Source organism: Blennius ocellaris (assembly GCF_963422515.1).
Source record: "Blennius ocellaris genome assembly, chromosome: 2".
NCBI classification, from domain to species: Eukaryota; Metazoa; Chordata; class Actinopteri; order Blenniiformes; family Blenniidae; genus Blennius; species Blennius ocellaris.
In genome coordinates this window covers 23,218,685-23,279,632 of record NC_137651.1, presented here as the reverse complement: position 1 = coordinate 23,279,632, position 60,948 = coordinate 23,218,685, and the positions used below count along the sequence as shown (strand labels likewise).

Sequence of the window (60,948 nt, the reverse complement as noted above, 5' to 3'; positions counted from 1 at the left end):
TCATCATCATTATTATCATCTTTTTTTATTTTATTTTATTATGTGAAGACGAATGGAAACGGCGGAGCGGAACTGATGTTGAACGGTTCGTGTTTCAGGCCGGATCATAGTTACGTTGGGAATCCCCTTCTGTTTACTACAACGTGGATTTTGACTCAGCTTCTCAAATGCCGGCAGAATTAATATAATATCAATATCATTCACCAAAGAAAAATGTCTAAAATGAATAAAAAGCGTCGCAGCGAAGTGTCTGCGGACACAGACGCTCCAGTGAAGAAAGAAAAACTCACGGAGTTTAATGGCACTGAATTTAAAGCCATGCTGAAGGAACCCGCCACTGCCATGCACGGTAAGAGTTTGCCATTCTGTTTTCTCACTGTTCATTTCAGTTTATGCAGTATTTGAACATAAACATTTAATTGTCTGCTGTAGGGTTGGAGAAGTTTATATCCACTGCTAGGAAGCTGCCGAGCTCGGAGCTGTACGACGTGGTGGAGGGTTACATTAAAATCTCTGGAGAGTGCGCAGAAATCTTCAAACTGCTGGAAGGAGAGAAGCAGGTGGAGAGAGAGGTAGGTTGCTGTCATTCTTTTTACAGCTGCATGTCACATCATGATTATTAAATTAATGAATTGTTTATTCTACACTTATTAAAAAAAATGCGCTCCAACAAATACTGTTCACATTAACTGACCAAGAATAGGATTGTGCTGATTTATGCCAGTCCTATTGGTTCTATGAATAATCTAGAATATGTGCAGCTAACAAAAGCATTATCTTTTATTTATTATCTTTTATTTCTTTTATACGGCTTCGTTTATGTGAAGTGCTATTAAGGGAATTTCCCCCTGGAATTGACAAAGTATTTCTATTCTATTCTATTCAAGTAAAAATTCTTAAAAACCCGTATTTATTTATTTTTTACAGTTTTTTTTTTAAGTTTAACAGTGAGACACTACATTTAAGTTCATCACTGAGAGTTTACATCCCAGAAGAGAAACAAAACATATTTGCCTTCTCTTAACCTAGAAACTTTACTCTGAACTTCTGTTATGATATTTCACATGTTTTTATATACACAATGTCTGGACATTTTCAAGTGCAGGACCTTATGAATAATGGACTTGTAGAATCAAATGACATATACATCTTGTTTGTAGTTTAATTATTGAATTTATATTAGTTGTGTGCACATTTACCCAAAGCTCAACACAGTAGGACATATATGGCACTATAAGGGAAAAATGGAGAATATGAAAGCCTTTTTCTATTTTAGACATCTGTATTTTTTTTTTAACAGTTTTGGTAATTATTGTTTTAGCTCCTCTATGGGTGGTCTCTAACACAGTTTTTAGTGGACAATCACTCCTATAAAAATGTTTCTTATACTCGCTCAATATTTAATGTGGATATGAAACTAATTATATTGTTGTTTTTGTCAGATGTTGCTGATTTTTGGGAGTCTGGAGGTGATTCTTCTGAGGACAGCCAGTGATCTGTCACACCTCAGAGGAGTTGGCAACGCGATAGTAAAGAAGATTGTCTCCAGCCACTTGAAACTTCTGCAGGCGTCTTGTTATTCAGCAAACTTCAGGTGCGTGGCCGTGATCTCTGCACAGCGAAATGTGATGCTTCAAAACTAATTTCACTGCACGTCTTTTCACTCTCTCGGGCAGGTTCGCCCGTCAGTGCCTCAGTCTGCTGTCCGCCTTGGTGTCCCAGGGTCCAGAAGCTGCCAGAGAAGTTTTCAGTCACATTCAGATCAGTAGAAGTCTGTCCGGGCTGGCAAAGAGGAAGAACAAGAAGGTTCAATGTGGCACTTGCTTTTTTAAATATTTTTTCCATCAGATTTGTCTAGTGTTCTAAATAGTTGCATTATTGTTTCTGTGTTTTCTGTGCAGGGTCTACCTGATGTCCGCCTGGCCTTCATCCGGTTTGTGCTGTCCTTTTTGGTTGCCGGAGATAATGCCACGGTTGGGCAAATATTGGAAAGCAGAGGTAATCATGTTTCATGAAGGAATACATGTTGAACACAAGTTCAGAGGGAAACTGGCTTTAATCTAATTTAGGTTTTGTTTAATATTACTGTCATTACCATTCTCTTGCATTAGGTGGCAACAGTGAGTCCCCAATTTGTTTTATCCAGCTTCTTTGAATTATCAAATTCAATACAATTTTAATCAGTTTTGGCAGTTTGTGTTATTTATTTTTTTGATAATCATGGACTGAGGACAGACTACATGCTGAATATATAATCCTGGGAACTCTGGCCATCTTGCTCTTTAAAGTATTGATACACGCTGTCCCACACATTGATGATATCACTGCTGTTTCTTTAACAGTTTAAAATCTGCCCTGTCATCATTCAGAGGATTTAACATACTTTAATTTATAGACCTTTTTTCATATCTAGAAAATTCAGAAATTACTAGAAAGCTGATGAACATTCCGGTTTTGCAGAAGTTTCTTAGCAGACCCTCAGATGCTGAAACTTGAAGTTATTTTTTGTCATTCTACTTTTACAATTTTACAGACTTAAAATCAAAATCAATCCAGTCAGTTTGGTAGTGGAAAGGTTTAAAGTCTTAAAATACCTAAGAGAAAAGAATTGTTTGGTCCAAATTTGCCTAAAAACTGACGTTTTGACAAGATTCATTTGATGACTTAATGTAGAACATTTCACACAGAATGCCACCATCCCTCTGATGTTTGAGTAACGCATTATTTCGGTTTGTCAGAACTCCTGCCTGAGCTCCTGAGTACAGGTTTGAAGGAGGACAGGATGTCTACTGTTAATCTGATCTTATCTACACTGAAAACTCAGGTGAGTTCTTGCTTTTCATGTTAAATCAGTTTATATATTCAATTGTCTCAAGTGTTATCTTTTCCTCTTTCTTCAGGTCGTACTAAACAAAGGTATTAGTAAAACCCAAAAGGTGCGTTTCTTCACCCCTGCTGTTCTGGCCAACATTGCTTCTCTGTACAAGTGGAACGGGATTGTGGACGCAACCACCGACGATAACAGAGTGGGTGACTCGCTCTCTGTCTTTTTTTTCTGTGTCACGTCGCTCAAAGCCTAACTTTGTTTTGAACAATTTCTTTGTAAGATGGAGGGCGACTCTGCGCTTGGTGGGATTGCAGTAGTTCGGGACTTGACTCACAGTTTCCTCCTTGAACTGTGCTGCTCCCGCAAACATGGCATCAGCTTTCACGACGTCAGCTTCGGCACGGCCGGCAGGTGAGTGATTATCCCTCTGAAGTTCACCTTCAGCTCCTTTGGGAACTTCTCATGCCAACCAACTGCTTATTTTCGCTCCTTTGCAGGGCTGGGAACATCGTTTTGCTTCAGTTCTTGGTCGGGCTGAAACAAGCGACGGAGGACGAGCTGGTGGCCGAGCTGCTGGTGAACGTGCTGAAAGCCAGTCCCGACATTCTCTCCCGATACTTTAAGGAGACTCAGCATTCATACACTCCACGGCTCAAAAGTGCATGGCAGGACAATGTCAAGTTACTTAAAAAGGTACATGTTGATATACTGTGCAGGTTGGGGCATGTGGGGTAATTAAGTCCTCTTGCTTTAAAGTGGCAGCGTGGTATTTTGTTGATCTTTTCTCCATGCAAAGGAGCCATTTATCCCAGTTTCATTTACAGATATCCAACAACTACATATCTTTTTTTTAAACTTGGTTTCAGTTTAAAAATGACAAGACATCCTGGATAGTGTTTTCATTTAAAGCATATTTATTAAAATGTCTATCCAAATCTCAAATATGCTCTTAACAATCACTACTTCATGACAGAAAGAAACTGCTTTTGGAATTAATAAGAACTGCCATAGTGTTTGCCTTCATACTATTGTGGTTAAACGCTTCAAAGAACACATTATTTCTGAAGCCCTCGGCATGTTTTCATAATCTAACCTTCCTGGTGTGACTTTTAGAGCCAAAGCAACTTTGCTCGAGGAGCTGCATCATGGGTCTCAAACACATTTTGGTTCAGGTTCTACGTGCAGCCCAATTTCATCCTGAGTGTACCAGACTCTTAAACTAGTGCAATAATAACCTTTCAAATTTTACTTTAAAGATGTACTTTGTTGTGGTACAGATTATACATAATGGAAATGTCTATATTTTCACAAAACCAAACAATTACTACAGAAAATCACTACAATCACGACATAAAGCCAATATTAATGAAACCTTCTGCTGCAAAATACATACATTTCCTCGAAAGCTGTTGCGTAATCTTTTTTTTTTTTTTACTTACCCTGACGGCGTGGCTTTGAGGCTAGATTGGTAGCAACGAGGCAAATATCTTTCATGTCAGCATCACCGATATCTCAGCTCAGGTCTCTGTGCCTGCTAGTCTTGAGAAGTTTGTCTTAAAAAAAAAAAAATCAATAATTTTATTAAAAAAAAATTCGGGCTGTCAAAATTGATGCATGACTGCGGATTAGTCCATCATCAAGCTTAAGCTGATTCAATAATATTTATGCAATTAGCCCATCTGCAGCGTCGAAAGACTCAGGATACCTTGAAACATCTCTGGCAACGTATTTGTGGCAGTTTGTCCAAGTAGCTTTACCGTCACTCACACACAGATGGGCAGTTGATCCGGTAGTGACACATCCCTTGGAGCGGTGGTCAGCTCATTCAGGAGCTCATGACAAGCCGACACTGCTTGCTTTATTAGTTCCCATCAATGTTCGGATTCAACCCTTGAAGCCAGGCCACATGTTTGGCACCACTGTATTACTATTTTCTTTCCTTTCTCAGATCTATGAGGCCCAGCCAGACATTTCCACCGTCTTTCAAGGTCGTGAGGCCGTCCCCCCACCTCGCCTTCTGTCCATGATCCTGGTGATATCACTTCCTCCACTCTGTAACAAAGCTTTCTTCTCACATGCTCTCAGTGTAAGTGACTCAAACTAGTTGTGGCCACAATTTAAAAGCAGTCTCTTTAAAAGGTTGCTTCAACTAATTGTTTTTTTTTTTAATATATTCCTACAGCTTGCCAACACCTCAGCACAGCTTACAACTCTGTCCATTATGAATTTCATCTTGAAAAAAGCCAGTAAGAACGTGGAGTATCTTCTGGATAAATCTGTGTGGCACAACTCGGATATTTACAGGTTTGATATGATGGAGGAGCTGGTGCAGCAGTACAGGGAGACACTTAGCAAGGTAAGCTAAAAAAAAAAGCCTCATGTCGTCATAGATCATAGAACACGTGAGTATATTTCTCATGTTGTGCTCTAGATTCTTCCTGATATGACGAGCATCGTCTCCAAGTGGCAGTCGCTCAGCAAGAAGGAAAAACCCACCGACGAAGGAAAAGGAGCCAACGCTGCCGAGGCTGCTGCACAGACCGAGCCTGGTACTAACATCTACAATACGGAAAGATTTGCCCTGGAAAACAATGTGCAAATATTTCCACTGACTGGCTTCATGCACTTTTTGTCGGAGCAGGTGCAGAAACGGCGGAGGTCATCGTCCTGAAGGCTCTGATCCTGCAGGTCATCTGCTTGTACCAGAAAGTGGTGCCACACCTGGTCAGCCAGTGCAAGTTCGACTTCAGCAAACTTTTAAAAGGTCATTCTCTTACTGGTTTCACAGCAGCAAAAACATGGTGCTTCTCCAGGAGCTTGTTCCATTTTTAATATTCCTCTCCAGGCATTGTGTCGGAGAAGGGAATGAGGGAGGAAGTTCCTCCGGTGTTGCAGCAGCAGATACTGCAGTTGGCCCTGGATCTCCCTGCAAGCAAGTTCTCCTGGTTCCGCATACAGGTGAACAAAACACACCCTGTTTTGGGTTTACACTGTTTTTATGAAGAAAGTTACCAGTTAGAAATTTTCCACTTCAAACCATAGATTATATCAATTACAAAAGATAATCTAAGATATAGAGATCCATTAAACCCACTATTAACCTCTTAAACTATTAAATGTAAATTACTCAAATGCTATAATTGATTATAATATTCTTCCGGTTTTGTGTAAAGCCAATAAAAAAAACATTGCCAAAGAACATCCAAGAAATGTTTGAAAAAAGAGAGTGTCACCATTATTTGAAAGGAATAGACGTCTTTAAAAAACCCAGCTTTAATTACAAAGTAATGAAACGAACTGTTACAGTGACGGGAATACATTTATGGAACGCACTTCACAAAGAAGTTAATGAGTCAGCAACTCTCCTGGCATTCAAGAAACACAAAATCAGCAATGTTAAAAAAAAGTATGGAAAATAGATCTGAATATAAGCAATATTAAAAATAATAATATATGATATGCGATGTTAGATATTTGATTTGGGCAAACATGAACATGATGGTTATCTTTCTTTTTTGTTTTTGTATTCTGTTATTACTGTACATAGAATGCTTCAAAAATATCTGTAAATATGTATCTATTTAGAATGTTGAACATTGTGAAGGTCTTGAAAGGCATCTAAGGGGCAGATAAGAGTACATTTTCTTGATCTTCAAAATGGGAACTGGAAGTTTTGATATGAAGATTTATTTATTTTTAATTTTTTAATGAAATAAAGAATTACAACAACAACAACTCGCAATTGCAGGAGCTAAGTTTTAATACTAATTCTTACGTCACTGATTCTCAAACCTCTTCACAACATCTACCACCTGAGCAAATGTTGAGCTCTCCAAGTCCGTTCAGGTATCCCCATGAGCTTTCTGAAATATCCCACTCTTCATACGGTTTCATTCCCTGGTTGTTGTCCTGCTTTGTTTCTTGCTGTATTGAACTTTTGTTGTCTCGACAGGACGTTGCAGAAAAAGATTCGTCGTCTGGAGAGAAATCTGTACTTTACTTGCTCCTCAAGATGTTTGTCAGCAGCAACCAACTGAAAACCTCCACGCAGAGGCTCGTTCTTAAAGTAGGAAGCACTTTTTCATCTCATTACTAAAAACAAAACAAAAAGAAAAATACTAAATGTCCAGCAATACTGCATTTGTTACTTTTCTGAAATCGTCTTTATCGAAAATAGAAGCTGTGTTTATTTTTAATGCTTTCCCATTCAGTTGTTGGGTGTTTAGTCAGAGGTAGAACATGCAAACCTTACCCAGAGAGACCAAGAAGTACAAAATCTTAAGCTCATGCTCAGCACATTTTAATGAACTTTATCTCTGTTTATACTTATATTGTTTCATCATAGTACTTCTTATTTATTCATCTGATTAGTAGCCCGTTTTCATATATTCAGAAAAGAAAAATGAGGCTGAAGCATACTGATCTATTTCTGACGATTATACTAATATTGGCCTTGTATTCAGGTGCTGAAGGACTCAGGTGTGTTTGAGTACACCTGGACTGAACTGGAGCTCTGGCTCGATCACCTCGCCAGACTTGATTCCACCCAACAGGAAACTGTCATTCAGTTCTTAGAAAAGGTACATTTGTGACAAATATTTTTTTTTTTTAAGGATTTTAGTATTTTTATGCATGATTTCAATATTGTTGAGCGAAACATGAAGGCTAATAATGCACCTTGGTTCATTTCCTCCAGGTGTTGGTGAAACTTGTGTGTAATTCCCACACATACACAGATAAAGTTGCCAGTCTGGTCCAGGAGGCAGGTTTTACGCAAGCTAACCTGAGCAACGCAGATGGCGATTCAGCCAGTGTCGCAGTCTCACACATAGATGGTGAGCATCTAAAGACGAAGTGGATTTCAACCAAACTGTTGGCATATGTGTAAAGTGTGAACCCGCCACTGTGTGTTGCAGATGTCCTGGATATGCTGGATGTTATCATGGAGGGCAACGATGGTGAGATGGAGGACTTCGGGCCGTCTCTGAGTGAAGACCTCATCATCCAAACCTTCCCCTTCAGTGTGGTGGTCCCTGCTGCTCTGGAGGCTCGAAACAAACTGCCAGCAGATAAAGGTGAAACTCAGAGGCTCGACTGTGAACAGTGTTGAAGCACTGATCTTTCAGCTCCGGTTTGCCTGTTTAAATGCTGGCCGACACGGCGCTTTAGTACCATCATTTCTGGACTATAAGTTGCTACTTTTTTTTCACATGCTTTGAATCCTGTGTCTTATAAAATGACGTGGCTAATTTATGGATTTTTACAGGTTAACAAGCTTCATGCCGCTACTTCTGCATGTCGATACACGCTGTTTTCAGCGCTTCTGCTTCTCCAAAATTTGCCCTAAAAGAGATATTTCTGCTCTTGGTGACCTCGTCTTGTGCTCCAGCAAAACATTACCATATTGTTCACTGTGTTGGTCGCTCATGTTCTCTCATTGTATATGCAATTCTCCCATTTTGTTCCTTAATGATGTACATTTTCAAGCTTCACAACCTTATTTACTACCAGAATTAGTTGACGACTTAAGGTACCCGGCTGTAGCTTCTCCGCATGCCAGGGAGTTGTTTTTAACATATTTGCTTTTGTTTTGGGGTTTGAGTAACAGTATGTACTTTCCTCCCTCAGACGTGGTGCATGAATACTTGTGCGCGGTGCTCTCGGATGTGCTGCACTGTCAGAGAGATCCTTTCCCTCTCTGCTTGGCTCTCCTTCAGTACGATAAGGAGCTCGAATCCTCCCCTCATCCGTCCGTCACATGCCTCCATCACTACTACTCCATGTGGCTGCCGCAGCAGTGCCGCGAGCAACTGGTTAGTTCTCACCTCCACAAAGAGACCTGTTGAGCAAAAGTGTCACATACTCGTAACTGAATTATTCATGGTATGATATTCCCTATCCCCTCCCCCCAGTTCAAGTCATCCGAGTGCCATTTGAAGACGCCGACAGCCCCTTCCCAATACACTGCAGTGATGAAAGCTGCTTATATCCAGGGCCCGGAAAGTTTCCTTGAGGACACTTTCAGGAAAAATATAGAAGACGCTTTGACTTCAATTTCAATGGCCGAATTTCCTGTTGCTATGAAGCAGATTTTACTCTACATCAGAGCAACTGTTGAGACCTTTGGCACAGTAAGTGCACAAGACAAGCATATTCGCTTTAAATTATGGATCAAATATATAAGTGGGGCTTCTCATCTTTCTGCACAGTTCCCTAAAGATGTAGGAGCATCATATCTGAAGACTTTAATGGGGATGCTCCAGGATTTGGTGACCAAACTTCAAGCCTTTCAGGAGACCAGCGACACTGAACCGGCAGCAGAATGTTCTCCAGAGGGGTCGGACCTCTTTCTAGGCTTCAACCAGTCACCTGCAGGGGAAACCAATAAAGAACAGGTCAGAAAACATGAGATGTTACTATAAGTCTCACAAGATCAATCTACTAATTGAGTGTAAAATGTCATTCTCTTGTTTTAGATCCTTGTTTCAGCTCTTGGCTCCATCTTTAAGCATCCATGTTTGGAGCAGTGGTTTCTGGCTCTGGAGCTGTCCTCCTTACCCGCTCAGGCTCTGAACCCGGTGACACTCAAGCATTTGTGTGCCCTGATGAGCGACAGCACTGTGGCCCTGCTGAAGATCAGCGCCCCCGCACTGTGTGAGCTCGGCCGCCAGGACCTTCTGGGAAGCTACATGGTCTCCTTGGAAAGAGCTGCTCTCAAGGAGCTGATGGAGAACAGTTCTCAACCTGCGCAGATGCACTCCAGACCATTCAAGGCTCTCCTGGCCCTTCACAGCTTCATGGATCCCTGCAGTGTGCGGGAGATGGTGTCTCAGCTGCTGCTTCTTCCTCAGGACAGCCTTATATCCTCCAGCAGTGACGGGAATCATTCAGAGCTCAGCATTTATGGCCAGGTGGCCCTGCAGATCCTCACAGAGTGTAAATCGACATCTTCGCAGGAAAGCGCTACGTTTCTAACACAGGCACACCTCCAAGGCCTGAGCACGTTGCTGGTTTCCTGCTCCAGTCCTGCACTAGAGGCCTTCCTGCTCCAGACTCTGTCAAATGAGCCGGGCAGCGCTCAGCTCATCCACATCGACGTGCTGTTGCACTGTCTGCAGCGGCCCCGTGCGGACAGTCTGGCCATCAGCTCTCTGCTGCTGCAGCACAGCTCTACTCACCGCCTCTGCTTCGAAGAGTGGTGCTTAAAACCTGCAAATATGGAGAAGATGTCACAGGAGAAGGAAGACTTCCTTCCACTGATTAATACCTACTTCCAGGAGGCCATCAGAGATGACCCAGCCAGACCAAAAGATGGTGTGTATTACATTAGAATCTAAAAGTGTACATCATTTATGCTGATATGAGGTTTACGGTTTGCCCACATGGACGCTGAGCTACTAAATAAGTGCACAGAAAGATGGAAAATTCCTTATTCAAGATCTTAGTAAATCAAGTTCTTTTGGGTTTTTTTTAAATGTTATTTAAGGAAACGTGTTTACTTGACCGGCCTGAATTGCCTTTTTTTTATTTCTTAGTGCAAGAACAAGTCTTGAAAGCCTTCAAGAAAACTCTGCTTGCATCGTTGTCCCAGTGTGTTCTGGGAAATCTGACCGGGGACTCTGCAGCTCAGTTTTCAGAAGCGCTCACGTCTCTGATCAGACTCTCCTCAAACATGAAGGACATCAGGGATTTGATCAGTAATCTTCCCAGTGCTCTTCAAAAAATTGACACTTTTGAAAGGTAAATATTTGCCATAACTGTTTAATAAAAAGGTAATTTATCAGAGCCTGTATATTATTGGCTAAGTGTTGTTTTGTCTTTCAGGTGGCAACTTGTCGATGTAATTAGTGAGAAACTTGGCGATTGTCCAGAGGAGTTTGAAAAATGGCGGAAATCTGTCATCACCGCAGCGATCAAGTGTCTCATCGCCTCCTATAGTCACTCTAAAGATCAGGCCTCATCTCCATCAGCCCACGAGCACAGCATCTTAAAAAGACTGCAGCAAACACTTGTAGGTTCACTATTTTTTATAGATATTGTGTTTGGAAAAGAATTTGCAGTTGGTGATTATGTCTCCTTTCACAGACACCTGGAGACATTTCTGCATCCGACTGGAACAGTTTCATCAAAACTGGACTGAAGTAGGAAGCGTCTCAATCCTCTGTTATCTCATCTATGGAGTTGCTTATTTATTCAACAAACACCTTGAAACATATCCTTTAATTGTCCAGATATCGCTACCGTGATGAGCAGTTCCTGAACACATTGAAGACCCTGTTGGACCTGATGTACGCTGACAGTGACACACAGAAGGATCTGGTTCCTTTGTCCACTCTGCACATGATGACCAGCAGCCACTCTCTGTTCCTGCCCACCATGCTGGACTCGGACGAAGACGTGACCATGCGCCAAGCTAAAGGTAATGGTACAAGTCGATGTTTTTTGGACAAACCTTCTCATGAGTTCAGATTTAGCAAATACAAGTTCAATATTCAACACCTACTATTCACCGAGTACCAACTTCAGTACTCTGATGATCTCAAACACAATAAGGAGGCAAAAAGTCCACAAATTACCTCTAAACATGCCCAATAATGTTAACTAAAATGTATTCAGGCAAGAACCTTAAGAAGCTGAGAAAAATGGATAAAACATATCCAGGTTTGTTCCTTCTGGGTTTATTTTTGTTGTTGTTGGTTTTGTATTTAAGTTGTCTTTTCATACTTCCATGTCTTCAGTATTAGTCTACATTATAAATAAGGCTAAAGATAAACAGAAGAATTTATTTTAAAACCATTTCAAGACATTTTACTGGCATACATATATGTGAAAGATGTTAAAAACTTTAAGCCAACACATGAATGTAAACCTCTGTTTTCATTGCAGAAGAGTTGGTTTCCCTTCTTCTCTGCCTGGTGAAGAAATGCCCGGCTGTCTGCAACATGAATCACTTCGTTATACTTCTTGGAGCATACAGAGCTTCACTGTCCATTGCAGGTACAAGAAAAAAGACAAATGTTTTGGGGATTGTTTGCTTCATATTTTTCTTTTTGTGTGTGTGTGTGTGTGTGTGTGTGTGTGTGTGTGTGTGTGTGTGTGTGTGTGTGTGTGTGTGTGTGTGTGTGTGTGTGTGTGTGTGTGTGTGTGTGTGTGTGTGTGTGTGTGTGTGTGTGTGTGTGTGTGTGTGTGTGTGTGTGTGTGTGTGGTCTTACCTTTTTTTGTTTTGTTTTTACAGATCAGAAACTGTTACTGCTTCTTCAGGAATATGAAAGAAACCAAGTCAGCTTGCTGAAGTATCAGTACGTTAATTCACTCCATGCCTACATTTCATAAATGTATTCACCATAAGTCTTATGTAGCCTTGAAATAAGACATTCTTGATCAGAATTTGACTCTCTGGTACCAAGTGTTTTGCAGCTTGTCTCACAGTCATTGACGCTGCCCCTGGGTGAAGCAGATACTCAGTGTGAGTTTTTGTCTGCAGATGCTTCATGTGGGGCCCAGCAGCTGTGGAGCACCACAAGACCAGGAAAAGCCTTGGAGCGTCTCTGTGGAAGCAGGCCAGCTCGGACGATATTTTAGCCCTCCTAAAAACCGACCGGATGATCCAGACTATCCAAGACTTTCCACAGCAGCGTCAAATCCTCCCACAGGTAAATAATTATTAATTGTGTTTGCTTTTAAGAGCTCTGAAGGAAAACCCACTGTCACACATTAGCAGTGTTTACACTTGTGGTTTGTTTGCCGGGTTTAAAAGCATGTAGAACAAACACAAATTGTTGGTTTGCTATGCATTGAAGCTGACATTTGTATAATCTGATCTTCCATCCATATATATATTTAGCTTTATCCAACTGGAATCTGTTCCCTGCTGATTAAGGTTAACAATGAGTCCCCAGTGAAAAAACAAGGCAAACACACGGAGACAGACAATCAAACGCATTCCCACAAATGGGCGATTGATAGAAACTAATTCACCATTAGAGAGGCTCAGAGCCTGAAATGGAGGTGAGAATGCTAACAATTGTTCTTTCTTTTAGGACGACATCGAGCTGCTGTCCAGCAATGATGCTGTGAAGGACCTTGGGACTTTGTATGATCCCTGTTTTCTTCTGCCTTTATTCAGCGTCATACTGCAGCCAGGTAACATATTTCACCTCCTCTCATCCTTCACCGTTCAGGCCGCCGGTTCTTAAAATCTTCTTCTGTGGTTACAGAATGCGTCATCGACTGCCTGAAGTTCGTATCCTGCCACGCTCTCGGTGTAACTGTAACGGCTCTAAGCAGCTATGATCCAAAAGTCAGAGCAGCTGCATACTATGTGCTCAGCTGCTTCTACCAGCATCTGGAGGGCGCTCATTTCAGAGAGAAGAGACAGGTATAATGTCAAGAAGATGGCTCGGTATAATTATGGTTCTCCACTATGATCCAACTCTAAGAGACTTTTTGTTTGTGAAACAGCTGCTGTATTTGATGGACATGGTGAAGAATGGCGTTCGACAGCAGAATCAGAGACTTCCATTTGTTGTGACCACATACATCACTAAAGTGGCTCAGCAGATGCTCAAACCTGGTGTGTACCTTTTTAGTCAAGTCATTGTCTTAAAGTCCCCAGATCACTGGGCTGTGACAAGGAAATATGCAAGTCGGTGCTGATATTCACTTGGTATTGCACTAAATTGATGCACAAATGTAAACAAACTCCAGGTCATTTTGGCAATTTTTGCTTCATACAATGGTCCTGCAACAGACATGAATATCACGCAAATGTCACGTGACAGTTATGCTGGAAAATGAAGACTCTTGAACCATGCAAATAGAAGATCAAAGCCCCGTCTCCACCGCACACAAGTGCCGGGACGGAGCGGAGCGGTACGGAGCAGTTCGGAAGCACAACCCCGACCGAAATTTTGGGTTGTGTCTCCACAGCAGAGAGGAGCATGAAAAGTGGGCGGGGCTTATGAGCTCCGCAGAAATGTGACATTATAACAGAAAAGAACGTCGTCAGATGTAGATCTTATGAATCCTCTGTTGTTGTTTAAATTCTCCACTTTGCACTGTTATTTTTTGCAGCGGAAAAAAAAAAAAGTTATTTTTTGCAGCAGTCATTTTTTGCAGTGGAGAGCTGCAGCGCAACTTCCGTGTTTGTTTTGAGAGAGCGAGTCGCTCGGCCGCTTGCCGGCGACATGTCCCGCACTCGAGCGCTCGGGTGTGGGGCAAGTGGCCGGAGCGTTCCCCCCGGTTGGTTGAGGCACAGACACGGGAGTCTGAGCTTTCTGATCAAACCCAGGAGGTTTTCCACTCCGGCGCCGCAGCGCAGCGCCGCGCTGCGCCGCGCCGCACAGCGCAGCGCCGGAACACGGAGGCGCCGAGCTCCAAGCTACTTTTCATCGCTTCCGCGGTCTGTCCCCGCGATAAAGCGCCACTGACCGCGGCTGAACAGAACGCTGACCGCCTCTGGAAAGCGGAGCGGTCAGCGCCGGAGCCCAAAGCTCCAGACTCCGGTGTCACGGACGCACATCAGCGCCACGGCGAGCGCTATGCTGCAAACAGAAAACTCCAACGCGATGCAAAGTCCCTCCCCCTGCCTCAAGTCCGCTCTTTCACAACAAACACTAAAGTTGAGCAGCAAAGAAAAGGAAATGAAAATAAAAACAACCAGAGCACAGCTGACCACACTGACAGCAGAGGCTTCATCCAGCCAGCACATTAAAATATTGAGGGCGTGTGGTAAATCACTGACCAATCAGCAGACAGCAGCTCAACCTCAGACCCGTTCCATGGTCCCCGGCACCCCAATGGATGGGTAGCGGAAAAGCGGTCGCCTTTGGAGCGGTCTAGAGCGGTTTAGGCTGCTTTACATGTCGTGAGACGCGAGCCGGAGCGGTTTAAACCCGTCTAGGCTGGTACTTTCTGTGCGGTGGAGACGGGGCTCAAGTGTAGTCAAGTGACATATTTGCAATACGCTGCGACTTAGTTGAGAATACTGTGAATCTCTGCCAATGTTTTGAGAGATTTTGGAATCTCCCATTCTGTTCAGCAATTTGTCACAGCCCAGTAAAATTGGTACAAAAAAGTTGAAGGTTTGTTAAAAAAAATTATCCAAACAAATTTTTTTGCCACTCAAGTTTGTTGCATTCTTTTCAAACTCCATGCTCCACTTTTCTGTCAGTATCATAAACTTTTCCCTTTTTTTCTTCCTTTTTTTTTCTTTGTTTTTCCTCAGAGGACCACATGTACGTGGTGTTGAACAGGTTTCTGCTATCCCACCAGAGTCTGGACTTCAGAAAAGTTCCAGAGTTCTTCAAGTTATTCTATGGCTTCGATTTGGAGGTAAACTTGTCGGGAATGTCCTGAAAACAAGGTTTTTCTGGTTCTGCAAACCATTAATTTTCATCAGCAAGCCCTCTCTGATAGCTACTTCTTTAATGTTTATCAGTTTAGGCTTTTTTTAAAGGAGCCCATCTTCAGACTATTTCCGTTTGTTTTTTTTCCTGCAGCACAAGGTGGAGCGTGAGTGGATCCTGAGTGTGCTGGAGGAAGGGATAAGCGATGGACACTGCTACGGGTTGTGCGACCAGCAAGGCATCTTCCAGGTCCTTTTAGGCTTCAGCAGCAGCCCCCTCTGTGACGAGCACTTTCAGGTGGAAACACAATCATCACATACAGTTTACAGTAAAGTCAAAGAACCCGAAATCTATAAACCATGAACAAATTCATTGAAATTAGTCACTTAAACTAAACTCATACTCAAACTAGAAGACAGATTTTGTCCAAAACCATTCTTATGGGAAGCTGTTGAGTGTGATTTTTGACCAAGGTGCAATTTGCTTCTTCAGCTCAATGGAAGATAAAATCTAAAGTAAAGGTTGCCAGCTTACCAGTCGATTATTTAAAAATACGAGACAAAGGCATGCTGGGAAAAGAAAGAAATCACACTAAATGAATCTAATCCTCACATTTCTCTTCATACAGGCACAGATCATCCGAGTGTTGCAAAAAGCTGCCTGTGTCACCAAAGCAGCATATATGTTAATTAGGAGCGCAGGTCTCCTCACCTGGATGATACAAGTTGTCGAAAAAAGGTACATGCGATTCACTGTTAACATCATTTATTTGTTTATTCACCTTGCAATCCGTTTATGGGTATTTGAAACTGATTTGCGCTCTCCAGGACTCTGGACCAGCAGCTGCTCGATTCCATTATTGAACTGCTGCACGCCCTGTGGGTTACTGTCCTGAGGCAGAAGGAGAAGCAAACGGAACGAGAGAAGATCTCCCCATTCAACGAGGGTAAACCTCAGAGCTCAGTTAAATGTGTCTCACTTCCCTTCATCACTGAGTTCCTGAGTGTGGCGTCAGCTGTCTGCAGACACCTCAGGTAAATAAATCTCATTAATCTAATCAGGTTTAATCTGTGTGTGGTTTAAAACACCCAGAAGAAAGATTGAGGATGTGCCACTGTCGTTTTGCTCCTGTCAGGTTGGGCGTGAAGGCCGCTCAGCTCCGCCTATTTCTGCAGACCATCCGCTCCGTGCTGAAGCACCGGGAAACGGCTCTCGGTGTCAACAAACATGCCGAGCAGCTCAGCCTCCTCCCGCAGCCTCTGTCCTGCACTGACACGCTGGCCCTGCTGCTCTGCTGGGCCCACTCGTCCCTCAACACAGCGCTCCTCACGCAGATACAAGCCTTGGCTGAAAAGCACAAATTGAAGGACCTGGCGGGTCAGTGTCAACGAGACGCCGTCACAGTTGTCACATCGTGGAAAATGGAGGGACTTTGCAGCAGTGGAGACTCATAAAGGCTCCATTTCAAAGAAGAAATCTTAACAATGATTCTTAGGTGTGAGCTTTGAAAGCAGCAAAATAGACAAACTAGCTTTTAACTGTCTGATATAAATCAGATACCTCACAAATGATCACGTCTTCAAAATTTTTACATTTTACCGAAACTAATTTTGATGTGACTCGCCAACATGGACATGGCAGACTGGATCAGTGTTGATATTGAGAACAACTAAGTTCAATAATAATTGATATTCTTTTTCTATTCTTAATTGACAAGCTTTTTTTTTCCTCTTGGAAAATGTAGTTAAGTACACAAGGCAAACTTACAGAAATGAGCATGTTCTATTATTTAGCAAATGATGGAATTAAAGAGCTTTTATAGGGAGTCTTTTATCACATTAGTCAAATGCCTCACAAATAGATGCATACTGTATATTGAACAGTGCATAATCTGTATTGCTGTTGCTATCTGATGTGGTTCTTTGTTAATGTGGTTGATTTGCAGCCATGCAGAAGTCCTTGATTTGACAATTAATTTTAGTTGGAGGAAGTTCAGTTTGCTGTCACAATAAGACATACTATCCTATTCTTAAATGTTCAACATTTTAGATTTTATTGGGCAGTCAAGCCAGCCTTAACAAATTTGACACTCCACAGCAGTGACTTTTGTCAAAGTTGCATCTTTTTTTCATCCACGGGAAGGTTGATGAGAATTAATAACCTATGAAGCCTGACTCGACATGTCTTCTCCATCACTAATGGATAACTCAGAACTTAGTTTGGTCTCATCCTAACTGCATCCTTATGTGAATTATTAATCTGTTAAATATTGTCTTGTTCATCTTTTTCTTCAGGGATGGGCAGGGATAAGTTCCGAGGCAGGGGCTCGGGGTCTCAGGCTCGCAAAGCCAAGGAGACCCTGGCAGAAGAGTCTGACGTTGAGAAACAGGAGGAGAGCGCCCTGACGGAGTGTAAATCTCTCCTGGCCGGGATCATTGTTCACTGGGAGCCTGTGATCCACCAGCCAACAAACCAACTGGTTTCCAGTCAGCTGGCTTGCGATGCCACTCACCTGCTCACCAGGTGGTCCCTGAGGTGTTTGGTGGAGCACACGTACGACGAGAGCAGAGCGAAAGAATTCCTGCACTGGCTGAAAAAGTCGGTGGTAAAGCACGGGGAGATTGTGGACGCTGTGCTGCATGACCCGGGCTTGAAAGCCGACCTCCTTCGGCTCTACCATCAGGTCCTCCAGGTTCCAAGTCCCAGCAGCGTTGCAGCTGGAGCAGAGGCTGTGCAGGTTTTCACCAACATGATGATCGGCTTTCTGGAGACTCGAGGCGATCTTCCCGAGCTTCATCGCGTTGTCGTCTCTGCCTGCAAGCCCGAAGCCACACAGCAGCATCCATCGAGACTGGGTGAGAGCACGTCACTCTAATCACATGCTTTTTCACTTGTAAAACTAAATGATATCATAGAAATCCAGTTCCTGTGAGAAGAATGAAAGTCTGTTGTCTACTCTTTTTTTTTATTTTTTTTTATTGTTGATTAAAACCAATCATTATTTTATTAAATACTGTTTTACAACTGAATTTGTTGGTGCCAAACACAGTCCACCAGCTGCATAAAGGCATGAGAAGAGGCTTTTTCAACTACTATTGAGAAAAACATGAGGAAACCTATCATTCAATCATATATAATGAACATTCACTGTACATTCCAGCTATAATAATTTAATGTTATTAACTATTATGCCCCAAAAAGTTCAGGTTCAGACTCGCATGAGAAAAACAAACATATTTTTGTTATTTTTCTCTTGACTGAATAGGAGAAATGTAATCCTTGTATATTCTTTATACACAACTCGTTGAAATAGTTGTGAAATTTGGGGGGAAAGTACATATTGTAAAATATTTTACGATATTTTAAAAATAAATTTTGGCTTTTTAAAATAAAAAAACAAAACCTCAATTGTATGTATTTGATAGAAAGGTGAAAAAAAAAACATTTTCCATTTCTCGCATTTAAAATGTCTTGGAATGAGAGAAAAAAGAAAAATCAAACAACAAGAAATAAGAGAAATAGAGCTTTACAAACTTGTAGTTGTCAGTACTGTGGGCTTTACTCTATTATTTATATGTAACATGTACAATCAAAAACACTTAATATTGAAGAATTACCAGATATTCAAAGTGGAAGTTATATTGGTAGAAGGAGCAGAAAGTCATATTTGCACATTATTGGAGTGACCACATCATTAAATGGTTAAAAGGAGGCCAGACTTACCAGAAATTAAATTAAGAAATAGTTTCTATCTTACATATGACATCTACACGTTGGAACACAACTGCGCTTGGTTTGGTTGAATTTTGAATTTTTAACCCTTTGTTTTTTTATTTTCCAGATCCGGGCTTGTTCCTCTTATCTTTGTACATCCATGAGTTGTGGAGCGGAGCCGCGTCGCCACAAATGTTCCTGTCTCACATCAGTTTAGTGACCAGAATCCATTCCAAGAAACGGAACTCCCCAGTGGCAGCCGTCAGAGCAATCTGTAATGATATCATCAAGCAGAACATTTAAATCTGATATTGAACATTTCCTCAGTTTTTGCAGTGTAAGATTTTGTAAACATTTGTAAAAACCCTCTTTTGACAATGTTTTTGGCTCCACATTGTTTATGTAAAACCTTTTTTTTTTTTTTTTTCTAAGCATCTGCAGCTGTAATTGCAAATGTGAAGTGTTCACAAAAGTCATCTAAAAACAAATAAAAAAATTAAAATGTAATGAACTTGCTATTTTAATAAAACAAAATATCAAATATGCATTGTTAGGCAGAAGTTATAGATCTCACACACACACAGCAAGAGATCGTTTGTAAATTTAAATCTAGTTACACTCAGATTTTTTTGAACGATTATATAATTTCAAAATTGTTCACACTATTCAGGAAAATTTTAATGAGAAGGATTTAAAATGTCTTTGCATCACCTCAGTTTAAAACACTGGTCAGGCTGTTGCTGCTCTGTGGCTTCCTTGGTTTTTGGATCGGTTGCTCCTGCAAATAAAACATTTTTAAAACACAAAGAAAACTATAAGGTTTTAAAACATGGAGTGATCCTTACTTACCTTCTTACATTCCCATTGCGAGACATAAAATTCAAACTGAAAAAGAGAAGTCCCACAAAGGCCCCCAGAAGGATCCAAAATATAATCACAATGGAATCTAGAAGAGGGGGGGTGAATCATTATCTGTGTATAAAATAACAAGGAATCATTGCACAAATGCCTACATTTATTGTATTTCAGCTTGCTCTGATCCACAATCGGAGGGTCCAGGTAACCGTAATAATATTCCCATTGATATGGAACGGCACTGGTGGAGTTCTCAGTTACAGTCATCTTCTCGTCTTTGAGGGAAATAAAAAAAAAAAAAAATGCTGATAAAAGAGAAATGACAATCATTCAACAACATTGAACATAATTTTTCCAGAAAGCCTAGAAAAATATATAAAATTTCCTCACCCACATGAAGTCGTTGGTGTGCTGATCTCCAGTGACTGGAACCTTCTGTTCCCTCCGCTGACCGTATCTGCAATACGATTAATGAAAAAGCCAAAAAAGGTCAAGCTCAAGTAAACATGTCAAAAGAAGGTGATATAAACATTGCCCCCACTGAAATTAACCCTTTCATAGACAATTCATTGAAACACCACACACAAGAATGTTACCTAATGGCATTTCTGTAAGGTAAAGTCAGTATAGTGTCATTTCCCTGCTATATAGCAAGAGAGTACCCTGAACACCTGAAAGGTGCATTTGTTTGAAAACTTACACTAGTTTTATGTGTGCATAAAAAAACGACTCATGATTTTCTTTCTTTTTTTGGTGTTAAATGTATCAACCGAATGAACTGACTGAACTGGAAGATTTCATGAAATTCAGGTTAAGATTTTTTGTGAAAAGTTGGTAAAATACTTTTACACAAATTAATGCACGTGGAAACAAAGCCTTCCTCCAACCATTGTTGGTGAAGACAAATATTGTTGCATTTACCGTTTGAAATATGAGAATCTACTTATTATTTTTTTTAACACATTCTTTTAAAATGTGGTTTTGAATAAAGTTTTTTATGAGCATTTTGCTGACATATACTCTTTAATGGCACACTCAAAGATTCCCCCCCCCCATGATACTACTAAACATGATACTAGCCTTGACGGTGATGCTGACATTTCACTGCAACTCCATTCATCATTGTCACCTCTTTGTCCAGTTCAGGGTTGCTGAGGGAGCCAATCCCAGGCAAGATGGGAAAGACCATGAAGCAGCTGCCACTCCATTACACATAGACGGACAATTTTAAGTTCACCAACCTTCCTATTTTTTTGGACTGAGAGGAAACTTGCACATGTACAGGGAAGACATGCATATTACAGTGAAAAGCTGGGCCTTGATTCAAAACATGACCTCATTGCAGTGAGGCAAAAGTGCAAACTTTTATATCTCGGTGAAACCCAAATCAATGTTACTGGAAGCCACATTTCACACTCCTTTTCAACATAAATACCAACAAAACCAGCAGGTATAGTGGCTTTAATTGTGTACATATGCCACAAAAGGAAAATAAATAAGTGTCCACTGATTGCATAACGCTCTATGTTAACCCCGAAAAAAGGAGACCATTGCATTTTTATGTTTTGCATTGGTTTGTGTAGGCTTGCTAAATCTTCCTGTTAACATGTCGTAAAAGCATCTGCAGGAAAATAATCTGGTTCAGCCGCGACAAGGTCCGACATTGAGCCGCCCTCTTCTGTTTCTGATTGGTTTACGCTTGCAAAAGATCTGACCAACCATCTCTTCGTACGTGATGATCCAACCAATCAGATCGACATGACGTCCCACCTCCCTAGGGTGGGACTGCTAAGCTCATTAGCCGTTAGCGGTCACTTGTTTATCGGAACCAAAATCTAGACTTTTAACCTGAGTTGCTTACTATGTTGTTTGCCATATAACTACGCATGTTTGGGGTCTTGTGAGGTCAACCATTATTTGTGTTATTTCGTCGGCTTTCCGTTTGAAACGAAGCGTTATGGATGCAGTGAACGCGTTCAACATGGAGGTAAACTTTAAAGCTAATCCTGGAAGCGAACGTCGATGCTAACTAAATTCAGAGCTTCAAACTTATGAAACCCCTTTTAACAGCTGATTTTATTTATTTACAATAAACGCATCTTGATTTTGTTGATTTCGTGAGCGTATTAGTTGAACACGTCCCACGTGAAACGTGAATTTAGAAGGTCTGTTAGCATTTAGCAGTTTGTCGAGTTTAACGTTAGCATTTTAGCCCTGCACGTCCTCTGTTTTCAGAATAAATACCTCGATAAATGCCTCACTTGATCTTTGAAGCAGTCAAAACAGTCTGAAGTGCCTTACTTGTATATCTACGCTGTGGGTCGTTAGGTAACATTGTACATCATGTAAATGAACATAATATCTGTTGACGTTAGCTCGTGCTAACATTGCTTAAAATGCGTGGCCGGAGCAAGTGAATCTCATTCTCACTTTAGATTAACACATTTGCACTATTGCGTTCCTCTGTTTGCATGCCCCATGTTTCTTGTGAGATTTGTTAAAATGTTTCATTTTGCCATAATGTTTTTATTATTATTATTATTATTATTATTAAATATGTTTGTTTGTTTTCTAAATTGTTGTGGATCATACCATTGCCTCATCTTGGTGTCACTGGCTTACTTGCAGCTTTAAAAGTAATGCAAATAGTAGTTTATCTTAATCTTGGAAACGTTTTGCCGATCTGTTTTTGTATTCATGGACAATGAGCTGATTTGATTCTTTTATATTTAGTGTCACAATAAGTGAGTTTATCTTGTTATGGATGCTATGACATGAACATAACACGTGTTGTTTGGATTTGAGAGATTGTTTACATGTCAAAGTAATTTAAAACTGCTTCTAATCTTTATCAGCTTTCCTGCCTGCTTATTGAATCTTTAGTCTTCTCTATGCTGCTCTCTTGCTGTATAATCACTACTGTACATGTCATTTAAAAAAAATAATCCAGTCCAAATTTGTTTTTCCATCAGTTGTTCTCCTTGATTGACCTGAAGCCCCCGATATCCCGTGCCAAAATGATGTCTGTAACCAAAGCAGCCATCAAAGCAATCAAGGTAAAATTAATGTCCTTAATGAATGGAAGGAATGTCCTTAAATGTGGCCTGATATAACCTTAACATAATATAATACATACTCTTGTGTTTTCCTAGTTTTCCTACTGTATTATTAATCAGTTCTGTCTTGTATCTATGTTTATATTTTTGTATTTTTTGGGGTGTATTTTATCTTTTTATGTATGGATGTATGTATGTATATTTCTTGTCTTTTATTAGCTTTACAAGCATGTCGTCCAGATTGTTGAGAAGTTTATCAAGAAGGTATGCATACATTTCTTCTATTTATTGTTCATCGTACATTTATAAAAATACACGTTGTTAGGGGGGGTGGATAAACGCTATCTTTTTCTTGCGTATTTGTTTCAGTGCAAGCCCGAATTAAAAGTCCCTGGGTTGTACGTGGTTGATTCCATTGTTCGACAGTCCCGGCACCAGTTTGGTGTTGATAAGGATGTATTTGGACCCAGATTTTTGAAGAACTTCACAGAGACTTTTCAAAATCTTTTCCGCTGCCCAGAGGATGATAAGGTATGCTCTTTTTAATAACTACATTAAATAAAAAAAGTACACAAGTGTAATCAGATGATTGTTTTTCCACATCAGAGTAAAATAGTCCGTGTGCTAAACCTGTGGCAGAAGAACGGTGTGTTTGACATGGACATCATTCAGCCTCTGATGGACATGGCCAATGGTGTTTTTGTACCGCCTCCAACACTGGAAGGTAATTAAATGAACCAAAGTTGTAGTTTTTCTTCCTTTTTCTGAACCACTCATTGTGCTATCATGTGTAAAATGTCACGTTTTCTTGAATCCACAGTAGCTGCTGACCCTCAGCCACACGTGCAGCCTGCTGTCAATGATGCCCCCATTGTGCCTGCGGTGCCCCAGCTTCCTGCTCCGGATGCCTTAGCTGCAGTGGCTCAGCTCTTTCAGTCCCCTCATGGTCAAGAAGTAAATGAAAACTGCCCCAGTACATTTTTAATGTCATGTTCAGTCTTTGTATAATTTCTGATTGATCCATCTTGTTCTCCTCCAGCTGCAGAGGATGCTGCAGAACTTCCAGCAGACGGATAAAACCCTGGCAGCTACCACTGCAAACAACCTGCCAAACCCACCCCAGATGCCGGCTGCCCAGATGAATTCATACAGTGGACACACAGAAAAGAAAAGCTCCTTAGCCGAGGTAGTTGTCTCAAAATACCAAGCTGGCGTTTACACATAATCTCAAGACAAACTGCATATATTAACCACTTTACGCTCGGTTGATTTTCCTTTTCCTCAGAAACTGCTGGACCGATTTGACTATGACGATGAACCTGAAGACGTTGCGGCTCCAGAAATCAACACTCAGCCACAGTGAGTTTCAGAAGATGTATTTGTGCTGTTGCTAATGTGTAATTGTGTTCAGTTATTGTGAGAATTCCAATACATCAAAAACAAATGTACTTTTATTTTCTTTAGTGACTTTACTTTCATATGACTCTTTTGTCTTAATGATGCCATCAGGTAATGGTGGAGGAGCTTTGGTGAAGATGTATAGAAGACGCACATGGTGGATAATGAAAACATTAAAAAAGAACACTATTAAAGACTTTGGGACATTCAAATGTTGATCTTGTATTGGTGAATCTGATCACATGAGACACATTTCTGGAACCAGATGTTTTACTCTCATATTAAAAAAAAAAAATCCCATCAGAATGTTTCTTTGAAAAAACAAACCAACAGTTTTGTGTCTTTATTGATCTCATGTGCTTATCAGCACATGGTTGTAATATCCAATGTGTATTTTGTCTTGACAGAAACCTTCCTGGCAATATCCTGAACCAGTTTCTTGGTCAGATGCCAAACACAGATGTTCCTCCTCACATGAGGGGACAGGCTGCTGCCACACAGGTATCGGCTCATTAAGGATTAATGTTGAGAGGCTGCACGCTCAAATGAGAACCGTTCCTGTGTAAATCTGATGGGCATTTTAGTGTGATTAGTACTTTAGCCATTTTTGTTAGAGAACTTTCTTCTGTGTGTCTCCCATGTTAGCATATTGGTGGAATGAGTCATGGTGAACATCATATCCGACCAGATGGATACCACTCTTTAAACGAGGACCGCACTGAAGCACAGGTAACTTTCTATTTTTAAATGTCACCATTTTTACTTTTCTGCTAAGATGTTATTTAGAACCCAATGGTCATTCACCTTTAATGTAAACAGGGGAATTCAACAGAAGACTCAAGGCAGGACAATCGACACAGAGGCTACGGGAGAAGATCCAGGTCACGTTCAAGGTAATGGCACAGATTATTCTTCATGAGTGATTTTTCAAGGCATCAAAGCTTTTGCAACTATTGGCTATGTTGAAGACGACCAAGTGCTTGTTTGATTACCTTGGGCCATTTCGTTCTCTTTTATAGTAATGTTAATGGACATGGTTTATTGCCAGAACCAAGTTTGTACAAACTGCTTTATTTCTTTGTTTCTCAGATCTCCTTGGAGGAGAAGGTCAAGGTCTTCATCTCGCACAAGAAGGTCAAGACATCGGCGCTCCCGTTCCAGAGATCGCCGCCGGAGAAGTCGTTCTCGCTCTCTGGACCGGAATGAGCGGGAGAAGGATCGAGAGCGCAGGCAGAAAGGTCTTCCCAGCTTAAAGAGCCAAACACTCAGTGGTAAGTGTTGCCTCAGAGACGCGCGTGAATCCAAACGGAACACAAAATATCTGGAAACCCTGTTGAGAATCTCATCACTGAGTGGAAATGGTGAACTTTCTTGTTCATTCAGCAACTGTTGCTTAACGATGGCGGTCCACATAGAAATTGCATGAACACTGAAAACGCAGTACTTGGAATGCCAGGCTTGTAGTCGCTTGTTGTGCTTTTTGTAATATGACAATTCACACACTTGTAGAGAAGATGTGAATGTTCAAGGAACTTTTAGTTGTCTTTTTTTTAAGGTATGCTTGGTATGTAGTGTATTCAGAGATAGTCTCTGCTGGTCCAATGAATGAGAATATCTGTTCTATGAGCCGCCATTTTTATAGGTGTCTATCCATGCATGTTTGTGCACAACAGTTAAACATGACTTAAGTGTGCATGTGCAGGAATCTATGGAAGGAAGAGTTGCATTTTTCCCTGTTTCCATGGGAACTGTATGGTTTGAAGCTATTGTGCTTGAGAATCCCAACACCAGTAAATGCTTTCTTAAGAGACTCCCAATGCCCGTACATTTTTGGTTCACGGACAGTGTGAACATGTCCGGGGCTATTAGTGGACTATCAGCAGACAGAATGACAGGAAATAATGTTCAGCGCATTGCATTTTGGGTAGTAAACAAGCCACGCTAACGGTATAAATCCGAAAAAGCAAATGCAGAAAGAAAAGGTTTGAAAACATCTCACGGTAGATGTGAAATAGCGAGGAAGAAGTAGAGAGGAAGGCCGATAGCTTATGGCTACTCATTAGCCAGCACCGGCGAAAGGGGCACGATTTCTGCTCTCTGTCTGGGCCAATCAATGAGCCTGGTTTCTACTTTGCCATACTTTTCTTCCTCTCTGGTCAGTAATTGTTCTGAACAATAGCACCCATAAACGAGCAAATGTTGTAATTGCATACATATTGTACTGGCAGTTTTTCCGCGCCCCAAAAATGCAGTGTGAAAACAAACCTCGCCAAGCCGACCCCCCAGACAATCCTGGTGTGAAAGCATGAAGAAATGGGCTAGACCACACTGTAATTCACAATTTCTCCAAAGTTGAAAGCCAGTTTTTACCAAATTAATTGTAACATATTTTTTGATGAAATCAAAATCTTGCCGGTCAGTTTTCTTTTCAGACTGATGTGGTTAAAAATCTATTGCATCTAAGAACACATGGTCTCTGCTGCATGTTTTCACAACTGCAACATTAATGCTGATGATACTTCAGCGGCAAGAAGTATGGTGTAGTATTAGTGCTCTGTTGTTTGCGGATTAATGCCTTTCATTGCTGGTCACAAAGACCTATTGCCTGAAGCTCACACTTTGCTGTGTGTAGTGCAGTGTCCCCCTTCTCCGCACCGTCATACTGTGCATGCACACTGTCAAACCCCAACCAATGCATTTGCCGTTTGGAACTTCTGTACGTCTGTAAGAGTGATGTGAAGTTGGCATCTTGCAACAAGTGAAAAGAAAAAAATAAATTTTGGGGGGAAGCACGTTGGTTATCGCTACCTCTGAGCAGCCGGTGGCCACAACCAACAGGTCACAGAGGTTCCATTGATTTACATTCTGATGCGTTCAATCTCTGTTTGGTAAAAACATGCAGTGTTTCCTCAAGGATTTTTTTTTTAGCAGTGGCAGGAGGCTGTTGAAACCTGCCTGTGCACACTAATTAATCTGCACAAGTCATGTCCAGTCCCCCCCCCCCCGTACTTCTCCTCTTCTCTGCTACATCGCCTGTTCAGACCAGATAAACTCTTCTTATGTGTTGTGATTTTTGACGCTAGCAGTAAATACATTGATATTTACTGTTTGATTTAAGGCTGCTGCTGGTGGAATGTTCAGATGTAACTTCAAAAGTCACAAGCTGAGCTTTTTTCATTCATCTGGAGAAGTTAGTGCACGAGTTGAATTTTCCTTTGCTTCACAGGAGAAGAGCATTATGGTATACAAAATCAGGTCTTTTTTGGGCTGTTATGTATTATCCAGTTCCTATCTTTTTTTCCCAATCCATTATGGGATGTGGAAACCGTCAAATAATGTGTGAATTCCCTGCCCATTTTATCTGCCGGTAATTCTTTTGCCCATATATGATGTCCACCCTGTGTCTGTCACTTTATTTTGCCAAAATGCAGGATCGCTCAATTCAACTGTCTTAATTATTTCTCATTCAGTGGCCTGCCACATCTACATGAATGTAGAGGAAACGCTGACATGTATTGGCCGAGTAAATTGTGATGATCTTACCAGCTCAATGTAATCTTGTAAAATGTAACTTGAATAAAACCAGCTGTTTGAATTTCACGCCAAGTGAGAGGTCAGGGCTGTCAATCTGAGGGGGCAATGCTTCCTCATGTCTGCTCAGTGCAGAGGGCTAGGGATGCTCTAGAAATCTGACATTACTTGATTTTAGGCAATGTTTTGAGCTGTATTGTCTTTTCCTTATTTTACTTTCTGCACTAATTTAGCCTGTTGAGAGCCTGTTTGTTTTGAATCTTTTGAAGATTGTGCTACTGATAGCAGGTGAATGTAAGAGTTTTTCAGTCGTCCTATTGAATCAATAGTTGCATCATAAGCCAATTCTGCTGTACTTTCATTAGAATGCATTTTTAAGCAATTCATGTAACGGCATCATCAAACCTTCTGTTGTTGATCTCTTTTCCACTTAGTCTGCAGCACTACGCTTTGGGTCGGACAGCTTGACAAGAAAACGCAGCAGTCTGATGTGATGTCCCTCCTGGAGGAGTTTGGCCAGATTGAGTCCATCAATGTAAGTTTGAAACGCCAACTTCAAATGCACTCCCTGTCACGTTTTAGATCAGAGGCTCACACTTTTTATCCTTTGCTGTTTGCCTCCAGATGATTCCTCCGCGGGGTTGTGCCTACATCGTCATGGTTCACAGACAAGATGCCTACACAGCTTTGAACAAACTCGGCAAAGGCTCATACAAAGTCAACCAGAAACCAATGAAGGTAGGTTTTCGTCTGTGCAGATTGTTTCTGTACATTTTCAAGTTAATAACAATGATAACTGATGGTTTTTTTTTGTTGTTGTTTTTTTGTAGATTGCGTGGGCATTGAATAAAGGTATCAAGACTGCCCACAAGAAGTTCTGGGATGTGGAGCGAGGAGTAACATACATCCCCTGGAGCAAAGTGAAGGTGGAGGAGCTGGAGAACTATAGGGAGGGGGGCATGCTGGACACAGAGACTCTAAATCCAGGTGAACTTCTTTTTTAATGTAGGTATATTTTGTAAGCTCTCGGGCAGCTTTTCCTCACAGTGTCGTTTTGATTTTCAGAGTGGAAAAATGTTTTGGGCATCAACAACCACACAGCTGTAAACGGAGTACCGGCGAGTGTACCAGATGAGACCATCTCTGCTCAAGTTCAGGTAATTCTTATACAGTCCTTAAACACCTTTTTAATTCACTGAGTGTTGTTTTATTGGCTTAACAGCCACAAGGAAAGATTAAAACCATATTTCTTAATGAGGCTGTACAGACAATAAACTGTTGCACATGAGTGGTGGAGCCTATCTGAATTACTCTCGTCATTGCAAAAATGTTCTGTGGGATTTTTGTGATGTTTCTTCAGCTTTTAAAAAAAAAAAGAAGAAGAAGAAAAGTCAGCCTTAAAAATTGTGTCTTAAAGGCTTTTTTTTGAAGTCAGACACCATTTGGTCTGAAATGTTGTTTAGATTGTTTTCTTTGGTGTTGAGTCCACATTTAGTGTTAACTCAGGCTATTAAACTGGTTGTGTCGGCCAAATCAAAATTACTTTAAGTTTCAGAGGAGAGGGGGCAGGTTCCTGATTTGATAGATCATTTCTGTGTGTGACTGTGTGTGCATACGTGTGCACCCACATGTGTATGTCTGGGGGAAAGGACATGCATGTTAAATATTTATCACATGGATGAATTACAGGTGGGAGAAGTACGAGGAGTTATATTTGCCTGCAAGCTGTTCAGTGTACCAAGTACTGAAAAATAATTACTTCATGCTGTTCATTTACTGACTAAATCACATTTGAAACCTTCAAACACGTTTTGAAGGAGTGAATGAGTAACCTGCTGCCTTTGTTTTAAGTTCTTATCTTGACATTCCTGCTGACACACACACACACACACACACACACCTTTACCGAGTTACACTTGAGGTTTCCAAAATGTCACGTAGACATTAAGATGGGATCAACGCTCTCTACCATGATGTCGTTCATAACCTTTTTCCTTCATTTCATTTTGAGAAATCCTCATTAAAAGAAAAGGGTGGAGGAAAAATAACATTTCTTTAATTTATAAATTTTCAGAACAGAATTGTTTACTGTGTAATATAAAGGAGACACTTTTTATTGTCTGTGAATTCTAACTGAATCCTTAGACCATAATGGGCTGTAATATGTGAACTGCATTAGGAAATCCTTGGACCAATATTAGTTTGTGCAATGTGGATCAGGACCTGTGAGTAGGAATTTAACCAGCCAACACTTCTGATTTGGTTCACTAAAGCCAGTTGAGTTTTGTGAGAGCCATGTTCTACCAATGCTAAGAAATGCTTTGAATCATCCTGAAAAGTATGCTTAGGAAAAGTAATGATGCACTTTTTTTTTTTTCAACGGTACAGGTGAACCCGTTGTGAGGTTTACCGATAGTTCTTAGATAGTTTTTACAAAAAATTAGGGATGCACTGATACCAGTATCAGGTTCGCTACTGCACAGGGTACTCGTACTCGTGAAAGCTCTCTGATACAACTCCCCGAGTACTACGTGACACATTGCATCAGCAACATCCCCTACATGTACAGAAGAGAGGATGAGCAATGTATGCTATTTAGAAATCCTTTAATATTAATGAGAATGACAAACTTAAGACAGACTGTAAATTATGTTTAAATATATCAATTTATCCATTTATTTACACAATTCCTGTAGCTCCTATGGTATACGATGCCTTGCTTTGTCTTTGTCTTAATAAAGACAAGAAATAAAGACAGGTTATGTTTAATTTTTTCAGTTTATTTTTAATCTTGTATCATTGCTGTCCTGGGTAACTTTATGGGTTGTTCAGGGATATGCAAAAATAAGCCTTGGCTTCTTCCTCAACCCATTTTGTCTACAGATATTGTGAAAACAAACAGAAAAGTGTGCGTGAACTTAAAAGCACTATGAACTGAATGCACAAAATGCAACTTTTGCTCTGAAACTCACTGTAACCAAAATAAACCATTCATTCATAATCCTATAATATACCTGGTATACATGTGGTCACACAGAGTGCTGCAATGGCACCACGCCTGGTGGAAAGTAAGCATTTAATATCCATTTAACACCACTTAGTATCTATTTTCCTTCGTTCGTCTGTTTAAATGAGCAGCTGCTCTGCTTGGAGGTCGAGGTCAGCTGTTCTCAAGCGTCAGGCATCAGGTATTATTGTGTCAGAGCACTCTTACAAGTACACACAGGAGCAGATCCGGTACTGGTACTGCTATGATTTTCAACTCTTAGAATAACTCACTCACTCGGTTTAGTATGGGGGCATTGGGTTTGGTCTACTGTTGCTGAGAATTAGATATTTATGTGCGCAGTGCTCAAAGCATTGGGACGTCTTTATGCATGCAGTTGCATAATGTCACAACCTTCAACTCGAAACATAATTTCATTTAGAACGCCCCTTTCTGCAAGTCATGAGCTAAAACGGGAGTGTTGAATTACTCGCATCTTTCTTTGCATTGTACTGCCCCCCCCTCCCCAACCTGAATAAAAACGCCAAACTGATCAGGTAGTTTTCATTGATTGATATATTGATAATTCAGATTGGCTCCACCGCCTTCAGACTCCACACTCAACCGTGCTTTCTCATCTCTCTTTCTTCAAATATAACTGCATCTTCATAGAGTCCCTTGTACTGTGTCACATAACGTATTCTAATAAAGTGGGAATTTCAAAAACCTTTAGTTATTGTGGTATGTGTAGAGGGACATATTTCTGCTACCATTTGTCTTGTTTTTCCTGAGCTAAAGTCTTTTGAGTGGGTTTTCAGAAGTGATTTATTCATACATCAAATAATAAAAACAACCTCAATCATTTTTTTCACAAATAGAATAAAACCATATCTGTGGTGTATTAGGTGAGCTTTTAACTTCTTGTATTATTCAAGCTGACGAGGAATTTTAGTTAATGTTTTGATCCAACAAATCAGCAGTTGGGTCTGTAATCTTCAAGGTCCTTGCATAACTGGGATAGACTGATGAAACAAGTCAGCCTCAGTAATATAGATGGCCTGGAGCTGAAAGCAAGGCAGTTGAACCTGAGCCCCCCCCCCCCCACATCCTTGGAGAAAAATAACTCCAGTGTGTGTGACTGTTGGCCGCTGGTGGGACCTGAAGGTCTGACTGAGACGAAGAGTTTCAGAATGGGAGACAAGGTAAGCCGACGGCAACGTTAGCAGAACCCGTTATCTGCAACAAAACCGAGAGATTTTGAATGTGTCCTGAGCAGTTGTAAAAGAAGGATAACCCTGGATCATTGTCCATAAAAAGTTAGTCACATCATACATTTTCTATTAATCTCTGCCTCTCATGAGGACCTCACTTTTAAATGAACATCAGAATTGTATTTTCATACTAGCTGTTACTGCACTTTACCATGTAGTAACGGTAACTTCTGTCATTTGACTGGAAACTAAAAAGGAAAGGAACTTAATTTAAAAAAAAGACATTTCAGATTTTTGCATAATAAAACTGCTTGAGCCTCTTAAGCGATGGCCCTGTTTGGCCTGGGTGAATGATCATTGCCTTTTTCTTTGAGTCCTAAAATCCTGTTTTGTTTCCCCATATTGATTCCTGAATTGAGTGTTTTGTGCTTTTCACTGACTTGGATTTGTCTACATTTCTTCTGTCAGTGCACAATATTACTTTTGGATGTGCAGTAGTTTACATTCTCAACCTATATGTGGACCATGATTATCTTCTGGCCAACTTCTGTTTACAAACATTAAACACAAGTTGGTGGAAGAGTTTACATACTTCTAAATAATTTGATCAATGTACCTCTGGACATATTGATTGTGATATGTACAAATAATATAATCAAAGAGCAGCCTTAGTGTTTGTTCAGTTATTGGTTGTATCAGACTTCTGCCTTTAGGAGAGAAATCTGTTGCTAAGGAGTCTGGAGTTGATCCACCCTAATTTTTTTGGCGTTTACACCTGCTCTTTGTAGCTTGGCCCATTTGAGTTGATAAACTCAGTGCTGTTAAAGTGAACACAACAATGCCTTGGATAAAAATGTGCTTAAGGGTGTTGTCCAATGAGCCATGCAAGACCATGGACGAAACCTCCCTCTTGCATTTATTGATATTTCCGTCGGATGAAGACTTCATGGTTGAAGAGGATTAATCTTCACCTCATCTTGAATCATGCCGACACCAACAGTGTCTGCAGTGTTCCAACATTTTCTGAAACTGCAGCTGCAGGATTGTAAAGTTCCATGTTTTGCACAGAGTGAAACAAACGGTGTAGAACATTGCGATTAGCTCCATTGAAGCCTTCTGTCTCCCATCATTGCATTCTCCCAATTCTTGCCTCATGATCCTTTGAGTAGCTATCGTGGTGCAGTAGTCATGGAGACGAGATGCCACCAGGTGGTGGAGCCTTCTGACCACGGTGGCTAACGTAAACCTGCACGAGAATTGTACAAATGAAATCTTTCTAATCCACATTTTGTCTGCAAAAAATGCACATTGGTTCACACCAACAGGTGTGAAAACTATCTGGAGCATTGTGAGTTTAAAAAAAATATATTAAAAAAGATGATCCAGATTGCACTTTAAAGTTCCCTGCAAAATATATCAGACCAACGTATTCGTTCAAAGACTTTCTACATGGCTGTGATCAAACGCGTGCCTTCGGAAACATTTGACACCTGTGTGAGTTTCAGAGGTCTGAAGCTTTTCTGTCTGTAAGCGCAGGGTCGTTTATATCTTTACGGGAGCGCACCTGAAACCACATTTGAATACTCAAAGTAATGCAAACTGAGGTGACTCCTTCTCAGTGCACGAATAGACTCCCAAGACGGTCTTTTGTCTCGGGCCCCGGTTACACAGCTAATTGATTCAATTGAAAATTTTCATTTGTGTTTTGGGGATGTTTTTGAAGACTCGTCATCTCTGTCTAAAAACACAAAACGGCTTTTTTGAAGCACTGGTACGGCATGTGGGCACTATGGTTGTAGGTAGTTTGACAATAACGAATGTAGACTAATATAGATGTTGCCTTGCCTTTGCCTGTCGGAAGAAAGAGGTAATGTTCTCTGTGCATTTCTGTGATGTTGCCCTAAAAAAAGCCCCGACATTGTTTTCAGTGTTGGTTTTCTGAAAAGTAATGGCAAAAAACTGACGTTCTCAGTTGACGTAGTGTAAACGGGATCTACACCAACTGACGGTATTCCTTAGTGACTTCCTCAAGCTGATTGAACTTGGCTTTAAGGAAGAACATCAACCGCCTCCGTGTGGCTCTACACGACACCGCACACAACAAAACCGTGGGACACATGATGCTTGTGGCTGTGCGTCACCTGCTTCCGTCATCACAGTGTTTTCATACCAGAACACAGTCGGAGTCTGGACAAGATGCGATCTCAGATGTGCTGTGTTTGACACCACACACACACACACACACACACACACACACCAGTTTCTTTCATTTCAAATACCTCTTCTGTCTGTACAGTGTATGCAAGGTGTGATATATGCATCAGACAGCATGCAGATCTGTTGTGAGTCATGCTGATCATGTGGAGTCTTGCTGTTGGCCATCTTCAGGAGCAGCACAGAGGAGGAGAAGTGGTCGAGGTGGAAGACTAACGATGCTAAGCAATGCCAGATAGCGGAAGTGGTATGCTTGAACACGCAGGTACTTTAGCATGAATTTAAGTGTTCAGATCATGCACATCGCAAATGGAGTCTGTTGTACAAAAAGGGATACGGCATCCTAATTATTTATTCCTATTTCCAGATGAAAATAGTCTCTGACTTTGTGTGAGGAGTTTAATTTTAACAATAACTTTGTGAAAATATCTTGAGATTCAGCACACAACATGAATGATCTCTACCCATGTGGAGTGAACATGAGTTTTTAATTAACCATGCAAGGTTGGAGACTTTGTGTTTGACTAGAACTTTGACGAGTAGTTCTGGAGCATAGACTGATTACGGTAGTTAAAAAAGTAGACGAGGTTTCCCATTTATAAAAAAACAAGAATAAAGCAAATGACAATTTAATGGGACAAAAATAATTTCTTAAGGTGATTAGTTATGTATAAGACATGAGTTTCTTTCATGTTAGTGGTTGCCTCTACTTGCTTTGCACTGACACCATGACAACTTCCAGCACTCAATGCAAGATTATCTCCTTGAGTCCTGGCTTTGTCTGAAGACAATTAGACACGAAGTTAAAGCTCGGTGTATGTATTTGTAAGCGCTCAAGCTGTTGTAAACTCAGAAAATGGTACTCTTTTGTTTGTCTATGGTCCATGTGTTTGAACATATAAAAATACACTGGAGGTGCATTTGTCAACAAATCCCAGACACATTGTCTGAAGACAACTGGCTCCAAAGAGGCTTTAATTTATTTGATTAAATAACTTTAATTACTTTAATTTATTAACTAACTTTAACTATTTGCATCCGTTCAGGTAAAACATTAAAGTAGTGGCTTAACTGAGTAGGCACCTAAACTTGGCTGTCATCAGCATAATATTGAAATGGGATACATTACTGTCTGAAAATGGAGCCCATGGGAAGTAAATGGTGAGAAAAGCAAGGGTCCTAAGATTGGTCCCTGTGGAACTCCGAATATCAGGAGCAGAGGAGGACTCAGAATCCAAAATATATTTTTTTTATCATGGTTCTCGCAAGGATATTCACAACAATTTTTCTTTAGATGTTGCCAACACTTTCAAATTGCTTCATAAATGATTTACATGAGGATTTATTGAGTTATTTGTTTTTAAAGCTTGTTTCATGCTCTGCCTTATTAAAAAGGAAAGTAATTGAGTGTCTCCCGTGAAAACACACAAATATAATCTCTGAAAATCAGAACTCTAACTAATTAACCTTGACATACTGACAACTGACAACTTTTTTTTTTACACTATTGGTGAAATTTTACATTACATCAAAATGGATTAATCGTTAGTTGATAGCATCATATTTGCATTTTTTCGTTCTCCAGTAGGGAATTGTGAAATTGCTGACTCATAGGACTTTTGTTGATGATGTCATTGCTCATATCTTTAGATGCAGCTTAAACTAAAATGTTATTCACAAAATCAAATTGTTGTATGGATTTTGTCCCTCTGACATTAAATCTGTGCTTCATTGAGAAAAAGTGGGATTGTGCTCAGGGAGTACCGGTACTTGTATCAGTCTGGTGGTGTCAGACATAGAGCTTATCATTTATTTATCCCTTATGATGTTTAATTATATTATATGAACACATTTTGGTTTGCTGTAAAAAAATAATTTAGCTATACTTTAAACTGAAATGTCTGTTTTTGATTTATTACACACACTGAAATATTTCAAGCTTTTTTTTTTTGTAATTCGTGATTCTAGGTCATAAGTCTTATTGCGTCTTAATATTTATTGTTCAACGTTATTTCTCAGTCGTCTTTTTCTCAAGTTATCACAAAGTGCTCGAGACTTTTTGGATCCTGTTCCCTGCATATAAATAACAGATGATATTCAGACATTCAGATCTGTTTATACTTGTATTTTATTTTCCTTCCATTGACCTCACAGGTCTACTGTCCAGGCCTGTGGAACAATAACACCAGTTAGGTCACGTTATTTCACTAACTACATTGTGAAATCTGAGCCGTGTTCTTCTTTCAGTCTTTAACAAATGAGCTGACATTTCAAGGAAAATGGGAATTCTTCAAGTAAAACAGGAGTGGTCTTGATCCATTTGTGGAGAACGTCACACGCGAGGCCTCACCAAGGTGAGTGTTGCAAAAAACGAGCTTTGGATTTTCGGACTGTCGCTCTCGGATGATACTGTGGGATGTCGGAAAGGTAAAAATGGTTTAGTTTATTCTCCTCCTGTAGTATTTTCTGAACTGCCCGTACAAAATATGAATATTGTGAGGAGGTGGAGTCCTGATCAAAGATGTGTTGCCTCGGGGGGGCTTTCCTCTGTGAACTGAGCCTGTAGGAGAACCGAAGCAGCTGCTACTTTCTGGTTTCTGCTGATGAAGTCAAACAATGGTAAGAGCAGACTTCAGTGTTTCTACCCCACTTCCCCATGCACATCAGGGCTGTTTGATTTAAGAACTGCTTTTTTCTATGGAGAGGTTAAAAGGCTTGAAAGCTTAGGCCAATAGAAAAGCTCTGTATTTCCAACTATTGCTGTACATGGTTAATATATAGTTAGTTATATTTCCCTTTACTTGCAATATTTTAGTTTCTTTAATTTGAGATAATTATTTTGAATTTGGGCCTCCGTCTGTAAAGCTATCATCATTTGAAGTGAGAAGAAAGGGTCTCCAGCCCTGAAGGTGCCACAGGCATGTTTGAAGAAGGAGAAAACATAAAAGGTTCAGCCCATCTTCCTGCCAATCACATCAATGCTTCACTTCTTCAAACAAGCTCAGGTTCAAAGCGTGCAGTTGGCAAATATCTTGAAGCCCATGGAGACCCTGGCTTTTATTTGGTATGCTGTTTGGATTTCTCACCATCATTTGGGATTAATAAAACATACTAAGCATTGTGTTTTAAGATAAAGCTTTCATGTGTTATTTGTAATTCATTACATGGTGAGCACAAGAGACAGAAAACAGTCTTGCCAGTTAAATGTCGGCATTATTATGGAGCTGAGTAATCAAAAAGTAATGTCCTGATATGAAGAGGTTAAGGACTTGATGCAGGACCTCATGTTCTGAATGTCCTTGCCCCGTCAAAGTAGCATCATCCCATACTTGAGGTTTTCGGTCAAATGAGGCAAATTAAGTCAGTGATTGCATCAACAGGCTTTTAGGAAATTGGAAGAGTTTTTTTTCAGGCTGTTTTAAAAAATTGATTTCTTTCACCACCACTGATTATAGTTGTTCTACTATTATTGAGACACTTGGTGTTTAGAAAGTGATAAAACAAAAAATAATTATGTTGTCTTTATCTAATAGAACCTGCAAATGGCTTTATAAAAGAAAAATCACCATCTCTGGGAGTGCTGGAATATTATATTATTCAGCAGCAGGCCTTTTCAATATCTGATTTTTTCCCCCCAGTGTTTTTTATATTAAACAAACCCAGCAAGTTTAAACTGAAGAAACTCCAAAGCTTCTCTGAGCAAAACACAGACACTTACAAAGCTGCATTATCCATTTGTGTTGGATGTTTCATGAGTCAACAGCTATTTGATAGTTTTACAGGAACAGATAAGCTAATTTGATGTGAGAAAAATATTAAAAGTATTTAGCAGAGATCAAGAAAACAAATAATTCTTGCTGACTAAATATATACAATACTGTGCTCAAGGTAGGTGTAACCAGCTGCTGCATAGTGTCGTGTAAATCTTGTGGGAAGGTGATTGAGTAGTTCCTATTTTTATGTGCAGCAGAGTCGGGGAAACCCCAAACATACAGCCATTGTTAATTAAGATAATTAGGGGGTCTTGAGAGTAATAATGTGTCTCCACACAGTCACAGTCTAAATATAATATGGTTTTAGAAGAGATGGAAGGATTTGAACCAGACTGCATCCACAGAAGATCTGTAATTTATTGTCCAACAACCTCTTCTTTATAAACTCTTCAAGGCTGCTGAAAACACCTGAGGTTGGGCAGGTACTCCAAATACTAATTTCTCTTGTGTAAAATTAACTGACAAAAACAGTTTTTGTAATAAGTCTTAATGGTCCAAAACCTTTGTACAGCACTGGATTTCTTCTATTTCACCATATTTATAAAACAAACATGGAGGCCTCCGGAGTGTTGCGACTCCCTGGCCATATTCTGGTTTTATAGTCCATATTAGTAGTTTTGTAGTTGAAATTCACTCCTAAAAGCATCCAATATCGTCTGTCCATAAGAATGTCTGGTACTCTGGATTGTGTTACCTTTTAGCATATTGTTAGCGGAAGGTTCTTTGCATGCATGTATGTGTAGTTTCAATACAATGACAACCAAAAGCGGCACCGCCTGGCCTGGCATGGTAACTACATTGTATATAGTGATTCTGCCATGACTGTGTAAATGGTGATTTATTTATTTTTTTCTTTTTCTCTCAGAACAGTGTCGTGTCAATGTGGCCTAACACATTTACCTCCAAACACTGTACAAAACTAACAGGGCATCCAATTATGTACATATATATATATATATATATATATATATAAAGGCAAATGTAGTACATATGCCAGGCCTTTAGGGGTGCTGTGACTCACTAAATACACCAAAAATGCAGAAGACACGGAGAACATAGAAATATAGAAGTTGACTCATTCTCATTTCTATATATTTTCCAGTTATATAGGTCTATGGTCTATGCTCCTGCTCCTCCTGGTACTCAAGAAATCCAACATATCACCTTATTAAACCGACTAGTATCGGTAGCTTCTGTAGCTCGACGTGGGGCATGTCGTCTGCGATTTTTATTAATTGACATCGTAGACTGGCGGGGCGGTTGAGAGGGGGCAATGACATGGTTTCCACATGTTGTTTAACCCTCCCCCCCACCCCACCCAGACATTTTCGGGCTCATAAAAATGCCTCCTCATGTGGATGACTGGCCAAAAATGGTGCGTGAATGTGAAACGGGATCTCTTGTGGACAGGCCCTCCGTGTTGTGTCTTAAGAACTTTACATATCCACAGCAGCCTGGCTTCTCCTCGTGGCAATCACCTGTCTGCTCACATACAGATCATTTTTGGCACAAACTGATCAGAGCTGATCTCACAGGTATTCAGTAGGGCTGAAGTCAGGACTGCTTCCAGGTCATCATTCTGGAAATTCCGGTTGAAGTTTCTGATTAACCAGTATGGCCATAACGTCGCCTATCAGACTTCATTTTGACATTTCTGCAGTGAGATTCCCTCCAACTATGTAAAGGGGGTTTCCACCCTCCAGCATCACATTGCCTCCATCAGAACACGTGACTCCGTCGGTACAGAAATCAGCATCCTGCTCTGTGCATCTTCTCCACACTGACCTTCCTGTTCACCAGCTCCAGAATCTGGACTCATCTGGAACACAGTATTCATCCACATGTTCAGAGGCCTATACTGCACAGCAGGATTGTCTCTTCTTGAGGTAATTTCAAGGTTAACCCAGGGTTTTCTGTACTGCGTGGCAGGTTCACTTCTTAATGGGGTTGATCACCGGGGTAACTTATGCAGAACCATTTACATGCACCAGAGCAGGCTATGTTCTGGATAAGACATAGTTTAAAAGCTCCGCTTCCTGTCCAGTCAGATATTTTGCAAAAAGACCTGCCCGTTCTTTGAACATTCTGATTGGCATGTAGATAGAGTGCTTAGGAAAGAAATAATTTTTAGAGATAGATGCAATTCTTTTGACATAATAAAAGGAAGTCTTGTCATTCAAGTGCTTTGAAGAAGGTTTTTGTACTTGTTGACTTGTTCCCAAGTCTGTTTAGCTCTGCTAGAGTTGCATCTGAAATATCGAGCTTAATAATAATGGTCACACATGGCATGACTACAGAAACATCAATTCCTGGAATGCACAAGTAGTCATGCTATCATTGTGAGGAACTACAACTAAATGTACTCAAACAAGGGGAGGAGCCTCAAAAGAACCCGATGGAAAAACATTGAGGCGTTTCTGCCCGAAACATCTGTGTCGTTATAAAGTCAAATTGATTGATCACAGTGCTTATTATCCAATGAATTATGTACAATATTATAAAATCTTGCATTCAACAGAGTCTGCAATTTTCAAGAGAAAATGTTTAGTTTTTGCATTTTTATTTCAGAATAATATTATATTATATATTATATTTATTTCATGTTTACGTGGCAACTTTTTCAAAAGATGTTCATTTACACAGAAATGACAGAAACATTGAATGATATATAGTTTGTCTTTTTAAGGCCACTCGGTGCTGTTGGTTGTTTTTGTAATGAAACCAACCACGCACACATGCACGCGTGCACACAGACGTGCAGAGAACAATTTGCGATAAGCATTAACGGTGGGAGAACACGGTCGTTCGTGTGGACAGATGACCACGTTGGATTGCTTTTCCAGGTGACCCTCAACTCTAAAACTACCAAGTCCCAGGACAATCTGGACTGGGAATGATGGTACTCTGGAGAACGTGATTGTTGTTATGGTCCATCTACTCACACGTGTGCATGTGAACCATTTACTTCAGCCATGGTTAACATCTGCAGCAGCATTGTTTCTGCGTCTACACGGACCCGGAGCACCAGCGTTTTACAAAAGTTCAGCATTGGGAGACGTTTTCAAAAAAAGTCACATTTTCAGTGTTCCTCACCACCATTGTCATGTAAACAGAACCACAAAAGGCAATGCCAGTTTTGTGCTTTCACTTGAAAACATTGACGTTTAAACAGATTTAGCATTCAGAATGGACAGAAATGGCCATTGTTACATATTGGTAGATACAATGACCAGATTTGAGCTGTTCTACAGGTAAAGTACAAGGAAAAAATATTCATAAATGAGCAATAATGTTGCAAATATCATCTGATATAAAGGTACACAATATGGATGGACATGAGTTTTTCCCCTCCTTTCAAGTAAAGATTGTTCTTACTTCAGACTGTTGCTGCCACTCATTTCAAACCCGTGAGTCGGTTGATATTCCCGTGGATTTGTTCTCCAGATATTTTGCAGTTGGAGGTCACGCTGAAGTTACCAGCATACTGTATTCGGTCTGAGTAACACAATTCGATCTGTAGTCTGCGCCTGCAGCGAGCTGATACCAGGCACAGAATATCAATGCAAAGAGTTTGAATGATCGGATCAAAATCTAAAAGACTGAGTTTGACTTGATGTGCTCAGTGACTGTGATCAGCTGTTATCTGGGATCTGTGGGGGGGGGGGACCTGAGTTGTGTTAATTTAGGTTACTGCTGTCATTTAAATCACAACGCCCGATTTCCATTGGGGGGAAATGCAATTATAAATGTATTGGATCAGAGGTCTTACATTAATGTTTAAACATTACATGTCTGATTAATTATGTCTCCTATCAGAATATATTAAGAGTGCAGTCATGCAGCAACTTGTACATCATATGTTAAATTATTTTTAATTTAGAAATTGTTCTCAAGAGCTATGACTTCCATCAAGTTTGTATTTCATAATTTGTCTTTACTATTGATTCATTAGTGGCTTTGTCATTTTGAGTTAAATTCAAATTACTCAATAATTCAACTGAGCTTTTCAGAAGCAATTACAGATAACAATGACAGCAAATTCAGTGTTTGAGGCTATTCCAGTGAGTCTGCATGTGTTTTAACATACGCTTGTTACATTAATGGCTTGTGAATAATCCTGTGTTTCTTTAAGCGAGCCGTTTTACTATTGTGACACGATATATAGAAGGAAATCATCTTTTGTTGTTTCAACTAAACTTTTCATAGTGTTTTCTCAAATCAGTATTTGTAGTTGTTACTGTATGAACAAGGTTTTAGGAATGAGTTGTAATTTAAAGCCACCTGTAAATGTTACAAACATACATTTGAGAATGACGGCACTCCTCACTTCACTAAGTATTTGAAATATGTGCTTTATTAGTCTTATGACTCTGTACTATATGATATGCATGTCATAACACTAACGTAACTAAAACTAAATGTATATATTTCATGAGGGATGCACCAATACTGCTTTGTTTTTAAAGGAGGGATACGAATACTAACCTTTAGGAACTTGTCGATACAGATATAAGTGTTTAATAAATGCCATGAAGTCTTAATTCATACTCCAGACGCAATGGATTAACGAAGGCCAGGTGTTGCTGCGAGCCCCAGAACTCTTTAGTATGTAGCATCGCCGCTGTATGAACCCCAGAAATCGTTAGCATGTAGCATCGCTGCTGTGTGAACCCCAGAAATCGTTAGCATGTAGCATCGCCGCTGTGTGAACCCCAGAAATCGTTAGCATGTAGCATCGCCGCTGTATGAGCCCCAGAAATCGTTAGCATGTAGCATCGTTGCTGTGTAAACCCCAGAACTCATGAGCATGTAGCATGGGGCTAACTCTGCCAGTCCAAATATCTGTGATGATAAAAGTTGCCGGTCTTGTACAAACTATCTTTCGCCTTCTCTTTATATTCTGGCAAAACATAATTTACAGTGTGACTCACTTTTGTCATTTTCATCAATATTAAAGATTCTCCAAACTTCGGACATTCTTCATGCTCTCTTGCGTAATATTCACGTGGGTTGTAGCTCTTTTTACGAGTACTATTGCTCCATACAATATTGGTCGTGATAATTGATTGTGGTATCAGTGCAACCCTATGGTTTATTAAAGTCTTTATTTTCAATTCGTCCTGTTGAATAAAAAAATATAAATGCATGTGAAAACACTTTGCAAATATATTTTTGTGTGCTTTTACTAACATTTTCATATACATTTTCATCATCATTTGTGGTTTGTTCCAACAATTGTCTCCCACAAAAGTATGTGTTTGGGGTTATCAGGTGACTCTAATCTTCCCTCTCAGTGTGAGTGAAACCAGTCCAGCATTTAACCTGAGTTTTGCACATTGTTGCCTTCAGTTGAATAGATAAAAAGATTTCTCTGCTGTCTTGATCTGATTTCACTGTGAATCAATCATCCTGGCTCCAGTGTAATCACTGAAGAAACCACCTGAACTATCACGAAGGTCATTTGTTGTGTGTATTCGATGGTGAGCATTATTTATCACAACGTGCCAACGCAATATGTGTCAAAGTTCGAGGCAGTGTCTTATCACTATTCTTCAGGTTGTTGTTGTTTATGTCTTCTTTGGTTTTTCCCCGTTGAAGTAAACTGTGAAATGGTTACGTTGGAAACGTAAACCCAAGATCCTCGTAGGGATTTGCACTCATGGAAAAATCCCGCTCTTCGACATTCAGTCTTCTTGGAGTAGATCAGGGTTGTCGAACACATTTCAGTTTATTGGCCCAACTGGTAAAATCCTGCCGTAATAATCTTTAAATCTAAGCTATAAAGTTTTTGTTTGTGGTGGTACAGATAATACATGATGAAGATATCTATATCATTTGCAAAAAAATGACTACAATCTCAATATATTTGTTTTTTGATTTGACGAGCCGGATTGGAGCCTCTTCTCACACCCCTGGTGTGGAATGAGGTTATCTAAACTTCCATTTCATTGCTGCTATAAACAAGTCTGTGTGTAGAAAACAACTGTGAATGGAACCAAAAATGGACAAACAAGAGCTGGTTGTGGGGAAGACTTGAGCATTAAAAATCAGTAAATCTTTTCTGCCTCGTTGTAAAGCCGTTCTAGCCTCTCGCAGTCAGTGACTTGTTTGTCTGGGATCCGTGTAGTAATTTCAGGTTTCTGCTTCATCAGGAAAACACAAAGCTACAGATGAGACACAAGAACTGATGCCGTCCCATTCGCTTCAGGGCCTTGGTGCTGACTTACCTTCAACCTAACAAGCAATGTCTTTATGTCTATTTGTCTTCCAGATGCAGCCGCTTCAGCAGACAACAGAACGTGTTGGAAATCCTCCTCCCCATTTCCCCGGGCCCATCCTGATGCCCCCTACATCCATGCCTCCAGCAGGGGCTCCGTTCATCCGGCCAGAGTTTGATCCTGCAAAGCTGGCAGCAGGTGAGACGTCTGTACGGGATAAGAAACTACATTCTAGTAGATGAAATCATGTCTGAGGTCGTTTTGTTTGAGTGTGCGAGATGCCGTCGTTTCTCCCGGGAATCACTAAGGCCCCATTTACATGACAACGTTTTCAAGTGAAAACGTGGTTGTTGTATAATCGCTGTAAAAACATTCCAACTTTAACACACTTGGATTGTTTTCCGTGTTCTCACATTGTTAATGTTTATAGCGTGTTGTTCTCTGGGCAGTTGTGTGTGTGTGTTTTCATTACAATAACAACCAACAGCGCCCACTAGTGGCCCAACATTCAAACAACATTGTTGTAAATGGACATTGATTTCAAAACGCTGCTGTGCAAATGCATAGCTTTTCTGAAACGAAAATGCAAAAACTACACATTTTCACTTGAAACACTGTTGTGTAAGAGGCGTCTAAAATCTGCTCGCTTCCTCTCTTGCAGTCGGAGGTGTAAAGTTCCCAGAGGAGTCCACTGACCTCCCGACATTAGACAAAGGCCTTTCTTCAGACCCTGGGCCCACCAACCAGCTGGGGTCTCCCCCGGTGATGACCCTGCCGAGCCACGCCGTCATGCCGGGACCTCGACCCGGAGTTCCGTCTCTGCAGGTTCCCCCAGGCATGGCGAACCCTCACGTCCCAGCTTTCCTCTCGCCGCCACACATGCCTCACATGCCTCCACAGATGCTTCCCGGACGGCCCATGTTCCCAGCAGAGAGATTCAGACTGGCCATCCCCTTCCCACCTCGCGGCCCCCATTTTATTCGACATCCCTCCCTGGGACTGGAGGGCATGAATAACAGGGAAGGGCTTTTCCGCAGTGGCAGACCCGGATTTGGGATCCCACCGTTTCCCAGGGGGAGGTGGTAGAAATCTGCTGAATGAGGAAACTAGACCACTGTGACACACACCATCACCACTGAAGGACATTTGGACACCATTATGATTCAGACTAGTTTGAGTTTTGATGAAGCTTTACTTTTAATAAGCACACAAAAGACTTTTCTTTTTTTTTTTGCTGTACATACTGTCTGTGGTTGTTGATGTTTGTTGTCATTTTGTAAATTCAAAGTTGTGTAGGCTATCCAAGAGTCTGTTATCGGTGGAGATTTAAACAAAGGCAGTGTCTGTATTTTTGAGCTTACTCCCTTTCCCTTTATGAAAGAAGACTGTAAAAATATACAATACATTTTTGGTATGTTGTTTTTAGTAAAATGCCTTGGTACGACTCTGATATTTAATTCTTCACCAGAGAAACCGGATTCATTGGAGAAGATTTCCCGTCCTGCCAGTAGAGGGTAGGGTAAACCTGATTTCATTGGCCAACCTCTGTTATATGTTAAGGTCACACCTTGTTGGATTATGTGGGGTGAATATTAAAAAGAAGGCACGGTCATTTGTGCAGGAGGTTTATTCGTTTTTAATCTCTTTCTTGGGATCCAAATTGATTTGAAATGTCTCGTATGAGAAGTTAGTTTTTCTCAATTTTGCAGAATCATTCAATTGAGAGAAAATGTAAGGGTCTTATGTGATAAATACAGTGATTCTAGTTACTAGTGGCAACCTGGAATGACCCACCTGTCTCATTTCATGCATATTTATGAGCTTCAATGGGCACATCTGGATAATGATGAGGTCCCCCTTAATTATGATGTCTTGAAATTTGATTTCAGGCCTTTTCACACAACCCTCCCTCTCTCATTTGTGTGTTCAGCTTGTGTGTGCACCATCACGCTTATTGTGGGCTGGAATTACGCGTCGGGTTAAGAAAATAATAATAATCCAATTTTCTTATGGTTTCGTCTCTGGAAACCAAAACATTGTGGATTTCACACCGTCATTGAACGCGGATGGGGAGCCAATCGCAGCTGATTGGCTCCGAGGAGAAGTAAGTGGCACTCTCCTGATCCACTTGCGCTCCGTCTCCAAGGACCGCGGGCTCCGCCCCTCCGTGCGTTGTGGCAATAACACGCATGGTCCGCGCACAGGCAGGCAGGCAGGCAGGCAGACCTTGAAGAAGCGGCTGGGATCTCGGATACTGATGGGGTAACGCCGGTGTGTGAGGAAGACACACACAGAGAGAGAGAGAGAGAGGGGGGAAACATGGAGATTTCAATGTCAGGACGCGGATTTCAGACGCAGGATGACAGACAGGTATGTTTGGATGCCGGTTGCGCCGCCACACGTCCCCATTATATCATGTGAATGGAAAATTATGATCGATGTCCCCAATCATGCCTCTTCGTGGTCCTAGCGCCTTTCACCCCACGCATGACGGCGTCACTCCATCGTGGAAGTTTATGAGAGGTGACAGGCGCTGCCGCACCGGAGCGGTAGGTGCGCACCGGGGGAGGCCGGCGAACTGCGTCTCTGCGCATCTGGTGTCCCTTCATTCAGTCACACATCAGTTGTTGTGGTTGGTGTTTGGGGATTGGATGACAAGAAGGAGGGAGGGGGGGGCATGCATGCATGCATGTGCACCCCAGTGCATTAATGCAGCAAATGTTGCTTCATACGCACATCAGAATGCGCGCGGCTCCAGTTCCCTCGTGTTTGCGCGTCTCTGTGGTGATGTTCACAGAGACGGCAGGCTTGGTGCGGTAAATTGTTGCGCCGACACGAGTTATTTAACCCGACCTGCTGCTGCTGCTGTTGCAGCACCTCTCATGCTTGTGTTAGTGCCGATAGATGATCCGGTTGTGTTGCCGGTGTATTTACACCTTGTCTCGGTAAAGGGATCGCGTGCAGGTGACTCAAACTGAAAGGCGAGAGCTCATTCGTGCAGCCGCCCCACTCGCAGTGACCTTATGGTGTCACGTTTGTTGCAGCGTCATTGCACTTGTCTCCTGCTCAAAGTGATGTTTTCATTGCCTTTTTTCGCACAAAAAAACCCAGTGCTGCGTTACAGTTTACATGTGTGCATGTAGAGTGTGATTTCTAATGAAAACAAGAGATATTTGGCCACAGACATTAGAACCTAACATTGTTTTAGTGATGTATGTTTGATGTATTTCATTCGAAATGAAAAGCCACAACATGCACCTCACAATGGATGAAAAGCAGTACTTCAGAGGCACCGGGAATCTCTCTTTTCAAGCTGCATCACATCGGATGAACATAGGATTTGCCATAATATTACCAAGCAATGTGATTGGTATGATTTGTGATTTATGACTTAATTAGATGATCTTAATGTCTTTCACACGTCAGGAGTCACTCTCCATAATAACAGTGCTCTTTCTCTTGCCCCTACGTCACACCAGTGTATTGTGTATTTTGTGTAGACTTGTTTTGTTTTTGGTTATTTTTCCTTCGTTTTTGTGGTTCTGAACTCTCCCCTGCAACCACCAGGTATTGAAATAAAGTCAAACGTGATCTGCAAATCGGTTTGTTTTATTAATATTTTGAAATGTAGTTTCATGATGCAACTTCATGTCGCATTCATTTATTATTAATACTCAGGTCATAATACTATAATGGTTTATGTTTCAGGTTGTCCCCCTGGTTGGTATGTCCCAGTCTGACTTTAAATAGATTTTTGTTCCCTTACCTCTCCCCTCTTCCTGGAACAGTGTTCAGAGGTGAGCTGTCAATATCTGTCCCAATCTTTTACATACTAGCTGTATTTTACGGACTCAGATCGGATCCATGGTGTGTTTTTGTGATTCAGTGATGCAATGCACATACAAATGTTTTATACTTTTGTTTTATTTCGTTGCCAGTTTACTTAAGATGCAATATGTTGGTGTGAGATAACTTACTGTATTTTGCATTGATCTAGTTTTTGTGTCCATCTCATCTGACCAGAGGCTGTTTCATGTATTCTGTCTTGTCAGAAAATAAGAGGGCATTACTGCTAAAGAGAAGCCTGCATCCAGCCTGTTCATCACACTATCGGCACAAAATGGCTTCACTTAGGTCCTGTTTACACTGCAACAGTTTGAAAACGGTGTCTCTTTACACGAAAAACGTCGGAAACACTGAAAATGATGGAGTTAGAACCCCAGGCTATGAGTTGGTGCTGCTGTTTGTTTTCTTAATGAAGCCACATGCGCACAGAGAACAATACGATATAAACGTTAACGATGGAAGAAAATGGACTGGGAGTCATGACACAGTAGTACAGTCGAAGCATTTCCCACGTCGACATGGAGTCTGAGCGTTTTTCAAAAAGTTGCAATTTCCCCTGTTTAACAAAGACAGAGGTAGCATTTTTCGAAAAGTTCCAGCTTGGTAGTCGATTTCAGAAATTTTGGCTTTCTGCAGCTCGATGCACTGTTGTGGGGTAAACGGACAGTCAAAAATGCAATGAAAGTTTTTCGTTTGCGTTTGAAAACGTCATTTAAAAGGGCCCTAAGACTACACATTATTCAGGATTTCTCTCTGGCGTCCCTCAGGGATTCTTCACCTCAGTCCATCATGTTTGAAGTGTGAGAGTAGAAGTGTTTTCTCCAGTCAGCTTGTAAAGTAGCTTTAATGACTGTGTAAATAATTGAAAATCATCTAGCAGAAGGGGGGGGGGGGGATGGGGATCTCGTCTCAAGGTAGGCTCCATCCTCCGATCCCCATCCTGTAATGTGTTGATGCTTTTCTTCAGCCGCTTTCATTCTTGTCGAGCCTCAACAAACCAACCATGCTACTTGTGAGGATATATATCCACAGGGAATATAGTGTAGCTGAGCTGCTGCTCCAACACACAAAGCTCAACAGACGACGGAAGGTTTCAGTGATTGAAATCACCGCAATATGTTGGCCCGTTGCGTTTGAAAAAACTGTCGTCGTGGCACCACTTAAATGGGATTAGCTTCTCCGGAGAGTCCAGATAAAGGCCGGATCCCTCAGTCGAGGGCCGTCGTCAAGGATGTGCATTTCGAGATTTATTAGAGGTCCTCTGCATTCTTCTGCAATCAGCTAATAAACAGAATTGCTGTGGACGCTCACACTGCTGCAGTTTTCAACTTGTGTCACTACCAAAAAAAAAAAAAGAAAAAAAAACAATGGATCAATTATTTGTCTGGGTTAAAAAAGAAAAAGCAGACTAACATCCAATTAAAGGGGTCTAAGCCACTCTGGGTGAAGTTTGTGAGCTGTTAAACAAACTGGACTCTGTAACATTGATGCAGACTTGTACGGTTGTTTTTAAGTTGTGGCTTTTATGAAAGAGGGATGGACAGATATGTTTCATGGTGACTTCTTCTCAAAGAACTCACAGTTCCAGAAAGAGTGTTTTTGGCCCCATTTACACGACAGCATTTCAAGTGAAAATGCCTCCCCCAACTTGGTAGTTTTATAGTTGACAGTCGCCCGTAATAATGATCCATCTTGTTCGTCTGTCCATACAAATGTCTGTGTGCTCATTTTTTTTTATTGTTTGTTGTGTGTGGTTTCATTACAAAACAAACAACAGCATCATCCAGTGGCCCAACATGCTCACTACATAATTTTCTGCTATTTTTCAAACATCTAACACAGTAAAAACACATTATAAATGCAAAACTTTTCTAAAACAAAATGGAAAAAGTATGTGTTTTTCACTTGAATCGTCTCATAAGTGGAGCGTAAGAGATCATAAATGTAGACTACGTGTATTTTAAATTGCATGGAAGTATCAGTAGAAGTAATGTAAATATACTCTTTAATTGCAGTAATTTATTTGTATTCCAAGTCTACAGTGGTTTTGGAGCCTGAGTGTGACAGCAGGGAAGCAGCCTGGATGTCTTTAGTAATGTGAAAACATTCAGTAGACTGACCTCCCTTTTTTTTAACTCTTGTGTCCACAATCTTCAGCTCTGCACTGTTTAGGTCAACTGGAGTCATTGCAGCTACTGTCTGCCCCATGAAGGAATGTCTTCACATTCATATGCTAATTCAGTGGCTTCTTTGTACAGTCCAGGACTTTGTTCTTCATGCGTGTTCAGAAAATGTTACAAACACACAGTTGATCTCTCAAGATGTGCATAATCTCACCCTCATAAGTGTTCTTTGTGAATTATTCATGTCCGTCCCACTTACACATAGCTCCCCGCTTATTTGCAGAGTAAATACAGAAGGCAGTCTTGTGAAGAACCTACAGACAGTAATGTGTTAAGACTAACACCAACCTTTCATGTCAACGCAAACTTACTACCATCCACTGTGTACTTACACTGTGTCAGCTGAGCTGCCTGTAACCATGGTTAGATTTATTTGATCGTTGTGGTTAAATTACTCGGACCGCAGTGTTGCTTTATTAAACTGTTCAAAAACTCCCGGAAAAACAGAAAAGTGGTGTGTTTTGAATGTACTTATTGCAGAAGTTTGGCTTCATCTCCAGTCTCCAACAGCAAAGCCATGCCAGAAAGTTAAGCATCTGATTAAAAAGCATTACAATGAGAGTAGTGAGTTCAGCTAAAGCGTCTGTGCCAGGCACTGCTTTCACCCGATATGGCCGGAACAAATATTATCGAGACTTATTCTGTTTTAACAACTGCAAAACAACTTCTTCACTCCTGAATACACATCACTCCCACACTGTTTTACATATTTCAGTAAAGTCATGTTTCAGCAGGAATTTCATTGGATTTTTTAAAAAAGGGTTCGGGTGATATAGGGTTATAATACTGCCAAGTCCCAGGAAAATGTGGCTGGCACTGGCCGCCATTGTTGTTATTGTCCATTTACTCACACATGTACAGAAGAACTGTTTATTATGGCCAAACGTGTCTCTTGATGGGATCAATTTATCACTTGCTTTGTGTCTGGTTATAAAATCTCACCGCATCTGTGAAAGCTACGAACTATACATCTCTAGTAATATTGTGACTCATTTTCAAGTTAAATATAGGGTTAGTTATTTTTCAATGATTCCACAAATCTTACTCAAGTAGTTTCTATGTTTGTAGTTAAAACAAATAATTTGTCACGTTAATCTACCGTAATCAGTGATATTGATCAAATAAAATATCCAGAAAAATTTTAATTTGAGGGAGCATAAGCAACAGTCAAGTGGGGAATAAATCATTTAAAAAGAAAAGAAAAAATAGGTCAGAGAACAACAAACAGTGAAGTGATGAACACATTGCAGGCTGATGGGAGCATCCTCTTCCGATTTTACATAATCAACAGTTTGATGCTTGTAGATTTTAGGCAGATCCCAGACTAATAAACTTGTGTTGTTGCAGCCATGTTGTGTAACTGTTGATGTTGCAGCTGGTGACTTCAATATCCTGTCTGTCTTGTTGAACGTAGTCTTGGCAGGCTGGCTGCCAAGTTTGTCTTGTGAGAGTTATCTGCTCTCGCTGGTTCTGCACGAAACATCAGACTTCTCACATCAGGGATTCATGTTGCAACTATATGCACAAAGTGAGGTGATTTGTTTCCCCGTGCATATCATTTGATGGCATTATGTTGCTTTAAGATTCTCAAGTTGATGGATGAAGGTCAGGCAGGCTTTACTTGCGCCTCTGTTTACTTCCATGTTATATTGAGTTTCAGACAAGAGCTCAGCTTTTGTTCCCCCTGACACCACATCTGTCTTCATTAGATAATAGCATTGATGTGTGGCTCCATCCCTCTGGTTTCTGCCATCTTTGGACAGCTGGAAAAAGAAATCCCACGGTCCCACACAGTCAACACACATTATTCACATCAGCGGGTGCTGGATTGTGTACTCCTTCATGTCACGCGCATATTTAAGGGGAAATCTTTGTGTTTTTTTCTGGTGTGTCGGTGATTGCAGAGGACTGGAAGTTGCCACATCCCTTTGCGTCTGACAAAGTGAGGTCATACATGATGAATTCATGATGTGCTGACAGTCAGCATAATCTGAAGACGCATCGGCTCGGCCTGCCAAGAGAGTTGATCCCAGATGCTTTTCCAGGAGACAACGCCTCCAGCAGTGCTGCACGTTCGGTCGACCGTGACGCACTCCGCGTATTGTGAGGAAGACAACTGGTAGATGTGTTGCACTCAATGTAGAAAACAGGCGGCAAACATCAAGTCTCCTCACCCTCCAGGTGTGAAGCTACTGCAGGCTTCCCGTAGTTGGTATGCCGGGGCATGGGAGGGCGTTGTTGCTTGTTTTTGTAACAAAACTATATGGAGAACAAAACACTATAAACATGAACAAATGGCTGTCAAATTTAATGCTCAAGGGTCAAAAGAGGCTCCAATCTGGGCCACCAAACTATTTTCCGGTCCAACTGACTCAAAATGAAGTTGGGCATCATGTGGCCCCTTGCACTGAAATGTGTTTGACGCCCCTGATTTAATCAAAATCCACATGGATAACACTAAGTTGTACAATCAGATCTTGATTATTGACTGAAGCTTCAAACAATCCCCAGACATTTGTATAGATTTTGTTCCATATATATCTCACGAGTTGGCAGACTGGGTTGTCTTCACATCCCAAGGTTAGTCTTTCAAATCTTAATCTTGCTTTATTTGTTGAACAGTCCTTTTTTAATACACAAGTTGCGTTTATGTGGTTGCTTCTTTGGTCCATCTCCTTGATTTCTTCATTATCGATGGATCAGATTGGCCCATTTACATGCACACTAAATAAAGTGATCAGATTGTTGTGCAGATTTACCTGCACCAAGAATGTCTTCTTATTCAGCCAGTGGATCAATCCCATAATGCTCTGCAGTGTGGCATTGATCATTTATGATGTGTAAACATGATCTCGTTCTCTTCAGATTCCGAACAAGGGTAGCAAATCAAAAGAAATGCAAAAAGAAACAAGTTTGTGGGTTTAATGGCTAGACTAATGGAGCTGAATGTGTTTCTTTGTGCTTCCCTTTTGAAACGTCTTTTTTTGCATTTCCGTTCGAGAAAAGTTTTGTAATTTACATGGCAACGATCTGAAGACCATGTCTGTTTGCATGGAAATGGAAGAAATGCTGAAAATGATTTAGTTTCCATGTTGGGCCACTCGTGGGTGCAGTTCATTGTTTTTGTAATGAAACCACGCACGCACGCACGCACGCACGCACGCGTACAGAGAACAAAATGCCATAAACGTATCTTTTTCCATCCCTCCATGACCCCGACTGCATGGAGTCATAGCAGATGGATGGAGATAGATGGACACTGTGGAAATACACAAACTCGTAAAGGGTTTTTAGCAACACTCATGTACATGGCTTCCACAATCCTGGTCACTGGGGTTTGAAAAAGCCATGACAAATGAGCTCTTAAAGACCTCATTAACGCTGTTTGTTCCAGTTAATTTTGAGCTGCAGGCAGGAACATATGACCAGCTGTCAAAAATGCACACGGCAGAGCTCATCAGCCTCACGTTGCTCGAAGGGTCTTGTGGTCTAAAATTAATAATAGATACTAAGTGCAGCAAACTGCCAAAGCTACTAGTCACTTTGGGGAGATTGGAGTTTGGCTAAGTTTGCCACACCATCAATCATACAAAAGAACTTGTGATGGTGTGCTTTAGACCAGTGTTGTTGAAATCCTGGTCCCGGAGGGCTCCTGCTCGCTCTCTGTTTTGACACATTACGATGACGTCATCTTTTTTCCACAGATGATCGTCTTTGCTGTATTTGCCGTCCACACCCCAGGGGGTTAGACACGTGTGTGTGGTTTCATTACAAAAACATGGGAGTCACGCCACCTTGGAGGATGCTATGTTTCTTATTGTCCATCTACTTGGCATGTGCAGAAGAACTGTTTACTTCGGCACGCATGTGCAGTGGCACTGTTTCAGAATAGTTGCGTTTTTCCGAGTTCCACAGGGGATAGAGTCAGAGCATTTTTGAAAAGTTCCACCTTGGGAACATTGCATTTTCAGTGGCTCTGAGCACCATCATCCCTGAGACCCTAAAACACAACAAAAGTTTTCCATTTTTCCCATTGTGTAAATGGGGCCTAAACACATATTACTTACTCTTTAGTTACCAAGAAAGGCAGCACAACATTTTATTGCATAAAATGATGATCGCCTCAACATTGAGTTAAATGTTTTTTTTTTTTAATGACTATTGGGTGACTCTGAGTTGTGAAGACCCTCACTGTTATTCACAATTTGACATGATAGTAGGGGTATTGATTTTTGCTGCTAAATTATTAATCATGAGCAGGTTTCAGACCCTCAAACTGCAAAATCTTTTATCTCATCCTACAAAGAAAGTATGTTTGAATAATTCAAAGATTTTTTTTAGACTCATCTCATAATAGAATATAACAATAACCAACCATTGTATCCACAAAAAGCCATGTGTAAATATACAATGCGTTTAATTGCAAACTGCAGTGTTATTCGGATGTATTTTGTCTAACGCTGATGTTTTTATGTAGTTTACTACTGCAGGCCAAACCGTGGTGCGAGTGCTCAGTGTACAGTTAACCCTGGTAAGTGTGGACCACCACACTTTAATATACTCCACGCATCGTTTAATAACTAACATTGGAGAGACACCTATGCTTGTGTAGGTTCAGTCCCGACCAATCAGTTCCAGCCGTCTCTCTCTGTACTCTGAATTACTTCCCTCTCCATACTGGCGTCTTTGAAGTTGACTCTTGAGAGGCAACTCTCTGCTGGAGACCACTGGATCCTCCACTAATGATGTCTACCCGGGCTGGGGTTGCTGCTTTCATGTCTTGCGTAACAGTTGCATTTTTTTTCTTTTTCGCTTTACATATCAGTGGTACACGGTGTTCTTCTCCAGCGCAATGGATTATCTCTTTCTGCGCTGGGGCCCGGGTGGGTTTGGGAGGGCCGCTGTGATTGAGGAGACCTTCGACAAAGTCAAAACAAACACTTACACCCGTATGGTGATGGATGTTCCCTCCCATGTTTCTGTCAATTAGCTTGCAGAAGCAGACACTGCATGCAGCAGAGCCTTTGGTTAAAAGTAAAGTCGGCCTCAGTGTGATTCAAGCACAGTTTGCATTCATAAACCACTTCTTTGTAATTCTGATTGTGAAAAGCTGTCCTGTCTACTCGTGTACGATATGAAATGTACTGGTCTTACTTTATTTTTCTCCATATGTTGTATGTTGAATATCTAAAAGACATTAGCATACATGTGCAGGTAGGGAAAATTCATTCACCTCCTGCCGGTTAATGCTCTTATTTGGGCCTGCTTAGCTTTACAGACTGATTCCACCCTCTTTAACTGTAAATAGTTTTGTGTAATTAGCGGTCGGGTTTTTATTATTCTCCTCATGAATATACTACAATGGAGGTAATTAACATCTCATCTGCATCATCCTGAATGATGTTTCAGTGGGACAGTCAAGATGGCTATAATAGAGCAATGTGTAGTCAGTCATTTACTGACCTTTTGTCAAGGCTATTCTGGGAGCGGTGTTGCAATTTAGCTGTTCACTACTCAAGCTTTGAGAAAATATTGAACTCTTGCTAAATCTTTACTTGTTTACATCATCAGTGCTTGACCAGGAAGTCACAATTGATGTGATCAACCTTCGCAGTGTATGTTTAAAAAAACAAAAAAACGCATGTAAAGATGTCCTATCCAACACATGGTGCAAAGGTCACCAGTCCTTGGTGACCTTGGAACATGGTTAATAGAGAAACACAATCAGCCCTACACAGGCAATTAAAAGGTTTTCACAACAATGATTTCATGTGAAAATGGAAAACTTTAGTTGCATTTTCGGTGTCCCCATTTACGGGACAGCGGTGCTCAGATCCACAGATTCCTTTTGAAAATGCACCGAATCCATCCCCATCGAAACAAAAGAAAACGCAAGATTCAAGTAAATAGTTCTTCTGCACGTGTGCGGGTAGATGGACAATAACAACAATGGCGGCATCCACAGTGTCATGACTCCCAGTCCATGCTCTCCTGGGACTTGGTGGTTTAATTGTTGAGTCACTGTAATAAAAATACACTGTCATCGTCTGTCTGTACGAATGTCCGCCATTATTAGTGTTTATCGCATATTGTTCTCTTTCTGTATGTGCGTGTGGTTTCGTTGCCATGTAAATGTGAACTTTTCTGAAACCGTAAGCGCAAAAACAAATAGTTTCACTTAAATGCCGTCTAAACATAAATGCATGTCTTTCGATCTGGAAGTTTAGGAAAATGAAGGGTTTATGTTAAGGAACTGGTTTGTTAAAGGACAAACCAGTTCTTTAACTCAGAACTGTCTGAAGGTTTGTGATGATAGCCACATTATAGAGCCGGGCAACGTGAGCCTCGGTTATTTTACTCTCAAATGTGCAAAACTAAATGTGGATTTAAGTCAACCAAGGTCCAATGAGAATATTTGAATAAAAAAAAGCACTTCCTGACTCTGTTTTAATGAATATCCAATGCGGCTCCATTTTGTTCCAGAATCTTTAAACTCACTTCTATTTCAGCCGTTACTCCATGTTCAGCTTATTTTGTGTGTGTGTGAGTGTGTGTTGTGTGTGGCTGGAGGTGATTGACAGTGATTGTGCCTCATTGTGACACCTGGACAACATCAGCAGTCTCAAGTGTTGCTGCGGTTCTGTAACCATGGTCTCACCTGCCAAATTGCTCTGCTGCTATTGAATGTGCTGTCAATGTATTAGACGTCCAATTCAATCAGCTCCTGAATTGCGTGTGGATCTCGCCGGGTTTAATAGCCGCGTGCCCGCTGATGAGACGGCAGAGTTTTTTTTGTTTAGCTGAGCTCTGTGTGAGCAATCTACATTTGTAAAATGCCTGTGGTGACAGCAATCGTAGATTGAACATCAGCCCACATTTAGTTGGGTTTTCTTTTGCGAATGTGTTGCTGCTGTGTGAATGTGCGTGTTAGTAATTGATTGCTGCTAAAAGCTGTGGAAACTGACGGGCAGTAACATAATCATTTTGGCCATTTTAAATCTTGAGCCAATAACGTAATTATGTGCCAATAAAGTATTCGAATAATTGAGATGGAGTGCTGCATATACTTATATGATGACTATTCCATCCAATATCCTTATTTGTGATAAGCAAGCTGCTAAAGAAAACAAACAAAAAAATGGTTTTAATTACCAGAAATGCAGTCCTGTTGACATATTTTTTACATTACTGGCTGCAGTTGCTACATTTTTCGAAATATCTGTTCAATAGTTAAAATTTCTATATATATGGATATATTTATTTAATTGTTTATTTCTATATATTATATTTCTGGATTTTTTCAAACCATTTATTTGGTGATTTGGCAGACCTGATTGGAGCCTCTTGCTTTAATAAATATTGTTATTGTTCTTCAATATTGTGAGATATGTTTGTTTTTATATCAAACCTCAGTTAACTGATTTAACCAAGTGGAAAAATGATGTACTTCACGTATAAGATGTTGCCACAAATCCCCAAAAGTCTGCCGTCTTCACAAATCGCAAGAATAAAAGAGTTGATATGAATCTCTGCTGACTGTGAAATGTTTGTGGTTTTGTTTGATATTAGGGTCGTAACCTTGGCAGGATGTGAAGTTACATTGAGAGGAAGCCAGACTGACCACAGTGCTGAGTGCTTCTCATTTCAGTCGTAGTCATCACAAAGTCTAGACGTGGCAATTCACCCCTCCACAATGTCTGAACTCACACTAAGCTCAGTGCTTCTTCTGCCTTCCCTGTGAGGGTGCCTGCAGGGCATGTTGTGCTGTTCAGTGTGTATGTGAAGCTGCTTCTGGAGCACATGGTACCGCTGTACAGACTTCACTGTGCCCCCTCTCTCTCTCTCTCTCCCTCTCTCTCTTTCCTCGGTCCGTCATCTCAGGATGAATCCGGCATCACTGTCACTGGTGATGTGACAGACACACATCACAGTCACGTCCTGCCTTTCTCTCATTTACAAGTCTTTTCTTTTTTTTCTTTTTCTTTCCGTGCTGTCACTGAATATTCCAGATTACACACAGTGACTTTGACCTTTCAGTCCTCATCGCCTTCGAGACAAATGTTACTCTAATTGTTCCTATTTTTGCACGAGGAGAGAAAGAGAACGCACGGATTGCTTCTTCGTCCTGAACAACGGAAAGCTCGTGTTTAGACTCCCTCCAATTCCAACTGAGACATAAAGGCCCCAATCTTGTTGTTCTCTGTTTTTCACATGAGGAAGAGGCTGCAACTGTCGGTGTAAATATCACGCTTCTCATGAGGGAGTGGAGGGGCAATTACAGAGGAGATGAGGGAGGGAAGACGCATTCCTGCCGGCAATAGTAGTTTAGGGGGAAGGAATGATAGAAGGAAGGAGGGAGCTTGAGGGAGAAGAGTGTGAAAGAGTCAGCTGGAGGAGGGGGGTGAACCGTCACTCCGCCCCTCCCTGCCTCACTTTTTCAACTCATCCTTACGAATGAGACTCAGTCTGCTGTGAGCCTGCAGGAGAAGTATCAATAATCTCCCCTTGTATGGATCCTGACATTTCACCTTTACATTTTTTTTTTCTTTTGTGGGATTTTATTGGCTGCAGTGGAAAGAAAAAGCAGAACTAACATTTCCTGGTTTGACACATTGAGGTAAGTCAGTTGGATTTGTTGTCTTTCTTTCGTCCTTGGAGACAGATCTGTGTGTTTGCAGATGGAGGAGACAAATGGCTGTGCGGCCCTCAAACCACCCACTTTTCCAAGAGGTGCTAAATATCACCAGTGGTGACACACATTGAGTCAAGTGTGTGGTCTGCAAGCATAGGTTTTAGTGTATTTGACAAACTCAGTATTTATAAGCCGTTATGTCCCTTAAAGGTTTATATTTTCAGGATTTATTACCTGCGGATGCAGTAATGTCCTCTTCCAGGCTTTCTGTCTCTCTCTCTGCTTTGCCGTGAGTTGTAACTGCGTCCTGGGGTCGTCCCAGCTGGGGTTCAGGGTGGGGTTTCCGCCGTGTGTGTACCTGTAGCACTCCTGTGTAAGGCCAAGAAAATTACCTCCAACTGCAAGGAGTGTGCCTTTTGTGTTGCCCTGCATTCACTGCCAGACGCTTGTCTTTGTAATGACAAAGCTGAGGTGCTGCGGTGGCTGTTTGTGATGCTGAGAAGGAGACGGATGATGAATTGCAAATGTGAGATATGGTCAGGGGTCTCCGTGAATTCCCAGTAGGCATCCTGGAGGGGGGGATCCGAGGACTTTATGATGTGCAAGTTCATTTAAAATCCCAGCTTTGTGTTTGAAAGCCCCCTGTGACTCCTGCGCTGGGGAGAGGGGCGAGAAACGGTCATCTGGTGTCATAGTTATGGTAATGTATTGACCGTTCAAGACTTAGAAGGACAGGAGGTCAGATTCGAGTTCTCAAGCTCATAAATCTTGACAATGGCCCCTGTTATGACTGGAGAGATCTGTGCTTATACAAGAAAAAAAATTACTCTGTTTTAAAAGCTGTCTATGATAATCACATGCAGCGCCGCCCTTGTCTTCAGTCTAAAATTGTCCTCCGCAAAGTTGTTGCTTTAAAAAGTGGAAAATCACCCTCCGGATTGCCTCGCAGAGTCTTATGTTGTAAGCTTCACCTCATTGAAAGTGCAGTGTGCAGCGGAACAAACGTTTCATTGTGGATTTGCAAGCTGAGAGAGAGATCTCTTGTGCTCATGTGCTTATTACGGTATTATCAAATTTATTCTTTAAAGCAGAACTTGTCACAGTGCGACTCGAGACCCCGCACTCAGTTATTTTTAGTCACTTTGATTGATACCACACGACTCCAACCGCTGCTTGTTAGTGTTGGTTGTTATTTTACATGCACGAGCATTTGTTTGCATTTCAATCGCTGTCAACACACATGTAAGGTTTGCCAGATACTTTAGTTTCATGGGATTCTGTTTGCAGTCCGAAGTTCTTCACATTGTCAAGTTAGCGCTTGTGGATGCTTATTCGTTACTGCGAAAGTCATTATTTTTCAATATTTGTCTATGTTCCATACTGGTAAAAGTAAAAATATGCAACTAAAGAAGGAGATACCGAAACAACCGTATCTTTTGCAGAATATTGATCCATGTTCAGATTATTTTACTTGGTCATAATGAAAAGAAACCTTATTTCATTGACAGATATTAAACAGATAGAAATTCTAAATTTTTTTTGAAAGAAGTGAAGCATTGTTTGATTATATATTGTGTAAAGTAAAAAATCCTCAGTGCGGTTTGGTGGGTTGGTTGTGGTCTGGTTTGTCACCTCACTGTGAGAAGAATCTTCCTTCGGTGATTTATTAATTTTTTGTGTGTGCAGAGTTAGCGTGTTGTCTTTGCGGTTGTGAGGTTTTAATCTGGGTATTACCATTTTTCCTGACAATACAAATATGGGTTTGAGGAAATGGAGTAACTAAGGCCCCATTTACATGCATTTCAGAAAAGTTTAGTGTGGAAACTGCGATCAAGAGCGCCATCACAAATTAAAAAGAAAAATCACAGAACCAGGGTTAGTGAGGGCTTTTTACTTTCCTTCTCCTGGTTTTGTGTAGTCGTGTGTGTCAGCATCCAGCTCGGTTCTGCACCAGTGCACAATGCAACACACAGCAGGGAGCGGGGAGCTACAGGGGTGCTTATGGTGGAGGGATGACTTCATGGGCTGTGTGCAAAGATGTGATTCACATCAGCGTTTGTAAATGTTTGGTCACACATTCAACATGCAGAGCAGGACACTCAATAGAAGCCACATGCTTGTCTTTATTCTTGATGCATACAGATTTATGAGAACGCA

At 40.9% G+C, this 60,948-nt stretch overlaps 2 protein-coding genes across 2 annotated transcripts; both read left to right on the top strand.

The window, feature by feature from the left end:
- The first annotated feature begins 218 nt into the window (after positions 1-218).
- urb1 (URB1 ribosome biogenesis homolog) lies at positions 219-19,326 on the top strand. Its single transcript, XM_080504177.1, has 39 exons — positions 219-349; positions 433-572; positions 1,443-1,594; positions 1,677-1,806; positions 1,902-1,998; positions 2,739-2,824; positions 2,901-3,026; positions 3,108-3,238; positions 3,325-3,520; positions 4,776-4,913; positions 5,010-5,183; positions 5,259-5,376; positions 5,469-5,591; positions 5,673-5,785; positions 6,780-6,893; positions 7,291-7,407; positions 7,524-7,662; positions 7,744-7,902; positions 8,456-8,640; positions 8,740-8,958; positions 9,037-9,222; positions 9,304-10,141; positions 10,363-10,567; positions 10,652-10,838; positions 10,913-10,968; positions 11,059-11,246; positions 11,714-11,824; positions 12,063-12,126; positions 12,312-12,480; positions 12,868-12,970; positions 13,045-13,205; positions 13,289-13,400; positions 15,054-15,160; positions 15,328-15,471; positions 15,803-15,912; positions 16,002-16,208; positions 16,310-16,551; positions 17,469-18,029; positions 19,016-19,326. Exons 1-39 carry the CDS (start codon positions 223-225, stop codon positions 19,189-19,191), a joined length of 6,711 nt encoding a protein of 2,236 aa, XP_080360303.1. The 5' UTR covers positions 219-222; the 3' UTR covers positions 19,192-19,326.
- Positions 19,327-21,559: 2,233 nt separating this feature from the next.
- LOC308140106 (SR-related and CTD-associated factor 4-like) lies at positions 21,560-45,759 on the top strand. Its single transcript, XM_080509777.1, has 18 exons — positions 21,560-21,730; positions 22,716-22,799; positions 23,019-23,063; positions 23,169-23,330; positions 23,406-23,523; positions 23,620-23,753; positions 23,839-23,985; positions 24,085-24,158; positions 24,605-24,698; positions 24,843-24,926; positions 25,017-25,090; positions 25,287-25,468; positions 28,163-28,263; positions 28,353-28,466; positions 28,559-28,715; positions 28,794-28,885; positions 44,184-44,328; positions 44,792-45,759. Exons 1-18 carry the CDS (start codon positions 21,701-21,703, stop codon positions 45,214-45,216), a joined length of 2,262 nt encoding a protein of 753 aa, XP_080365903.1. The 5' UTR covers positions 21,560-21,700; the 3' UTR covers positions 45,217-45,759.
- Positions 45,760-60,948: the final 15,189 nt, after the last annotated feature.

Coding starts and splice junctions, on each gene's coding strand:
- urb1 (XM_080504177.1), top strand. CDS start 223: ATGAATAAAAAGCGTCGCAGCGAAGTGTCTGCGGACACAGACGCTCCA. Junction 11,825..12,062: donor AGCTTCACTGTCCATTGCAG/GTACAAGAAAAA, acceptor TTGTTTTTACAG/ATCAGAAACTGTTACTGCTT. Junction 12,481..12,867: donor AGCGTCAAATCCTCCCACAG/GTAAATAATTAT, acceptor TCTTTCTTTTAG/GACGACATCGAGCTGCTGTC.
- LOC308140106 (XM_080509777.1), top strand. CDS start 21,701: ATGGATGCAGTGAACGCGTTCAACATGGAG. Junction 23,524..23,619: donor ACCGCCTCCAACACTGGAAG/GTAATTAAATGA, acceptor TTGAATCCACAG/TAGCTGCTGACCCTCAGCCA. Junction 44,329..44,791: donor TCCTGCAAAGCTGGCAGCAG/GTGAGACGTCTG, acceptor CCTCTCTTGCAG/TCGGAGGTGTAAAGTTCCCA.